Source organism: Pseudorca crassidens, chromosome 1 (genome assembly GCF_039906515.1).
Source record: "Pseudorca crassidens isolate mPseCra1 chromosome 1, mPseCra1.hap1, whole genome shotgun sequence".
NCBI lineage: Eukaryota > Metazoa > Chordata > Mammalia > Artiodactyla > Delphinidae > Pseudorca > Pseudorca crassidens.
Window position 1 is genome coordinate 10,452,590 of NC_090296.1, and position 72,089 is coordinate 10,524,678.

A 72,089-nucleotide genomic window follows, 5' to 3' on the forward strand; every position below is an offset into this window, starting at 1 on the left:
TACATGCCCAACGCACTCATCTTATAACTGAAAGTTTGTACGTTTTGACCTACTTTACCCAATTCCCCCACCTCCCATGCCTGCCTCTGGTAACCACAAATCTGCTCTTTGTATCTTTAAGTTCGGTTTTGTTTTAGATTCCACATATAAGTGAAGATCATTTCTGTCTGCCTTATTTCACGTAGCGTAATGCCCTCAAGGTCCATCCATGTTGCTGCAAGTGGCAGGACCCCCTTCCTTTTTATGGCTGAATGATACTCCATTGTATGTATACCACGTTTTCTTCATCCATTCATCCCTCGTGGACACTTAGGTTGTTTCCCTGTCTTGGATATTGTAATGGAGAGAGGGTCTTTACAGAGGAAATCAAGTTAAGATGAGGTCATTAGGGTGGGCCCTAATCCAACATGACTGTGTCCTTATAGAAGGGGGAAATTTGGACACTGAGATAGCCAGACACAGAGGGAAGATGACGTGAAGACACACAGGGAGGAGGCCGGGTGAGGAGGGACGATTGGAATGACCCCTCTTGCAAGCCAAGGATCACTGAAGATCGCTGGTGACACCAAAAGCTTGGAAGAGGCTCTCTGTGAGAAAAGAAATTTCTGTTGTTTTAAGCCCTCCAGCCTATGGTACCTTGTTCTAGCCGCCCTAGGAAACGAATACAGCAATTATGAAAGTGGGTGAGGGGTGGCAGGAAGGAGCAGTAAATGCCCAGTGTGGCCAGCGTGGACCCTGGGGAGAAGGTGGGTATGAGGGGGTCTCAAGTTCTGGGAGAGGAGCCCCGGGAAGCGTTCCCACAGGGTCACTCTCTGTCTGCTGCAGTTCCCCAAACTCCTCACACTGTTCTCTCTGCCAGAATGCACTCCCCCCAACTTCACATCCCCCCCATCTGTTAAGACAGAGCTCCAAGGCGCTCTCCTCTGTGAGAGGTTTCCTTATTCCAGCCTCTTTGAGATTAATCAGAAGGTCTTGATCTGTCTTCTCGTTGCCCAGCACTGGATGGACGCTGCTTTAGGAAAGTGCCATCTCTGCCCCCTCACCTGACACCTGGACGCCCATCTGCCAGCCCTCCTTTCTGCTGCCCACCTGAGCCCCTCTCCCACTCTTCCCCCAGCACCCGACACAGTGCCGGCACACAGGAGGACCCTAAAGCGCCTTGGCTAGACTCAGTTTGATTCATCATCTGTCACTCCCATAACATCAGGAGCCGCAAGCCCAGAAAAGATGTTTTTATACTTCTCAAAACTGCTTTCAGTGTCTCGTTAAGCAATTGCATGCTTAATATTGCCGGGAAATAGTCTCTAAATGCCAGAGTGGGAGAAAGCAGTTTTCAGAGTACAGGAAATGATACAGTTTTTACTCAAGCCTCCAGCTCACTTCTAAATGGAGAAACAGAATATTCCCAAATCCATTAAAAAAAAAAATTTTGATAGATAATACAGATGTTCCTTGCTTTACAAAATAGATTGTCCTGGCAATATTGGGTGTAAATCAAATTTCTTAAAATTAAATTACACTGAAAATGCACCATGGGAACGTGCTTTTAAAAGGAATCCTGCAGTGAATTCTTTTGTAAATCAGAGACACTCATTCATTTGGTCATTCAGTCATTTATTTATTCCAGCAGTCCTCAGCCCTGGCCAAACATCAGAATCACCTGGGGAACTTTTAAAAAATAGACCATATTGAAGCCCCACCCCCTAGAGCTTTCCTTTTAATTGGTCTGGGGTGGGGCCCAGGTCTCAGTATTTTTAAAAACTCCCAGAAGATTCTAATGTGCAGCCAGGCTCGAGAACCACTGGTTTATTCAATAAACATTTATTAAGAACCCTCTAAGTCAGACCCGGACTAAATGCTGGGAATTGAGCGACTACTAATAAGACACAGCTTGCTTCCTCCCAGGAGCCTGGAGTCTAGGGCCCAACACAGATACATTAGCAGACAATTTCCCTTGTAATGTGAAGTCTGGGACTAATATATTGGAGTTCATCTATTTTATAAATTTTGATTTTTCATACGGCTGATTGGGCTTTTTGCTTTTTGTATTAACTGAGACACAGTTAAATAACATCTTTGAGACTGTTTTATCTGGTCTGACACAAGATTTCTTTCTGCTGGTCTTTATTTGCTGTATGTGTCTTTCTCTATATCTTTACTTTCCATATTTCTGTGGCATCCTATTTTGGCTTTATCTTTTAAACATCATAGAATTTGGTCGTGAAAAATTCACTCTGAAAAAAAATCTCACTCTTTTAATAGATGAGTTTGATCCATTTATACCTGCTGCATGTATTTGGGCTGACTTCTGCCACCTGGCTCTGTGTTTTCTATTCACTATGGTTTCTCACTGCTTTTCTCTTTTCTCTTTTCCTGCTTTATAACATTAAATCAAATCTTCATTAGTCTCTTCCCCCTTTCGATCATTTGGAAGTTATTCTTTTACAATTTTAGTGTTCGACCTTACATTTTTTGGAAGTTATTCTTTTACAATTTTAGTGTTCAACCTTACATTTTTCAAGTTGAGTACTTGACTTCTACATTATGAAATATTTCTGTCATCCTCCAGGAAAATACAATGATTTTATTTATTCATTTTATTGAAGTAGAGTTGATTTACAGTGTTGTGTTAGTTTCTGGTGTACAGCAAAGTGATTCAGTTATATATGTAGAATATATATATAGAATATATATATATATTACTTGTTTTCTATGTCTGTGAGTCTGTTTCTGTTTCATGCAATGATTTTAGAGTGTTTTAACTCTTATCTTCTACCTCCCAATTTTCCTCTAATTTTTGTCAAGTATTTTAGTTCTTGTGTTTAAAATTCTCCCAGTTCATGAATTTTAAAAATTTTATACAAACAATGTTTGTTTAGATTTATCAGCATATTTACTAATCTCATTTCTGGCCAATTGCTTCTTGAATCTGACTCCTTTTTATTGGATTTAATATTTTTCTCTTTGAATTAGGTCTTTACTAACGTCCACAATCCCATATACTCATTTCTGAATTCAAAAAACTTTTAATAACTGAAAATGATTGAAAATCTTTTCTACAGAAATATTAGTGTATTCAGTTAGGAGATGCTGCTGAGACTGCACTGCAGTGTGATATGTGATACTTTCTCAAATCTGAAACATTTTAGGCCACCTTCCACACCAGCTCAGGCCACATGTCGTGAAAGGGTGATTCCATACCCCTGTGAATGGAAAAGGACCTCCAGCCTGAGAGGGTGACACGTCACGGCCCATCTTCCGGATGCTTCCATTCAGAAACAATCCCTTCTTCCTCTAGCATTTTATGACTAGTTTATAACAGAACTTGTACCTGTCATTCAGGTCTTGTGTTTGTCACTGGTCACCAAGGGTCCCCCTGCTACACTCTTGTTCTACGTCCTTGGGGGCCTCTGTAGCCTGATACCCACCCCTTCATAAACCATCTTCATATTACATTTCAAGCAATATCAGATTATACATCTTAGACCAAGGTCTAGCTAGGTCTTGGGATGATTTAGGGGTGGGAAATCTCCTCATCCATATTCTCTTTATACATTGTCAATTGAAAAATGAAACGCTGAATGGTATTTGTCTGCTATGAAAGTACTTTCGTATGCATGAAAAAGCGGATGTGTGTGCACATGTACGTGTGTGTATGTGTAAGGAGACACAAGACATTGGTAATAGCATTTAATTCTGGGGTGGAAAGGAGATTTGATTTTAGTGAATATCCTTCTGTTTGGCTTATCTTTCTTCTACCACATGCAAACATTATTTTCAACTTAAAAAAACCAATTAATATGAAACAAGCAGCAACATGCACAAAAACATCCCTTTGCTCTGTCTCGCACTCACCGTTCCCCTCTGTCAAAACATTCTCATCCACTTGTTGTGTGAAGGACGCTATGAACCATGGGGTCTGGGTTTTCCCAGTTCCCTTCAAAAGGAAGCCTTTTGGGTTTAAACACACTTTGAAGAGATGATCTTTTTGGTGCCCCAGTCTTTGGACTGTGACCCATATACTTCCAAGAAGCTCTTGGCCCTGTCACTGTCACTTTGGGAGATGGATTGCTTGGGTCATTGAGGCTGGCCCTACCCAAGGGTGTCAGCCTGGCTTTGGTGTTGGGTTAGCAGAAGGAGGGAGGTTGGCCTTCTAAGGACACAGAAGGCACTCAGGAAGCCAGGGTGTGAAGGCTGAGGGCTGCCACTGGCTCTGGCTATGCCAACCTCAGGACAGAGCGTGCCAGATGACCCCAGAGGAGATGTACCAGCCTAGGAGCACAGGCTGCATCTTGACAAGAAGAGTGAGTTACTGTCCGATCTGCTTTTCAGAAAGAGGGCAGTGCCAGGGGGCTGGGGGGACTGGGTCTCGGGGGGACTGGGTCTCTTCAGGACTGGGTTAATGCTCAGCAGGGCTGCTGTGAAAATTCAACGAGAACACGTGCGTCAAATACTGATGCCTCTTACGTTATAGCCTTTGATCCAATTTCCTCTCTTCCTTATCTCTCCTCTTGTTTGCTGCAGCCCTCCTCTCCTCTCTGCAAACTGTCTAATGGATTTCACCACCCTCTCATCCTCTTTGCCGTCTTCCTCTTTGCAAAAAGTCTTTCATTTAAGAACTGTAATGGGGTGTGGGGTGAAGAGGCATTAGACAATTATGCCAGCGGCTTTTATGTGTGTGATGGAGGCATAGATCACATCAGAGAAGACGTTCCTTCTTTTTTTTTCTTTTTATAAATTTTATTACTTTTTTTTTAGTCCTCAAGAAACACAATGCATGACTATATTTTCAGTGTAAAAGTTAAAAACTGCACATAAGGCTAAAGTGTTTCTTGACTCTTCCCATGTTAGTCTTCTCTTTGGAAGTAGTCAAGGAAACTAGTTTGATGAGTCTAGTTTTCTTGAACTTTTTCTGTATATTCTATAGTTAAATAAGGTCCAACAGAAATACATAGCACTCTTTTGCACTTGTCTATGAGCGTGTGTGTGTATTTTGTTTTGCATACAGTGACTATACTTTACGATTTGTTCTACAACTTGCCTTCCTATTCAACATCTTGTCTTGGTCATATTTCCACACCAGTTCTTAGAGATGGGCCTCGTCTTTTTAATTGTTACCTGGCACTGCATGGTTTTGAGTGGTACAAACTCTTGTTGCCCATCTAGTATCTACTTTGTTAACAGAATCTGATTATGTTGGCATCTTAGTCATCTGAGGCTGCCATAACGAAATACCACATTCTGGGGGTTTTAAGAGACAGAATATGTTTTCTCATGGTTCTGGGGCCTGGAAGTCAAAGATCAAGGTGCCAGAAAGTTTGGTTTCTATTGAGAGCCCTCATCCTGGTTTTAGATAGCTTCTTTCTCCCTCTGTGTCCACATGACCTCTTGTGTGCTCATGTGGAAGAGCTGAGAGGGGAGATACTATGTACAAAATAGATAACTAGTGAGAACCTACTGTATAGCACAGGGAACTCTACTCAGTGCTCTGTGGTGATGTAAATGGGAAGGAAATCCAAAAAAGAGGGGATATATGTATACGTATAGCTGATTCACTTTGCTGTACAGTAGAAACTAACACACTATTGTAAAGTGTGTAAAGTGTGTTTTATTATCCAATAAAAATTTTTAAAAATTAAAAATAAAAAAAATAAAATCGAAGAGCTGAGAGGGGAGGGAGAGGTGGGGGGTAGAGGGAAAGAGAGATTTCTTTCTTATAAGGCCCCCAATCCTGTTGGATTAGGGCCCCACACTTATGACTTCTTTTAACCTTAATTACCTCCTAAAACCCTATTTCCAAATACAGTCACTTTGGGGGTTAGGACTTCAACATATGCATTTTGGGGGCACAATTCTGTCCATAGTAGTTGGGGAGGCAAGTGACTGCCTTTGGAAAGTGTTTCCCTTCACATCTCACATACCTACCTATTACACTGCCTGGTCTACAACATGTGCTCAGTAATGGCTTGTGAGGGTTATTATTTATTCATTTAAAATAATAATAGTAATAAATATAATAAATAAGAGTTACCACTGATGAGCCGGGTGACTTTGGGCAAGTGACTGTCAAATGGAGATAGTACTAGCTTAAGTGTATTGAACACTCACTACATGTCAGTCACTGTTCTAGCACTTTCTGTGCATCATTTCACATACTCCTCTCAAACCTAAGAGGCTGGTACAATTGTTAAACTATTTTCCAGGTCAGAAAACTGATGCACAGAGAGGTGAAGCAGATCACCCCGCGTGGTGCATCTAGACAGCAGAGGAGCTGGGATGTGAACACAGGCACTGTGGCCCGAGCCCTGCTCCTTCCTGGGTTACCTGCTGAAGTGGGTGTCCAGGAGCACTGACATGAGGACAGGTGGGGAAAGGCTTACTGCATGCTAACTGCTCAATGAACTACTTCTATTATTATCACTTCCCCTTCACCTCCATCTCATCATCATCATCCTTATAACAAGCTCTGTAAAATAAAATAAAGTAAAATAAAATAAAATGTGATTAAAGTGTATTTTCCCATTGCAAAACATGTACCAAATTCTGGTCTCAGGTGGCAAGAAATTAGAAGACTCTTATCCCTCCGTGCTGGTATTTTGATCCCCAGTCCTAGCTGTGAGCATCCATGTGCCAGGCCCTGTGCTGGCGACTTCACACACACTATTTCAGATCTTTACAACAGGCCCACAGGGCTCCCCTTTTTACAGTCTAGAAAGCTGAAGCCCTGAGAACTTAAAAGAATTGCCATCGGTCCCACAGAAGGAAGCAAAATACCTGTGCCTCAAATTCTGGCCCATCTGGCTCCAAAGCTTCCATGTTTTATCTTGAAAAGAAAACTGCAACTTGGATCTGCTGTTTCCCCTCCATTACCCATTCAAGGCCACTGGGGGAAGCAGGACATGGGTGATTCTTGCTCCTTTTCAGACCCTATAGAAGGGAACTTGGGAGTCCCAGCTGCTGCCCATATGACCATCTTTGCAGAAGCTGTAGGTGGGGTTTGCATAAATGTGCACTGCTGCATGCTGCTGCAGGGGAGGGGGCCGTGAAATGTGGGGGTGTCTGACAGCGAAGGGAGCATGCAGGGAAGCAGAGCTGTAAGGACAAGAATCCCTCCCTCAGAAGGGGCTCTGAATGTTTCCTTCACTCCTTTGACCCTCAGTTTTGAAGCCTCAGGCAGATGAGGTCCCGAGACATCAGCAGATCTGAGTGACAGGTTGTTCTGAGGAATCAATGGCAGTTCTTCTTCACCATTTGGATTTCTGTAAATCACAAAGGCCAAGGCCAGGTTTAGATTCCTGGCAGTCATTTCGGCAGGTTGTGGTTGCACCCTGGAGGGTTTCATCCAAAGGCAGACCCACCCTCAGCCCTCTGGAGAGCACAGGAGCCTTGCAATCAGTACTCTTGGGGTGGAGTCTAGCCCTAGCCCTTTCTGCTTGTGGGTGACATTAGGCAAGTTGCTTCGTCCCCATCAGCCTGGGGTTTTTGATCTGGAACATTTGGTGGTTGCTCAAGTTCAAGGAGATGGTGGAGGCGAGTGTCTGGTGTCAGGTGCAGAGCTCAGCGCAGAGCTGGGGATCTCTGTAAATGGCGCCTCTCCTCCCTTCTCACATTTGCTCTGCAGAACCCACGATGCTACACAAATGCCAGGACCAAGGTCCTGCTGTCTGGGCTTCCTCCCCTGACTGGGGCTCTGGAAGGGCCCGGGAGGACCCTGGCTTCAGAACTGCCAATAGCAGTCTCAGGAGACGTGGCTGAGAGGTGATAGCAGTGGAATGGGAGGTAAGGATTGCAGGCTCAGCTATGTGTCTCTCCTCTCCTCGGGTCCCAGTCCTGGACCAGACTAAGTGGATTGGAGAGACTTTCACATTGGGAGTGCTCAGAAAATGGAAACTGGGTGTCAGAGGAAACAGCTCTCTCCAAACCACATCCTCACTCTCCAGATTGCCCAAGAAAACTGATGTCAAATAGAATCTCATGTGGGTTGGTTTCATTCACTCATTCTTTCAAAATATATTCAGAAGCCAATCCTTTCCGTCCACCTCCACAGAGTTCCCATCATGTCTTCTTAAAAAATAACTAATTAATTAATTAATTTTTGGCTGTGTTGGGTTTTCGTTGCTGTGGGCAGGCTTTCTCTAGTTGCGGCAAGCAGGGGCTACTCTCCGTTGCGGTGCCCGGGCTTCTCATTGTGGTGACTTCTCTTGCTGCAGAGCACGGGATCTAGGTGTGCAGGCTCAGTAGTTGTGGCGCATGGGCCTAGTTGCTCCGGGGCATGTGCGATCTTCCCGGACCAGGGCTCCAACCATTTTCCCCTGCATTGGCAGGCAGAGTCCTAACCACTGCATCACCAGGGAAGCCCCCCACCTTCTCTTATCTGGATTGCTGCAATAGCCATTTATTGGTCCCTCTGCAGTCATGAATCAGGCCAGGCCCTTCCTCTGCTCAAAAAACTTCAGTGGCTCCCCATTTCCTATTTAATAATGCAGAATGAGCCCTCTTCTGGCACTCCCAGCCTCCATTACCCTGTCCTAATTGTTCTTTTTCTCATAGCTCTTATCACTTCTAATAGGCTACGGTGCTCTCATTTGCTGTATTTTTTCTCTGTCTCCTTCACTCAATGTGCTCTCCAGAAGGACACTCTTGGGGAGGCTGACATGTAGAAAGACACTGACTATGCAATATTTTAGGTCTGGGAGAGAGGGCAGTACAGGGTGGAGGGAGCTCAGAGGAGGGGGAGGCACTGCCTTGGACTGAGAGGGGTGATGCCTCACATAGAGCAAACCTTGGTACTCTGACAATTTTATAACACTTTCATAGGTGAAAAGCATAATACACTTAGATTCAATATAGTTATGTCACAATTTAAAAAATATCAGTACTCAATATTTACAACGTTAGGACTACATAAATACTGTTCACTGCTAAGCCATATAATATATTGTGGTTGAATTTCCTTCCTTATATTAATTACTACTTCTCAAATAGCTGATTATTGACTTTAAAAAATGTCTTTTTTCTGTGTATTCCAATTTTTTTTGGCTGGTAGTGTGAACTTTCTCTTGATACATTCAAACACGATGAATAATTTGCCAGTTTCCTTATTAACTCCTGGAAACTTCCACCCTCTGCTCTTGCTCTGGTTGTTCTCTAGATCTGTTGCCCAGCTGTCATCCTGGAAATTTCCTTCGTCCTGTGTTAAATTACCTGTTTCATGGATTCCATGTTGCTATGGACTGAATGGTATCCCCCAATTCATATGTTGAAGCCCTAACCCCCACTGTGACTATATTTGGAGACAGACCGTTTAAGGAGGTAATTAAGGTTAAATGAGGTCATAAGGGTGAGATCCTAATCTGATAAGATTAGTGGCCTTCTAAGAAGAGGAAGAGAGAAATCTCTCTTCATGTGCATGCATGGAGGAAAGGCCCTGTGAAGACACAGCAAGAAGGCGGCTGTCTGCAAGCCAGGAGGAGAGTTCTCTCCAGAAATCCAGCATGCTGATAACTTTGCCTTAGACTTCCAGCCTCCAGAACTGTGAGAAAATAAACGTCTGTTCTTTCAGCCACTCAGTCTATGGTATCTTGTTATGGCAGCCCTGGTAGATTAAGACCCATGACTTACTCTCTGATTTTGGTGGAGTGCATCCTCCAGCAGCTTCCTCAGACATGGTTCATGGAAGCAAATTTTTTGACACTGTCCATGTATAAAATTTTTTTTAGTCTATCCTCACACTCAGTTGATACTTTGGGTATATAAATTTTGGTTGGAAATCATTTCCCTTAGAATGTTGAAGGAATTGTTCCGTCATCTTTTACCTTCCATTTACTGACAAATTCAGTGCCACTGTGATTCGTGATTCTTTGTATTGAACCTACTCCTCCCATCTCCCAGAAACATTTAGGATTCCTTTATGTCTGATTTTTGAAAATTTCTTGATGACGTGCCTTGGTGAGTACCTTTTATTTCTATCTGGAAACTCGTTTGATTGCACTCCACCAAACTGAATTGTACTTTTTGATCATTCTTTTTCTTTCTCTTTTCTCAGTTCTCTCATTTTCTGGAAACCCTAATAATTTGCTATTGGACCTCCTGCACTGATCCTCTCATTTCTCTGGCTTTTCTATTTTCCAGCTCTTTGTCTTTCTGTTATAATTTCCAAAAGATTCCCTCAATTCTATTTTCCCACCTTTTACTGAATTTTTATTTGAAGTAGGTTTCAGTTTCTAAGAGCTCTATAAATGACATCCTGTTCTTGGATGCAATATTTTCTCTTATCTCTCTGAAGATATTAATTCGTGTTTTTGAAGTCTTTGTTTCCAACATGTTCCTTTGTTCTATTCTCTGGTTTTAGTGCTTTTCTTGAAGGTTTGGTAATTATTGTCTGTTCATATTTAAGAACAAAGAACTAAAAAGCTGGTTGGAAGCTTTGGACGCAGGGTGGGCCATGTTGACTGGTAGGTCTCTTTACAGAGTTATGGCTGTTTCATGGAGGGACCCCAAGTGTGAGTAGCTATAGTCATTTTTTTCTCAGATTAATCAGTTCTCCTAGAGAGGTCCACTCCAGGCTCATTCTTGTGGAAGAAGCTGCCTGAATTCTGGAAGCCTAGAAGGGGAAGGGTCAGGGGGGGTCCCACCATTTAGGACACCACTCTTACTTCATTCCTTGTTTCCAATATGGTGCCCACTCTACCCTCAGCTGGGCCTGGTGTCCTTGGGTTCCCACCCTCCCTAGTTCAGTTTCTTCAGAGATTAACCTTTACCTTCTGCTAGCATGTGGGGCGGGTGTCACATCATGGAGAGTGATGGGAAGGGAAACGGGTTCTAACTGCTCTTTACATGATTTCTGGATGAATCTTCTTATCTCAAGACATACCTGGCTCCCAACCCTCTGAGGAAACTGCAGCCTCCAACTCCTGGGTCTTTGGGGGTCTGGTTCCTAAATCAGCTTGATTTTTGAAGTTGCTCTCCACTCCCACCCCTCTGCAGTGGCAGGTATAGTACTGCTCTGCTAAGTCAGTTAATATTGTCCATTTAATAATTTTTGGTCAATTCTTGTCTTCTGAAGCCTACCTCTGCCCGCCTCGATTCTCCTGTGTTTTGAGGATACATACCTTTGTTTTTCCTTTACCGTCACTTCAGAAGGTGTTAGAGAAAGAGAGAGGAGATAAACATGTCTTAATACTCCATGTTTATTAAAAGCAAGCTCGTGGGGGTCTTTTGCGTTATCTCATGGGTGTTCTTCTCTCTGGTCTACACACAATCGCACACCCTTACCCACACCCACAGTTCGGTGAAAGGACGCTGCAAGTTTGCCACAGAGGCTATGTGCCCACGTGAATTAGTGAAAATTAGAATCAGCAGCATTAGCAACACCCAACGTCTGCATCCTGTTCGTTAAAGCCTTTGTAACACGTGCCTTTAGGAAGCATGCTTTAATTAATAACAATAGTTAACATTTACATAATAACTACCATGACAATATAATCACGCCTGACTATACAAAAGCTCTTTTCCAATTTGGTGTCTTATAATTAGATGGCCCATCCTTTGTTCAAGAAATGGAAGGAGCATTGTGTTGAGAGCCAGCAGGCTTGGGACAAACTCTCATCTTGGCCACTTGTGAAGCTGGTATCTGGACCGATTACCCCAAACCTTCTGAGTCGTACTGTCCTGGCAGAAGGGGTCCCCTGGCCTTCTGTGTTGGTCTATGTCCCCAGTCCCTGTTCTAGTTCCCTGGGGAGAGCCGACCAGAACCCAGAATACAGTCGTGTGTGCTGGGAACCCTGGTTCTTCCCTTGGTCCCGAAGCCTCTGCCCCTGGGGCTGGACCCTACCTCCCATATCTTTTCTCTCCTCTTGGACTTCCAGCTCCTTGACCTGGACAATGCATGGACACAAAGATGCAGCTACTCCTCCAGAAGCAGGAACCCAAAAGCCTTTGCAAAGAAAAGGGCCTGCAGGCTGCTGCTTTATGAGTCTGAAGAAGAGGAGAAGATGGGGGACTGCAGAAAAGGAAATCGCCCCACTCCATATTCAGACTTCGTATAAAATAAGTGGGAGTTATCAGCTCTAGAGAAAAAGAAGTGACGTTTATAAAGTTCCTACTCTGTGCTAAGCACTCAGTAGGCACTTTAAGTTTTCCTCCAGGGCCAGGAGGTTCTTACTATGTCCATTTCATGGAGCAGCCTCACCTGGGCGGGAGACTTGCCCAGGTCTCCACTTCGGGGTCAGGGAGGGCTGGGCTGGATTCAAATCCAGGAGAAGAAAGTGGGATGAGCTTCTGGCTTGGGGACTGCTGTGGAAAGGAAGGAAGGAGGCGTGTCCTGAGCTGTGAGCCCACGTGTGCACTTGGAGAGGCTGGTGAGGTTCCTGGCAGAGCTCAAGCCAGGCACTTGAGGGGTTGCTGCCTTCCCCACCAAGCGAGTAACCACAGAGGCTCCTGCTTGGCCTTGGAGAACCCTAAAGGGTCAGGCTCCGAGCTCGGGGCTCTGCCCACTCTGCCTGGTGACTGGCCAGAGCCCAGTGCCCAGGGAGACTCACTGGAGGAGGATGAAGGATGCTCGGCGCCTGGGACAGGCCCACCTTGACCAAGAACCAAGGCGGGGGTACCGCACGCAGAGTACAAAAGGCCACGCGGGAGAGCCAGGCTCCCCTGCATCTGGGTTGCTTTTCAGCTTAAGGATCATAAATGATCGAGGCTGAACCCCAGTCACGGCTGACTGGACTCCCCCTCAGAACATTTGATAGGGTTCGTGTATCACTCTTGGTCCCCCTTGAATCGTGACAAAAGGAAAGTATTTATTACAGGCAGACCAAGCCCTCGGGCAAAAGCCCGTCATCTCTGATTTGCCTGTTAGCCCAGGCTGTGGAATTAAATGCAGTTTTGTTTTTATCTATTTGCATGGAAGCTTTCCAGAGAAAACACCAATTTTTGTGACCTGTGCACTTTGTATCATGTTAATTAGGTTTGAAAACTCATATATTGTTTTCATAAGCGCTATTACATTTTCTCTAATTAAATTAAGGGAAAAATAAGGATGCACGGCAATAATATTTATTATTAATACCAGACTCCAGAGGCGCCCAGCAAGTTAAATCGGAGGTAAAAAAAAAACCTTGAAGACAGCCTGGACTTCAAAATAATGTGGTATATTCCAAGATTTCAGCAAGTCATTACTCTGAACGTTTTGGAAAAGTAGAAAGTGAAAAATGGACCCATTTGGGGGGGAAAACAGGCTTCTGGTCCTGGTTCACACTGAGAGTTTCTGGGACATTTACTACTGTTTCATTACAGTGGTTTTACCAAAATTGCAGCAACTTTGTTCCAAGGGGAATGTCTGACTTGGGTTTCATGTGGATTCAAAAGTTGTAGTCAGCTCGGGGTTTAGTCCAGCCCCAAACAGGTTTCCTTCACTAGGGGTCTTGGTTTGCGGAAGTCAAGTCAGGGGGGCAGAGCAGAGGAAGTGGCCCCTGGGAGAGAAAGTGTCACATTGGAGGGGAAGGTGGTGGCACGGGCAGGTCCCTTCTGGAAACTGGGGTGAGTTCAGGCCAAATTCTAACGGGGAGAAGGGAGAGCTGGGTCCATCACAAGGTGGTTCTAGAACAACCTTCACTAAACTCACAGCTGGAGTGGGCAGTTGTAGTTTGGGACCACCGACCTCATGCCAGTTTCTCCTTCCTAAGTGTACCCTGATTTCCTTTAGGGGTACTCTCTTGGAATGCAGTGTTGGTGGCATACTGGGTGGTGGTGTCTGCCCTTCCGCTATGGAAGCAGATGAATTGTGGAGGTTTTTCTGTTCCATCCTTTCTCTTCCTCCCCAGCCCTGCCAAAAGGTGAGCTCAGCCAACTGGGCTCCCTCTCCTGGGTCCTGGACCCTTGGGTGGGCTCAAAGATGGAAGAATTCTTTGGAATACATTCATTCTTGTGGAAGCACCTCGGAGCCACTGTCACGTAGACCCTGCTGCCAGCAGCACATTCAGGTACTACCTGACCCATCTGATCCTCCTCTTCCAAGCTGGCTCCTTGGCTTTCCATGTGGTCCTGGGGGCCCCCATGTCCTTCCCATAATCTCCCTTTCTTCTTGGTTAGCCAAAATCCATTTCTGTTGCTTGTGACCAGAGAGCTCCGGTTGTTGCAATGGCTTTTGCATTTGAGTGTGGGATAAACCTGTGTGCTGCAGAGTGGCTGGCAGAGACCTGGGAGAGCCTAAGGGGAGCCCATGACTCTATCAGTCTGGTTTAAGGAAGAGCACTGGATCAGGATTCAAGGGTATTGCTTTGAGTCTTGGCTTTTCCACTATGTCCCATTGGGAGAACGTGACCAGTCAGTTTTCTTTCTGGGCTTCATCTGTAGGTGTGCTGTTTGGAATATAACAACAACAATAGCAACTATAATTTACCTCCCACTTTGTAGGGCCAGGCAATGCGTTCAGTGCCAGATGTGCATTTGCTTATTTAGTCCTTATACCACCTTGGAGCAAGACGGTTAGTCCCCCTTTTTCAGAGAGAAGGAAGCTGGAGGTCACCTTGCCAAGAAGGGGACACACTAGGGCCTGAACCTGGGTTTGTCTGGGTCCATTAATGGTCACTAAGGACTTGGGTGCCTGTTCCTGTTTGCCCAGGACTGAGGGGATTCCCAGGACACGGGTCTCTCAGTGCTAAAACCAGGTCGGTCTTGGACAAACCGGGATGGTTGGCTGCCCTATTCAAGATCCGTCCAACCGGAACGCTCTGTGGTTCTGGAACAGCACGGACTTTGGTTGTACTGGGGACCAATGAGCACAGGCTAACAGTTTTTAAACCTCAGAGTAAAAACAAAACCCAAATAGGGTTTCAGATGCCGTTTTCAATTGTCGCCGAACCCCATCCCAGTTAGCCTGCATCCTCCAGTGGGTGAAGAAATCCAGAGCTCTTCCAACACAGTCCTGGTTGAATCAGCTAAGCCCTCAATCATGTTACAAGAGGCCCTTCATCCTACTTGCCTGCCCCAGGCCACACTGAAACCAATCATCACCGTGGCCCCCTACACCTCACACCAGTATTTCCGGCTGTGGAACACTCAGTGCCTGAAAATGTTCCACATATTTTGAATTTTTAAGAAATTGAATTCTGTTTTCCAACTGGCTCATGCTGTTATTGTCTTCGCTCAGATCCAACTGGCAGAGGTCTTAGACTCTAGTTCCCTCATCCGCCCTAGGCTTCTCACTCCTATATTCATTACTGATTGACCAGACATCTATTGAGTACCTACTATGTGCCAGGAATGCTATGGAGTACTGTGTGCTAAGGACCAGGAGACGGAGAAAAGCCTGTTGACCACTACTCTTGAGATGCCTCTACCCAACCGATTCTCATGCAGAAGAGGTCAGGTCTATAGGATAGAACACAGGGCCTGTAGAATGAAGAGGAGAAGGTTAATCAGGGAATCAGATATTCCAAAGCAGTAGGCGATTAACTGCTCTGTTCCCAGCTCTCCCACGGCCTGGCTCCTATCACAGCTGGCTTCACACCATATGGTCATCATTTTGCTGTTCTTTTTTTTTTTTTTTATGTTTCATCTTTAGTTTATTATCTTATTTTTGTAACTATTTGTGTTCTCTTTTTTTTAAATTTATTTATTTATGGCGGTGTTGGGTCTTCGTTTCTGTGCGAGGGCTTTCACTAGTTGCGGTGAGCGGGGACCACTCTTCATCGCGGTGCGCGGGCCTCTCACTATCGCGGCCTCTCTTGTTGCGGAGCACAGGCTCCAAACGCGCAGGCTCAGTAGTTGTGGCTCACGGGCCCAGTTGCTCTGCGGCATGTGGGATCTTCCCAGACCGGGGCTCGAACCCGTGTCCCCTGAATTGGCAGGCAGATTCTCAACCACAACGCCACCAGGGAAGCCCTGCTGTTCTTAACTCCTTGTCCAGTGCTCAACACGCAGCAGGTACAAAGCCCACAGTCTGGTGGACCAGACCCTTAATGCAGCAGAAGAGGCCTGCTCAACCAGGTGAAAAGCTTTGCTGAAACTGAGGATCATTTTATAATGTGATGAACTGTCCTCTTTCAGCCCTCAAGGACTCAATTTTCTAAATTCCAATTTCTTCATTTCTCTGCATTGAGTTTTCTAAAATTGGGCCCATCTCTTAAATCAGGTATTGCTACCAGGCCCATCTGATAGAACTATAGGAATTCAGCCTCCTTTGGGAGCTAGGAAGTAAAGACAGTAAGAATATGTCAGAAATGGTAGTAAATGTTAGAAAAATGTCAGCCATTCCAATGACCACTGACCATTTTCTTAAAAAATAACTAAGAGGAGACCTGAGGCGCTAATGCAAAGACTCCTGGACAAGAGGTTAGGAGATCTAGAATATAGGGGGGATAAAATGAAAAGAACTGGAATTGGTGACTTTGAGTTTTCACAGCAAAAAGATTAAGCTTGCTGGGGGTTCACAGTCCTCATTGAAATTGAGTGCTGGACGAGTCAACGTGTTTGGTCTCAAAGAGAATCTTCTGAATGAGGCCTCGTACCCACCACCCACTGCCCATCAATCAGCAGAACTAATCTTTCACTCACACAGCCTGGAAAGTCACAGGCTCCTCAAAGATCCTCTTAACTTTAATTAAAAACCTTTGATGGATTCTCAAACCCTAACAAAGACTGGCCACCCAATGCATTTCATATTTGTCATCAGGCAGCCCCTGGTCTGGTTTGCTCCTGGATCCTTAAGATGATACTGTTGCAGGTATGAACAGGTCTCCCCCCCGAGACTTGGGGCACCTTCTTGGGTAGCATCCAGTCAGGGAGGACCCCGACAGCTGTTATGAAATAGACGTTGTCCACCCGGGACAGAGTGAACATTTCTAAGACAGCTGGACTCGCTGAGATTAATAGCATTGGGGTAAGAGTGCTAAGGTCCTGGGCAATCGTGCTGGTGCTCAAAGCCAACGTCAGCCTCCAGAGTAAATCAGGGCTGGTGACTAGTCAGTTTGCACCAGGATGTCTCTGCCTGTTGTTTATGGCTGATGTCCGCTCTGGCTGGTTAGTCAATGACCATGCCATGCTGGCTGGGAAATATTTTGAACATCACTCCTGCTACCCACTCCAACATCAACACCCTCCTTGCCCCGGCACCATCCTGTCTGCTCCAGGGACTGGTTGGGCAAAAGGGGATGGAGGGCCATGTTCTTGGGTGATCTTCCTGTCCCTGAGACCAGGTCACTCCGTTCTCCTGCCCCAGATCTGCAACTTCAGTGACTCCCTTTGACTCAACAGAATAATGTCCAAACTCCTTGACCAACCTGACCTTGACCTCTCACTCCAGCTTTCTTCCTCTGCTTCACTCCATCTGCCCTCTCCTCCCAATCCCATCTGGGGATGGTTCCACATTCACAAATACAGTCTCCCACCCCTTCCTCAGTCTCCTGAGCCCCTCTTCCTGCACTGCCCTGTGTGCTGGAAACCTGCTGAGGTCCTGCCCGCCCATCCCTCAGTGACCTGCTAAACCCAGCTCCTGAAAAAAGCCGGTCTTGAGCTCCAAAGCTCTGATCAGCTTGTCTGGTCCAAATGCCTTGTGAGCTGCTTTAGGGCAGGGACTGGGCCTGATGGTGTCTGCCTGTGGCCTCACAGTGTATAAAGGAGTGCCCACTACATGGTAGACCTAGGAAGTAGTTGGATTGGTTTATTTAGATGCTGAGGGGTTCTCCTAGCTCCAGCATTCTTTTTCTTCTCTGCATTTTACTTTATTTTAAAAAATCTTTTTGAAGTATAGTTGATTTACAGTGTTGTGTTAATTTCTGTACAGCAAAGTGATTCAGTTATACATATATATATCTACATTCTTTTCATATTCTTTTCCATTATGGGTCATCACAGGATATTGAATACAGTTTCCTGTGCTGTACAGTAGGACCTTGTTGTTTATCCACGCTATATATAATAGTTTGCATCTCTAGCTCCAGCATTCTAGAAGTTAGTGTTTGCTGAGCCCCAGTTCTCACTCCAGAGTATGTGGATGAGGGTAGAAGGCAAGACCCCAGTAGTGACTTTTTTCTGGAGTGATATATCAGGACTTCAGGAACAGCAGGTGGGGCAGCCATGGCCCTTGCCGTCCGACGAACGTGGGCTGCAACCCTGGCTCCCACAACCTTTGAGCTGTGCAGCCTTGGGTAAGTCACTCAAACTTTCTGGGTCCCAGATTTCTTATCAGTAGTATGGATTTACTACTGATATCCGAGGATTTAACTGGATACTATTTGCAGATATCTACTCAGGGGAAGGCCTGGAAGATATGCAATAAACGTTGGCCACAGGAAGCTGAAGCTTGGGCCCAGTGTCCCTTTGCATCTTGGTAAATATGAGATTGATTAGAACTGTGGTTCTCAGACATTCAGCATGTATCAGAATCACCTGGAAGGCTTGTGCAGACACACATGGCTGGGCCCCTGAGTTTCTGGTTCTAAAGGTCTGAGGTGGGACCTGAGAATTTTTGTTTCTAAGGAGTTCCCAGGTGATGCTGACGCTACTGGTCCAAAGGCCACATGTTGAGAACCAACACCTGAGTGTGCCTTAGGGCTTTACCAAGAGCATCGTTCTGTGTTCAGAACATACTTAAATGAATAGGTAATTCCCCAGGGGTTTCTACAGGAGGCTACGTTAACCAAATAGGTTATTTTGTAATGATGCAAAAACTCAGGGTATAAGCCTTATCCCAACATGCTATTTTATTTAGGAATGAATAATTATCTTACCCATTCATGGTTCATGATTGCTAATGTCGGTGCTCTGTGTTTGGCCAAGGATGTGTTAAATCTAGAGGTTTAGTGGTGTTAGCATAGCATGAAGGCAGACCTTGTGGGCACTTACCCTGTGTCCTTAGAAAAGAATGACAGACCTTACTAGCTGTGTGTTCTGGGCACATTCCATGTAATTTCTCTGAAATATCCTCACCGAGTGGGACAAGATATTTGCAGTACAGATAATTGACACAGGATTGGCAGCCGGAATATGTAAAGAATGCTTAAAAATCAATAAGAAAATGACAGACAATGCAGTAGGGAAGGAGGTAAGTGATTTGAATGGGTATTTCATGAAGGAAGACACCCAAATGGCCAATAAACATGTAAAAAGATGTTTTATTGACTTAGTTATCAGGGAGGTGCAAAATAAATTCACGATGCAATTCTACTAGAGCCCCACCAGTATGGCTAAAATTCAAGACTGACAATACCAAGTGCTGACCAAGACACAGAGCTACAAGACCTCTCACACACTACTGATAGGAATGGAAACTGGTACCATTTGCTTTGGAAAAGTGTGAGGCCTTACCTACTGAAGTTCAATATATGCATGATTTATGTACCAACATCTCCACTCCTAGTGTCCACACAGCAGAAACGTGTCCAATGTCCATCAAAGACGCATAGGCATGTCTCGGAGATACGACAGGTTCAATTCCAGACCACGGCAATAAAGTAGATCTTGCAATAAAGCAAGTCACACAAATGTTTTGGTCTCCTAGTGCACATAAAAGTTATGTTTACACTATACTGTAGTCTGTTATGTGTGCAACAGCATTATGTCTAAAAGAACAACAACGTATACCTCAATGTACAAAAATGTATTGCTAAAAACTACTAACCATCCTCGGAACCTTTAGTAAGTCATAATAGTAACGTCAGAGATCACTGATCACAGATCACAAATACGATTTTTACAAGTTTGAAATATTGTGAGAATAACCAAAGTGTGATACAGACACAAAGTGAGCAAATGCTGCTGGGAAAATAGCACCAGTAGACTTGCTCGATGTATGGCTGCCGCAAGCCTTCAATCTGTAGAAGATGCAGTATCTGCGAAACACCCTAAAGCACAATGAAACGAGGTCTGCCTGTACATAAACATGTTCATAGCAGCATTCTTCGTAATAGCCCACATTTGGAGACAACACAGGTATCCACTAACTGGTGACTGGATAACCAAAATGTGGTACACCCTACAATGTGGGTGCCCTGGGTTTTATAGGCCACATTGGTTGTTTAACACATTTCCTCTAGGTTTCGTGTGCATGGGGGGACTGTGAGTACAGAGTGGGCAACTAGAATCCACATGTCCTAGGCTCCCAGGCAAGGGCCGGACAGGTTCTTTCCCACCGATCAGCTTGATGAATCATTAGAACATCTGTAGGAGGTCCCCATTTCCCAGATGAGAAAACTGAGGCTTAATAGAAGGTGAAATGACTTGCTCAGAGTTACCTGGCTATTCACAGGTGTACATCCCCAAGCAGAAGACGAGCTGCTCAGGAACTGTGTGTCACCGTGTCGCCCCCAGCCCAGCACCAGCCACTTTGCAGGCAGTTAATAAACACGAGGAGAGTGAAACTGGTAAGAAATCTTTTTTCTGTTTGCTAGAGGGCATCCCGATTGTAAGGTCATTAAAAGCACATCGTTACTGTTAATTACAGCAGCAAGGCCACTGGAAATGGCAGCCTTTTCCCATCCTTCCTGTTTCAAGAATCCCACTGTTCCAAAGGGCTCTGAGCAGAGCGTGGGTTAGGGGGAGGCTGGGGGTGTGGCCGTCTTTTAAGCCCCCAGGCACAGATGTCCACCCTCTTAAGGAAGCACGAACCCAAATGACTACCATCTGCCCTGCGCTTTGCAAAGCACGTCCACGCACACTGACTCACTTGGCCCTCCCAGAGGAAGCATAAAGTCTCTGTGAATCTGAGCGATTTGCCCCAGCCCTGCCGGCTACTGCAGGGCAGATGTGAGTCACACACCCGTGGCAGGAGAGAGAGCATCCCTAACTTCACGGGGCTTGCAGACTCCAGCTTGTGGCTCTTTGCTTGGGCAGGTGCTCCTGACAGTACGTTGCTCACCTCCCTCCCCCCAGCTCCACCGCATCCACCGACCTGCACGAGTCTCTTCCAGGATGTCCAGATGTGGCAGCCCCAGAGGTGGCGCTCTTCTCTGGACTCTTCGGGTTGACGGCGGTGGGGAGGCTTCCTCGCAGCCCACGGAGCCTTGTTTCTGCCTCTGGCTGTGTGGCGTGCCAGCTCACTCCTCTCTTTCCCACGAGGCCCAGGGCAGTGTGGGCCCACGGCATCTGTTCAACAGACAGCTGGCATCTTGGGATGGATCCCCTGGAGGCAGACCCTGGGACATGCTACGAGTGTCACAGTTACTTGGGAGGTGATCCCAGGAAGCGCAGTAGAGGCAGTGGGGAAGCGAGAGAAAAGGGGAGGGAAGAAAGCTCATAACAGGTGCGTCCAAGCAGGTTATCTTGCGGTTCCTGAGGAGCCCTCATCCGGGGACCTCTAGGGTGTCGACAAAGCCACGGAGTTGCTCCTTCTGAGATGCAAGGAGCTGGGGCCTTTGTCTTCCACTGCCCGTCTGCCATCAGCTGAGGGCTCTCGGGGAGCATCATTTCCCCAGCACGTCCACCTGCCCCACCGTGCAGGCCGCAAGAACCGTCAGGTGAGGAGTCCAGGTGCTTGCGGTTGGACGCAGCTGAAATATACCAGAACCAAGAGTGCCAAAGAGACGGGGGTGAGACACCAGTGTCTGCTGCGCTTGGTAAATCAGTGAAAAATCATCACGGGGTATATTACATTTTAATTTTTAATTAAAAAGTGTTTGTATTGTGATAAAATACACATACCATAAAATTTACTATTTTAACTGTTTTTGAGTGTACAGTTGAGGCATTGAATGCTTTCACATTGTTATACAGCCGTCAGCACCATCATTTTTCCAAAGAGAAGCTCTGTACCCCTTAAACATGAATTCCCCATCTCCCCCTCCCCTCAGCCCCTGGTTACTCTATTTTACTTTCTGTCTCTATACATTTGACTATTCTTTGTAGCTCATGTAAGTAGAATTAGACACTATGTGCCCTTTTGTGTCTGACTTGGCTCTATTCAATTTATATGTGAAATTTATAAATTTATTTAATTATGAAAATGCACATATCCTTTGATCCAGAAATCATAATTCTGGAAATCTGCTTTGCAAGAAACATAAAAGCAGCAGTACTAAATGACATACGTCTCAACATTTTCATTGTATCATTGAGTGCTAAGGCGAAGAAGCTAGAGATCACCTCCATCAAAAGAGAATCCTGGTCAAATCAATAATTTACATCCCTCTTCCGGGATATTGTTTCAGCTATTAAACAGAATGAGTAGATTCATCTGTGTCAGTCTGGGGCAATGGCCAAGATATGCTACGTTTAAGCAAAAATAAATAAATAAATAAAAGGCAAGTCACAAGTAGTGTTCTAGAATGATCTTATTTTTGTTTGAGAAAGTAAATGAAAAAGAAAAGAAAGAAGTGAAGAACGTGATGGGCCCGGTGCATGTGTACATGTATGCTGTATGAGTAGATAGAAAAGTGTGTTAGAACATACCCTGGGGGGTTGGGTCTAGAGGAGGTGGGGTGTAACTTTGTCTTATTTAACTTTTTTGTGTTTTTTTTGCGGTACGCGGGCCTCTCACTGCTGTGGCCCCTCCTGCTGCGGAGCACAGGCTCCGGACGCGCAGGCTCAGTGGCCATGGCTCACGGGCCCAGCCGCTCTGCAGCACGTGGGATCCTCCCGGACTGGGGCACGAACCCGTGTCCCCTGCATCGGCAGGCGGACTCTCAACCACTGTGCCACCAGGGAAACCCTTATTTAACTTTTTACAGTAATATCTATCACTGCTAAAACTAAAAAATAATAATAATAATTAAGAAAAGCACCTATATATCATGACCCGGTAATTCTACTTTTGGTTATATACTCAAGTAAAATGTGTTTATACCCATCAAAATTCAGGTACAAGAAAGCTCATAGCAACATTAGACACATTGGCTAAAAAAATGACCAAATGTCTGTTATCAGTAGAATGAATAAATAATTGGAGGTATAGTCACCCCGTGGAATACTATACAGCAAGGAAAAAGAAAAACTCACTGAACCATACAACAGTGAGGCTGAAGGGCCAGTGAAAGCAGTCTCTGCTTTTAAAGAGCAGGACATTCTTTACCTAGCTTGCTGGGGAAGGGGAGGGAGGAGGGTGTACTGAGTGGTGATTCTATGGATATATGTATATTACAGATTCATCACAAGCTGATACACGTGTGCATGTTGCTATCTATCAGATCTCAATAAATAATAAAAAAAATTAATAATCAAGAGAGGAAAAAATGCAGGGAGGAAGGAAGAAAGGAAAGAAGGGAGGGAGGGACGGAGGGAGGAAGGGAGGGAGGGAGGAAAAAAATCAGACAGGAGAAAGTGACTGAGCAGTCTTTTCACGTGACTGTTACTAGGAGAGAAATAAAAATATAGAAGCGTGAAGGAAACCGAGAACTTTAACCTGTGTTGATTGGGGTGAAAACATTCCTCTGCCCCCAATTTCTCTCCATTTTAACAGGGAGTCTCCTCAAATGAGAGGTCCGGGAGGTGGGATGCGCTGGGCTTTGGGGTACCCTGGGCTTTCACACAGCCTCCGGGCCCTGCTGCTCCCCAGCAAGGCTCATGGCCTCTCTGAGCCCATGAGCCTGTGGGCAGCCCACTGCCCTCACAGACCTTCCTGGAAGCCAGTGGGAGATGCCAGATGTCTGCGTGTGTGCCCAGCTCACAGTAGACACTGGACATGATCTCCATTCTCCTCTGCTTTGCAGAACCAGAGAGTAGAGGGATCTGGTAAGTTTCTGTACAGAGGGCTTTTGACAGGTGAAAGCATTTGAGAAAGAAAATCCTTCTTGCAATAGAACACATGGTAGGGAATTTCTTTACAAAAAAAATCAAGCTTCCAACTCAAGTAAGCCTTGGGTGAAATTTAAGAATTTCTCTGATTATGTATCTAATATTGACCAGAAAGGGGAGGGGATGGGAGTAGATAAAAGACGCTTCTTACTCAAAACTAGCTCTTTCCTTTTTCCATATGCTGTGTTTATGATTATGGGTTTTAGAGCATTTTTCTTCTTGTATTTCATAAAATACCGCATCTATTCACATAATTCACCCCAAGCCCCTCTCCTTGATATTTCGAGGCAGGGAAGGTGGGGGGAAGGGATCATATGAGCCTCTGGGGGCTGGTTCACCACCTCCCTGGCAAACGTCTTCGTGTTCTGACATCTTCCTGAGGCCCAGTGACTCACCAGGAGTTACCCAGTCATCGGCAGCCAACCTTAACCAGTTCTTCCAGGATTTTCCTTTTTTTGTGAAATCTCACTCTGGTGCGTAAAGAAAAAACTGTTAAGAGAGGAGGCATGTGTTCCTGTGTGTTGGTGATGGGGGATGGGGGGCAGAAGAGCTGGAAGGCAGCGGGAGAGGGGAGATTCATGGGGGATCACGAGCTGCCATCTGCCCTTAGGCGTGCTTTCCTTTGGGGTCTGTAGGTAGAAGGTTCTGCTGGGGAGTCCCCTGTGGGTTCTCACCAAGTTATTAACAGAAGACGCTGTGATTGGCAGCCGGCGGAGGAGGACAGTCTTTAGAATGATGAGCGTAGCCTGGGCATCATTTGGGAACGTCAGCGTGTCCTGCAGTGTGGGATCATGGGTAGGGGCTCTCGGAAGGAAGAATCCTTTAAGAAGTTGGAATGCTGTGCACGAGAGGGGCCAGGATGGTGTGGCGAAGATGCTTACCATTTGTACAGAGCATTAAAGACACCAAAACACAGGACTCAGAGAGAGCTCCTCTTGATCACTCCTCTCCCATGGGCAGGTAGAAAGGTTCCTTGGAATCATGACATCCAAATCCTCCACTTCATAGAAAGGCAAGCTTGGGGGGCCCTGTCGTGCCTCCATGGGCCCTTGTAAACCTGCACTCTCATGTAATTGTTACATACATCTTTCCTCTAGATCATGAGCATTGAAAGCAAGGAGTGAGGATTCACCATCTCTATCCCTAGGCTCTGGCACTAGACGGAGTACATAGTAGGTTTTCAATAACAGCCCCTCAATGAATGCAAGAGAGGATGAATGAAGTGGTAGATCAGCGTGGGTCCCCACTGTGTCCAAGGTCAAACCGCTCTACTGAGGACATCAGGATGGCTGGAAGGAATTAAGCAGTGGTCAGAGGAGGAAGTTTAACTGGTGGAGCCCCATCATTCTACTTTCTGTGGGTACATCTCACTGCGAACTTCCTGCCATTCAATCCTCCCAACAACCCAAGGAGTAGGTGCCATTATCCCCAACATACAGATGAGAAAACTGAGGCTCTGAGGGGCTAGGGGCTGGCCCAAGGTCACAGACAATGAGCAAAGGGTGCAGCTGGGATCTAAACGGGGCCGTCAGACTGCAAAGTCCTGACTCATCCAACTGCTCAGTGGCATCTTCCTGTACAGGTGTTCCTGAGGACAGCCCATTAATCTGGTCCCTCCGTGGCAGGGGAGAAGGGGGCTGGCCTGACAACCCTGGTTATATCATGGTGGCTCTTGGAAGCTCATGTCACCCTGGTCACTGACCTAAAAGCCATGGCTAGAATCTGCTGTCTAGAAAAATTCCCTTATGAGTAACGTTCTTGCCATACAATCTAAGCAGAAAGGCCATGAATGGAGCCCAGGATAGACCCATCTAACAGCGAGGCCCCATGGAGACCCACAGGGCCATAAACTGACTCAAGAATGCTTGTCCGGGGCTGGGGCAGGACCACCCCAGGAGTCTCCAGGATGCAGTCTGGCCACGTGCAAGACAGATTCTCAGAACTGGACCACCCCATCCAGTTCCACCCTCCCGGGGAGGTGAGAACACAGAGGCCCAGAGAGGGTGGCGTGGCTGTAAGGACAAAGGGTGGTTCAGCAGCAGGGCCGGGTCTATTGCTCAGGTCTATTGCCTGGCCCTTGGTGTCCTCATCACACACCAGGAGGCATCCAGCTCCTCTGGACTGACCTCTTCATCATATTTTGCTGCCGGTGCTAACGTCCGCCCTCACCCTCGTGGGTCACCCTGTGTGTGTGATCTCCACAGGGCCCTTTGGAAGTGGGTGGCGTTAGCCCAGGGCTTTCTCCTGGCAAAGCGGAAAGCAGAGGTCAGAGCCTCCCTGAGGTCACAGGGCAGCAACCTCGAGGCAGGCCCCGGACTCAGGCTTAGCTCCCCAGGCAGATTTAAAACATGTAAGGTCTGCTTTGCTCGGCCCCGGTATGCACAGGTAATAGTGGGCCAGGTCATTTTTCACAAAGTCAGGAAGCTGTTGGGAAGGAGGGCTGTGTCTCCATCAGAGCATCAGAGAAGAAAACTGCCATTGCTGTACCTTCTTGGTTAAAACCTTTCCAGAACATTCGTTGACTTCAGCTCACAGGGGAAGAAAGGAAACTCCTTCACTGAGGTCCATCCATGCACTGTGAACGTGCTGGGTTCTGCACGTACTCAGCCCCATGACCTCCAGAGGGCAGGTAACTATCATCTGTGAGGGGACAGTGGCCAGAGACGTCCAGTGACCATCTATATTGCCCAGCCGGACTGGGGCAATGACATCATTGTTTTTGGCCCTAGCTCTGACCGCCAGCTTTTTCAGCTCACCAAGCTGGTTTCTGGCAGACCAATTCCTCTGTATCACGGTCAGAGGGAAGATTCCCAACCCAAGTAGGCTGGAGACATTCTGTTTCGTTGCTAGAAAGGAAGCAGCAGTAGCACTGTCTCCAAGTGGTCCCCTTCGAGCATGGCAACAGAGCCCAGAGAGGGAAAGCCTTGCATTCCTGGGGACAGAAGAGGTGGGCAGCCCAAGGTCCCAGCAAACACCCATCAGCTGCTTTTAGCCGTGAGGAATCCCCGTTTGGAGACGCCCAGGCTGGCGGCTGGTGACTGGTGGAGGGACGGATGTGTCTTCATATGCAAATACCATACCTATATCCACGCACGGGGTTTCCCGTCTCACCTCAAGCGCCTCCCCGCGACAGGGGCCAAGCCGAGAAGGAAATCTGGAGTGCCCAAGCAGAAGCGGGGTCGTCAGGCTGGAGCTGCGGAGATGCGGGTCTTCATGTGGAATTAAAGGGCATCAATAAGTTGCCCAGCTCAGGGCACGCGGGAGATGATCCACAAACGTGCATTTCGCCTCCTCGGTCCGCAGTGGGAATTGGCCCCGGGGATCTGGTCACATTGTGCGTGATCTTGTGGTGCTGCCCCAGCAAGCCAGCTGTGCCCAGATGTTGGGATGCACCTCCGGCCTATTCTGTGCTAAATCCTTGTGCTGTAAAGAGGCTTTGTGTGGAGAGAAGCCCCCAGCTGGAGTTGTTAATGAGCAGGGGGCGGGGTGGGAACCACTTAGCTGGGGAGGCCCTCCTGGTAATGCCAGGGGATGTTGAAAGTCCCTCAGTCTGTTGGTGGTCTGGGCCTGCTCCCACCCCATGGCCTGCAGAGAACAGAGAAGCACCTTCTGCTAATTATCTACCTTCCAGGGGCTTCTTGCCTCCGATCTGGGGATTTAGGGGTGGGGAGGGATACAGCCGGTGCTGTTAATTGGTGTCTTCCCAGTGCCCTCCGATTAAGTCCGGGGATTACACTAAAGAGGTGAGGAGGTAATACCCAAAATAAACACAAGTGCCCTTCCCAAGCGCATTCTTGCCAGCAAGTTAAATAATTCAGCCCCTGGAGCCTGGTCCTAAAAGATTTAAATACTAATTCAGGTGAGGGGGGGGCATTGGGAAGCGTAGTAGATTTCTACCGATTCTGACTTCTTCTGACATCTTTTAAAGGCTTCGTTTCTGCGCTGTTTGATTCTCTTTGACGATTGTCAAGTTAAGTTTACTAAAAACTGGAGAAGACTTTGTTCCGGGGCGGGAGGCGAAGGGGGGCCGCTGGATTAGAAACATGAGTCGTCCCCAGCTTGTCCATCCGCCCTGGCATCGTTTTATTCCTGCGTTTCTGAAAGGCTCCGAGTAATCAATTCCAGAGGACGGGCTGGGGGAACCTTGGCAAAGGGGCCTCCTTCTTGGCTATCGCTTCGAATATTTTATGCAGCTAATAGAGTTGCGATGGGGCCCAAAATGTGGGCACTCGGAAACTGACGGGGTCCCATCGGAATGTATGTTCTGATGTATGCAGCCTCCCCCTGAGAGCAGATCTCTGGGGGTCCTTGAGTCAGGCATGAGCATTCAGGTTTCTAAGCCAGGAGTTTTGCAGGAATTTTCATGCTTTGAAGGAAGAAGTCTTGAAATCAGAGTCTACATTTATTGAGCACCTACTGTGTGCCCGGCGCTGCATTAAGTACTCACACTCACTCTCTCGTTTAATCCTGACAACAGACAGCCTAGTGAGGAAGGACTTGCCATCGTTCCCATTTCCCAGATGAGATAGCCGAGGCTCATAGATGTCAAGGGCTTGCCTACCAGCAGTCAGTGGCAGGGCGGCACTGCCCTTGCCCCATCTATGTCTGCATCCTCAGGGTCACTGAGCCGTGCGCTGGAGAAAACATGGACATGACATTTCCGAAGGCACAGAGTCCCAGAATGACAGAAGCCTGGGCTGCATCCCCACCACAAACCCTGACGCCAAGTGGTCAGTTTGTTTACATTTGCTCTCCGCCAGCGACAAGCTTCTCATCTCTCCCTAAGGCAGGCATCCATCGGACAGCAGCTCTCACTGATGGAAGAGTTCCTGAGCTGAGATCTGAATCTGGTAGTTTCTCCCAGCCTCACCCCCATGGGCCCACAGAGAAGCACGTCTGCCTCAATCCTGCAGAAATAAAAAGATAATTCCAAGCCTCCCCAAATCACCTCTCCTCATTTTGTTCTTTTTCCTTCCATCCCATAACAGCAGGCTTTTTGGTGTCACTCATCTGAAAACCATTGTTGGGAAAGTCCTAAGAATGTTCTCCTCTCCTCAACACACAGCCCGTAGGGCATAAGAGTTCAGACACGATTGGGGGCCTCCTGGGGAGGTTTGCCCTGGACTCAGAGAGGAAGCCCAGGCTCTGAGCTCTAGCCCTGCTACTTGCTCTCCACGTGGACTAGTTACTTCCCTTCTCTGAAGCTCTATAAAGTGGCATTAGCATCCCCTCTCATGGGACCACGGTGAAGGTCAAGTAAGAGGAGACAGGAATAGCCAGGGGTTGCACAGAAGTTGTAAGATTGTCGTCATGCATCATCACGTATGTGCGGACACTTGGGGCTCCCACGACCGTCTGGGAAGCGGCACATAGTGATGCTCTGCTTGTCCAGGTTCGTCCACTTAACAAAGTGATAGATATACTTCCTTCTACAAAGCCAGGAAATAATCGCAGCTTAGATAAAGGAGCTTGAATAGCAGCCTCTGGGACCCTAGTGAATTCACTTTGTCTTCCTGAGACTTCAGTTTCCTCATCCTTATAATGGGTAAGTACCACCACCTTGAAGCCTTATGAGAACAATACCCAGCGGAAAGCCAGTGCACAGTAGGTACAAGATAGATCAGATCGTTGCTGGCTGATCTCACGCCTCCCTTTTCTCACCCCTATTTGAAGAGGAAAGTATTGCAGCTGCTGTGACATCAAATTCAACTTTAACTGTTTTATTAGCATTTAGCAGAGGTGAGAAGTGGCCTTGCAGAAATAGCATAATCAGAACATTGTGGCTCTTGTAAATCTGAGGCCACATATGTGTCATTCCTCTCTTTGTGGATGTAATTGTTTTCCAAGTGGCTTGTTCCTCAGGTAACCCGATGTTGACGGCACTAATGCAATTTTCATATCAAAATGTTGTTCTAGGGGGAGGGTGTCTATTTCACTTAGGCTCGTTGAAACCCAATCTACAGGAAAGGACGTTATAACAGAATTGGAGGTTAAATTTCATTTGCTGATTTAATAAAAACTAACAGGATGGATTTGGGGATATTTCATTAATCTTTCTTTCCTTTCAGTGCAAAGGAAATTAAGTTCACTCTAGTTCAAACTTTGTTTCACTCTTATACAATAGGCTGCCAATGTCCACTTTCTCTCTGGCAAGTTAAAACCTAATTAGTCACAGAAAATTCTTCCCTGACCCTGTCACCGGGAGCAGACGAGGAGACGCACGCTTGTGCACGCGCGTGCGTACACACACGTACACAGACACGTGTGTGCACACACACACTGCCACCCTTTGCTGAGTCCTGCTTTTATTGTCAGTGGCCATTAAAACCTGGGGGTGATGACATGCTAAAAACGTATTGACAGGACACGAGTTTTGCAGAGGCTCCTTGTCACGGCTTTGTCATGTGATGATTAGAACTTCCCTAAATGTGTCTGTGTCACTTGCAGGATGGGCTGGGATCCTTTCGAAATGGACAAAGGATATCTTTTCAGTTATAGGCACCCCCTACTCTATGGCATCATGCTTTTAAATGTCAACTCTGTATTTTTACTCCGCTGAGTAATTTTCAGGGGGGAACCATGTAAGGCAGGAAGGTCTAAGGAAAGGGCCCTAGGCTTGGGGTCCAGGGAGCCCCTTTTAGAGCCCCGACTCGGTAGATTATTAGCTGTGTGATTGGGCGTAAGTGACCTAATCTCTCTGAGCCTGGGTTTTCTCTTCGGGAAAATGGGAATAGATAATCCCTGGTCTACCTGCCACAGACAGAGATGTGAGAATCAAATGTGGACATTTAGGTCTCAGGCCAGTGGCCACCCCTCGGAGTGGTCTACTCTGGTCAACCCAGAACCCCGTTTTTGGCCCCCTTCACACAGTTCTGTACATAGGCTGCTGTTGACTGCGCCTCCCTTACTCCCACGTGTGAGCCCCAGGAACTCTGGTGGGAACTCTGCCTGTGCCCCACTGTGTACCCAGCACCTGGCCCTGAGGCTGAGACATGGGAGACCCCCGCAGGTGTTTCACGCATGCGTGGATGTGTGCCCAGGAACGACCTTTTAAACGGTGATGTGTTGAGGTGACATCATAGTCACCGGGGCAGCGAGACATCATCATAGAAACAGGATGTGTTTATGGCAGCTTCGCATCTGGGTATTTCTTGGTTGTCTGGGATTGGCAGCCCTGAGGGCCCTTGGCGTTTTATAGATGTAACGAGGGCTCTAAGCTTTCAAGCCTCTACTCTGAAGGTAGATGGTATTCCTTGCATTCACAAAGATTCCAGGATAGAAACTGTGACCGGTTGAGGGGGCAGCCGGAGTTTCTTGTGTGTGGAAGTGCTTTGTAATGTAGAAAGTGCCCCATACGTGGACGTTTTACAATCCCATTGTGAACGCAGTGGAGGGTTGGACACAGGCCTGTGGAACGGCTTCCAGGCTTGACGTATCAGCCTTCTTGAGGGGAACATGGTGACAAGAAAAGTGGGGAAAGACAAGTCCAGGCTGCATCCCCGACTTGCTGCCTATTATGAACAGCGTGGTCTGGGTGGGTTGCTTAATCCCCCTGGGCCTCGCTTTCCTCATCTGTACATTGGGGATAATGATAATGGCAGTTTCAGGGAGTTGTGTGGGGATTACGTGAGATATTGTGTGAGAAGCATGTCCAGTTTCTCAAAGCAAGAATTAGAAGCCTTTTCCTGCCACAAAAATCTGCTGAGCCCAGTGGCCTAGCGGGAGTTCTGGTCCAAAAGGTCTGCTCTGTCATTGGACTGGGTCCCCTTCAGCCTTGTCTCTGCCACTCCAAGCCAGAGGCCACTCCATCCGCCACCCTGCCTGATAATTTGTCCCTGTGTGGACCCAGCTTTGGGGTGGGGAACAGTCACCCACGTAACGTTTTGTATCCTCACTTCCTCGCTTTGGAGCGTTTCCACTCCGCCTCTTGCACTGTGAGGAACAGACCTTGTAGCCGAAGCGTCAGGGGTGAGGAGGAGACCCGGGGCCTCAGGGAGCAGCCAGGGACTTTCCTCCTCATTTGCAAAGTGGGCCTAAATGTGCGTGCTGCCCTTCCTGTCCCGCGGGGTCACGTTGGAGGAATAAAATGCACGAACACAGGTAAAAGTACTTTAAAACGATGCTGCACACGGCACATGAAGAGCTTCAGGTCCTCAGCTGTCCTGGGGGCCTGCAGTGCTGGGCTAGGCATGGGGCTGGGGGCAGGGAGTAGTCAGGGCACAAGTGGTAAATAATACAACGTGGTCACTATTACTAACCACTTATTATAGGCCAGGCACTGGGCTGTGTCCTTCATTGCATGAATCCCCATATGAGGGAGGTGCTAGTATTCCTAGGCCCATTTTACAGATCAGGAAGCTGAGGCTCAGAGGCCACATGGGCTTGGAGGCAGCAAAGCCAAGGCTTAAGCTCTGGTGCCTGTTACTGGCCTGTGTGGTGTCAACGACTGCAGGGCTGTGATGCCAAGGGTAGAGGCAAGAAGAAGCCTGAGCTACAGGGTTTGAACTTGGTCTTGAAAGGAAAAGGGGAGTCGACGGCTTAAGGAAGACGGGGAAGGCTCTTCCAGGTGCAGGGACAGGCTTCCTCTGCCTCGGTCCCCTCTGCAGCCCCTTCCCCGGGTAAAGCCAGGCTGGCCCTCATCTCCTGGAGGACCTTCTCTGCCGTGCGCCCAGAATGTTCCTCCTCTTTGGCCAAACCCTGCCCACCCTCCCAAGTCCAGCTCAAGCCTTGCCTTTTCCGGGCAGGCTTCCTAAACACTCGAGCCTCACTTCTTTCCCGTGAACCTGCTACTCATCGTGGCAGAGGGAAGGAATGAATGAATGAGGTCAAGAGAGCAGAGGGAAGGCCGGGAGTTTTGGGAGGTGGAGACCATCGTCAGAGCCGTGACAAGGAGAGTCAAGGGGTTTCTAGAAGAGGAAGCTCCGAGCCAAGCCAGTCACTGGGGGATGACGTCACTGGGGTCAGAGGGGAGGGTGAAACTGAGCGCATCCCCTTCTCCTCCTGGGCCCCCAGCCATACTGAGCCCGACGCAGCTTCAGAATCCTTCTCAGCCCAGGGCACCAGCAATAAGCATGACACAGCACCTTTGGGTAACTTGGTACATACGCCAGTCACCATTCTAAGCGACTGTGAAGTCGTACATACACAAGTGCACCAACCCCATGAGACAGGTACTAAGGTTTATCTCCCAGAGCTCTTACAACTGAAATCATCTGGTTCACTTAGTAGATTTTGTGTTTTCCATTACCCACCTGCCTCTTCCCTCCATGGTGTGAGCTCCTGGGGGTCCAGATGCTGCTGCAGGCTGCGTGTGGACCCCAGTGATCCATCCTCTTCACAGCTGAGTCCTGAGTCTAGTACATCACTGGACCCGTGCTTGGGGAGGACCTCAGGCCCCGGCTGGGTGTGAAGCACAAGCCAGCCTTTCTTGTCAACACCCTGTGGAGGTCACAAAGTCCCCCGAGCACGAAGTCACCTGAAAGCAGTTAGCAATCAGCACACCCTCCTCAGGCATCTGCAGCCCAACTGAGGCTTTCCCTCCAGGCTTCCCATCCCCACCACATCCCAATTTCTGGCAAGGAGGGAGCCACTCTCCTTGTCACTGGAACTGGGGACCATAAGATTCCCCTCCTTTCTTTTACCCGTGTCGAGGGTGTGACTTCTGATTCCTATTTGTCCAATTCAAACCCTTCTGCCAGGACCCCGGAAGGCCCTTGAGTAGAGTCTTTTGCCACAATGCCCACCCCTCACTGCCCTGCCTCTGATTCATTGGACATGCAGCTTCCTCCAGGAAGTCCTCCAGAATGCACCCCTGTCTCCCATCCTGTGCTTGTCCTGGTGTCTGTAATACACATGCTGTAATATACATGCTATCGTTAGCTGGAGAGACAGCGCCCTAAACTGGGAGCCCTTGGAGGGCAGGGACTCCTCTTATTCCATGCCCTGTGCGTAGGTGTACAACCCACTTTTTTTTAGTGAATGAATAAATGAATAAATTTTGTTGGGGCACAGACAGATCACATTTCGAGCCCACCTGGTGCTCACCTGTGCACCCTTCCAGCAGGGCTGGGGCAGGGGCTGCAATCCATCACTGTCACCTTCTCATCGGCCATCAGACTTAAAGCCTGGGGCTGGGGTAAGAGGCCCTCTCCTGGGACACAAGACAACATCACTTGACCCGTTGTCCTGCTGACAGTGCTCATCTGGAGAGCCGCCTCCCCGAAACACAGCCGGAGTGGATTGGAGCAACCACAGAGAATTGACAAGTGGGGGGATAGCTTGCCTGTGTCCGCAGAAGGACGCACTGCTGGGGAAGGTATTAGCATTCCAGCCACTCTCCAGATTCGATTATAGCTGATAACAATCACGGGGAACCCACTCTGCCAAAGACAGCAATGCCAGAAGCAGCCTAATTCAATAGCCTGCTGCTCCGGCCTTGTTTATATATCTCAGGTACTGTCCAGGGCCCATGCAGGAAGGCAGAGCACTCGGGTCCACAAGACAGACGCTGCTTTTATTAAAGAGCCAACGGAAGGGCTTTGGCACTGCGGGGAACAGGGTTCCTACCCTGTCAGCACATTCCTGGCAGGCTGCTTGGGAAGACCAGCTTCTCCCCAGGGACAGCCACTTTCTCCTTGCTTCTTGCTTTCTATTTTTTTCTTTTTTTTTGCTTTTCATATCTTTTAAAAATTTTATTTTATTGAAGTACAGTTGATTTACAACATTGTGTTAGTTTCTAGTGTACAGCAAAGTGATTCGGTTCTACATATATATGCATTCTTCTTCATATTCTTTTCCATCATGGCTTATCCCAGGATACTGATTATAGTTCCCTGTGCTATACAGTAGGACCTTGTTGTTTATCCATTCTTTGTATCATAGTTTGCTTTCATTTTCAGGAGGGTCTCCCACCTGAAAATCCCGCCCTCTCCACAGCCTCCCACAGAGACCTGCCAACCCACTCATACTGTTGGGACCCAGGAAGGCGGACGAGGCTGACAGGGAACTCAAGTGGCTTTTCCTGCCTCTCTCAGTGGTCCAAACAGGAGGAGGCTTGGCCAAGGTCACATAGCTGGTCTATGGAGTTTCAGGTCCAAGGAGCCTAGAGGATGGACCATAGGGCTGCCAAGTGCAAGGCTGATTCCCGTCTCTGGGCACCTGTTCACCTTCACGTTTCATCAGAAAATGTGGTTCCTTCCCTGCGTCCGTGCGCTCTGCTTGCTCTCCTCCGCAGCCCTGCCGCCTCAGCCCCAAATCGCAAATGTCTCAACATTTGTCTGCCTCCCTTGGGTGGGATTCTCCTTGGGCCGCCATCGCCATGGGCCACGTTCCTGTGTGCTGGGTCCCAGTGGCCACACACTGGGAGGCCAGGTGTAGCCAAGGCTGGCCGGGGCTGCCCTCCCCCCACCAAGCTGGACCACAGTCGGGTGAGCTCTTCGGGTTTTGCTGCAGCTGCAGGCTGGGATGCCCTCACTGCGCCCTCAACATCCCTCTGCGAGAGGCTTTAGTTCTGCCGACCTGGACTCAGACCTTCCCAGTCAGAGTGCCCACGCTCCCAGGTGCTAGGATGCAGGAGCTGTGAAGTCAAGAGTCAGCCCTCCCCGAGACGACCTGCTGCTTGGTGACACCAGTGGTCTCGCCCAAGTGGGTCAGGACCCTGCAGGTTGGACCGAGGCCTGGGAAATCATCAGCCTTTATCATGCGCCTGCTGTCTACTTGTCACCCCGTGCTCAGGTCCACGGGGGGACACAACCCCGTAAGAGTGATGAGCGCCTGCTAAAAAGTGAGTGGTGTTGGAAATTAAAAGTTTGTTGGTTTTGAAGATTTCTGCCTAATTCAAGGGTCTAACAGGTAAGTCTCTAAACATTTTGAATGAGAACGTCGTAAATATCGAGATCAAAATGCGACCGATATTATAGTAATTTAACCTCTTTTAAAGGCATCTCCACAGGTTTCTAGAAAAGAAAACTAGGGGGAAAATAACTTTTTTAGTATGTTCACGATAAGCATAGGCTGATTAAAAACCAGAATTTTATACATACGATGAAAACATATATACAAACGTATATGTGTTGTGTAAATAATTTTCAACGGGTAACCTTATACAGAAAACTAATCGTGGAGCACATCTGCACACATCTTTGAATGTATGATCTACACATGCGTATATGATTCTAAGTGTGAATTTTACAAAATTCTTCTAAAGTTCTTCCAAAAGTCCAGTTCCCAGGTACAGAGATTTCTAGCACTCTTGAAACATAGGAAGCTGGTATCATAGCATAAATTCTAATGAAAACATAAATGAATGAGGAAGAATAGCCTTCAAATCCAATTGGTTTAAGAAGCCTTAAACTCTATCACCCATAAGCCCTCAATGGATAACAAAGGAGTTGGAACCTACTGTTCCCCACCCACTGGCTCCTCCAAAATACAGGGTTCTCAGTCCCAGTAGGTGGGTGGCAAATGCCCAGCTAGGAGCAGGCAAGAGGAATAGGAGGTGGGTTAACAGAGCAGACTCCGTGGAGGCAGGGACACCCAATAAAGCCTTGGCTTTCGCCAGCCTGGGCTGCCATAACGAAGCGCCACCAATTGTGTGGTTAATTTATTTTCTCAAGGTCCCCGGAGGCTGGTTGTCAGATCAAGGTGTTGGCAGGGTTGGCCTCCCATGCCTTCTTCTGTGTGTCTGTGTCCAAACCTCCTCTTCTTACAAAGAGGCCTAGTCATATTGGATCAGGGCCCACCCTGAGGACCTCATTTTAACTTAATCACCCCTTTAAAGACCCTATCTCTAAATACAGTCACAATCTGAAGTACTGGGGGTTAGGACTTCAACATCTGGATTTGGGGGGGCGCAATCCAGCCCATAACAGCCTTGGAGAACACGAGAAGTCCTGGATTCGGAGTCGGAAGGCTTGAGTTCCAGACCCAGCCTTGGTCCCTGGAAGCCCTGTGGGTTAAGATACTTCACACTTCTGAGCCTCCATTTTCCTATTTGTGAAACGGCCATAATAACCTCAGCCCGCCTCTCTCAGAGACTTGCGGGAGAATCCAAAGACGTAAAGCTTATAAAAGCTCTATAAACTGTAAGGTGCAGTCTGTGGGCAAGGGGGTGGCAGGGGAGCCCTCTACATAGGGGTGCACAGAGGGGGTCAAAGTGGGGTTGAAATCCAGCCTCATCTCCTCTTGCCAGGTAACATCGAGCACAGGGCTGCATGGACCTGGAGAAAAAGGTTCCATTCTCTAATGCACATGAAGGTTCTGGAAGGTTCTGAAGGACAGCAGAAGCCTTGCTGGGGCTGTGGAGGAAGGGGCCGTGATTCTCTCCAGGAGAAGACGAGCACGGCCTCCAAATCCTACCAAGTCCTCGTCCACCCAACCCAGGCCTTTCTCTCAAGTCGGCACAGTTCCACTTTTCCGGCTGCATCAGGAATTACCTCTCCTTTGGGCCAAAGACAAAAAAGTGTGTGGACTTGTTTCCAGGATTATTAAATTACATCTAGCTTATTCTTCCCAAGTGTGTCCCGTCTTAGTGGGGTTTAGAGCTGAGTTTGGGCCAGGCGGGCTCCAGTTACCTCTAATGAGGGTAATGGCCAGCAGGCTTAACGATAATTCTTCATTGATTCTCTTGTGCCTGCAGAGCCTGTGTTGGCCAACCCAGGCCGGGGGTGCGGGGAGCCCCAGAACATTCCCTCCACCCACCCAGGAGCGCTCACCTGGGTCTGCTTGGGGCCAAGGCCCCCGCCTGCCCTACTGAAGAGTGGTCCAGTGCTCTCAGGATGGGATTAAACACCAGCTAACACCCCTGTGGGGAAGAACAAAAGTTAGAGCAAGAAATAAAGGCCCCAACAAAAAAAATTCAGCTAATTCCATCCTGTCAGCGGTGGATATTAAGACTGCTCGCTGGTGAGGCCCGCCATGCGTAAGCCACAAAGGCACTACTGTTGAGCTTTAATTTAATTTTCAGAGAGGTGAGCGAAGCCCCCCGTGCCCTGGAGAGGAGGTGCTGGGAGCTTTCCCTCCCTACGGGCAGTCTGGAGTTTTCCTGAGGCTTTGCCGAGCGGGTCCCCTGCCTCAGTGAGGAGGGATGCTTCTCGGAGAACTGCCGTTGGTTGAACGCCTACTCTGGGCCTGCAACTGTCCCCAGAGCTCAGAGCTCAGAGCTCAGATGTAATTATCTCCATTTCATGGATGAGGAAACTGAGGTTCAGAGAGGCTGTGCGATTTCGGTGAGGTTGCCCAGCAAGTAGGCAGCAGAGTTGGGGCTCAAGCCCACAGGCCTTTCCAACTCTGCGGTTGCTGTTCCCTAAGTTCTCTGCTGCCACGCAAGCAGCAGGACCTGGGGATGGAGACAGAGGTCACTTCTGTGGCTCCGTCTCCTTTGGCAGCTCTCTGGACTAGCGGGCGCTGTTTCTCGGAAGTTAGATGAAGGACCCTTTTGCCCAACTATCCCCCCTTCACCCTTCACCTGCCGGAGGGCTGTTGCCCCCTGCCCATCCCTTTTTATTTCTTGGCACTTATCAAGCACGTCCTCTTAACCTGGCACTGGGCTTCGTGGTTTGTACAGGGTTAACTATTATTTCATGCCCATTTTACAGCTAGGGAGTGTTGAGGCCAGGAGTCCAAGCCTCTGTGAGCTGCCTCCCTTGTTCTGATGTCCACTGGGTCCCTCTGGGGGGAATGCACCCTTGCTCGTAGGAAGGAAAGTTAGGAAGTGTGCAGGGAGAGGGAGGGGGTAGACAAAGCCTGTAACGGCTTCTCAGGCTGTGTAGAGGGCACGTGAGTCTTTCTAAGTTGACCAGGTGGCCAGAGGTTAATGGCTTGTGGATGGCTGTCCTGTGAGGCTGGCTTGAAGTGCCCACGAGCCCCGCCCCGGGGATAAGGAGGTCAAACGGTCAGAAGAGGTGAGTGGCCGGGGAGAAACAAGACATCAGGCAGGAGCCGTGAGGACTTCAGTCAGACGGGGCTGGATTCGAGTCCTCGCTCAGCCATCAATTTGCTGGGTGACCCTGTGCATTTTTCTTACTCATTTTGGGGTCCCAGTTTCTTCTTTTGCTACACACACACACACACACACACACACATTGCCACCACCGCCCTCAAGGTGACATAGGGTGTTGAGTGCTAAGTGGGTAACTTTCACATTTTACTCTCTTGATAAGGATATGGACTTCTGAAAACATAGCACACACGCCTTTACTTTCGCAGTTTATAAAGACCTTTCCCATTCACGATAGGAAACATTGGTCCCCCAATTTTCAGAGGAGGAAACTGAGGTGCAGAGAGAAGGGACTTGCCCGCACGCTTCAGGCTGGAGGGAGCTTTCTAGAGCACTACTCTGATGGGGACGGTCTTCTATTGCAAGGACCTGCCACTGTCCTCAGGGTCCAAATAAAGTGTGTGTGCACAAGTGTGTGATTGTGTGTGCGCGCATGTATACATACATGGTCGTGTTGTGTGCATACATGCACGACTGTGTATGCACGTGTGCATGTGTGTGCATGTGCCTGTGTGTGAAATCTGGTCCCAAGTCCCTCTCTCCCCTCTCCCCATGCTCACACAGACCACACCAGTCTAACTGAACTACAGGTGAATTCCCTGCAGCTCCGTGTTCTTGGCTGCCTTCCTAATGGTTCACACTGACGCTGGAGCCAGACTGCCTGAGGTCAAATCCTGTCACTTATCCTTCCGAGGCCTCGATTTACTCGTCTCTAAAAAGGGTTTCCTAGCCCCCGGTTGGTGATATTTACATGTATTATTTGCAAAGTGTTTAGTACAGTGCTTGAGACATTGCGAGTGATACAGGAGTGTTTGTTAAGTAGATAATTGGGTCGATGCCTCATCTGTGTATCCTTGGACTGTGGAGCAAATCTCCCTGTACTGGGAGTGTCCATCCGCACAGACTGTGAGATCTGCTGTCTTTGAAGCCCCAGCCCCTGGATCTGTGGGCCCAGGACCTCCGAGCATTCATGAGGCTCCCTCCCGGGTCCAGCTAGGTTCACCTTCAAGGGCTGTCTCTTCAAGGCGGCATGCCTTGTATAAATCTCTCTGGAGGGCAATAAAACTAATAGCCATGCTAGTTAAGCCTGTGAACAGAGAAACTTTAGATTGGAGCTATCCAATTAAATGATTCCTCCTCCACGTAAAATGGTTTTTGATTTTTACTGTAAACTTCTCAGGTCCTCCCATCCGAAAGCATGATCGAGGTAACGCCAACAGCCGCACCCTGCAGGGATACAAAGATTGGAGGTGCTGCTCTTGCTTCTGGCCCATCTGGTGCAGCTGCCCATGTGGCTCCCAGGTCTTGTTCCCGTCCCCAAATCAGGCAGTCCCAACAGGCAGCTGATGGGTGGGAGCTCTGGAGGCACTACCTTGGGGAGGGACAGGGAGGAATGGGTGAGACCTGGCCCCACCTAGTTATCAGGTGAGTCTTCCAAGTTCGGAGCTGCCCAGAGCATGTCTGGCTTTGCCAGGAAAACATTAGGTGGCCTTACAGGTGAGGCCCAGCGACCTCAGTCTCTCTATGGAGGCCCAATGGCAGGGATGGGTTGGAACTGGCAGGCACCGGCCCCTGGAAACCAATTGTTAAAATTTCAGGATTTTACCAGCAGGTTGTTAAACAGAGTCACCATTAAAAATTAAATTATGTAAACTTACGATTGAATAACATATCAAAAACAAAGGTGGACTTCCCTGGTGGCGCAGTGGTTAAGAATCCGCCTGCCAACGCAGGCAACATGGGTTCGATCCCTGGTGCGGGAAGATCCCACTTGCTGCGGAGCAACTAAGCCTGCATACCACAACTACTGAAGCCCGCGCACCTAGAGCTCATGCTCTGCAGCAAGAGAAGCCACTGCAATGAGAAGTCCGCACACCGCAACGAAGAGTCCCCCTGCTCGCCACAACTAGAGAAAGCCCGCGCACAGCAACGAAGACCCAACGCAGCCAAGAAAAACAAACAAAACAAAACAACACACAAAGGTAATGGTAAAACCACTCTTCATGATACTATAATGATGGACGCATGTCATCACACAATTGTCCAAACTTACGTAATGTACAACGTCAAGAGCGAACCCCAATGTAAATGATGTAAATGATGGACTTTGGGTGATGAGGATGTGTCAATGCAGGTTCATTGATTGTAACAAATGCACCACTGCCAGGGGGTTGATAGTAGGGGAGACTGTGTGTGTGTGGAGATGGGGGGATATGGGAACTCTCTGTACTTCCTGCTCAATTTTCCTGTGAAACTAAAACTGCTCTATAAGACAAAGTTTATGAATTAAAAAAAAAACTGCTCTATAAGGCAAAGTTTATGAATTGCAACTCAATTCATCAGAGGTTAATTGTCAAAACTCATCAGTTCCTGATTATTTTACTAGATTTTTGCTATCATCTAATGGAAGCACAAATAATGATGGACTACCTCCATCTTTTCCCAACTCTACATTCAGGTGACATCGCTTCGATAGCTTGAAACCAGCCGTGGTGGGAATATGTGCGTCATGTAAATGGACAACTGCTACACATCAGGGCTTAATTTATGTTGTCGTCGTGATTATTTAGACTTGAGAAAGTATGCAGAATAAACTTAAAATATGTCATGTCTACAGCTGCTATGTTATAAATAGCCCCTCAAATTGAGAAACTCTTCTGCCAGCCTTTGAAAACTATTATCTGAGTCAGAGGAAAAGTTGCACATGTCATTAGTGAGCTAGTGAACTCTCCATCATTTCGCTTTTGTCTTACTTGTTAACATAAGTGAAAACATCAACCAACACTCCTGTCTGGAGTGCACTCATTCTTTGATTGCATCTGTAGTTTGGCTATGGAAATAGGAGTTCAAGAATGATCGGTGTAGGCATTCTCTGAGAATCAACTGGGGCCACGTGGAATTTACAATGAGGACTATTGTGCGCTTTATTATTTGTTAACTGTGTGCTACACATCTTTCATGTGAGTAAAATTTATAATAAATATTTACCTGCAAAGGCTGCTTGGCTTCCCTCTTTGTCCCTTAAGGGAAAAGTTGAAGGGAGTATAGCACACTTCAAAACCAAAGAGGAAGAAATAATAATAACTACTGTTTATTGAGGGCCCCCTAGATGTCAGCTCTGTGCCAGACATTCTCCCCCATTCAAACTTCACAATCACCTCTGGGAGGCACCTTAGTTTGTGTTCCCTTGAAAGTGGTCCCTGAAAAAAGGATGCATGTCGTTTATCAGAGAGGTGATCCCAGGAAATGCCAACAGGGAAGTGGGGAAGGGAAGGCAGCCTATCAGGAGTGAGGAAGGGAGGCAGGGAAGGGAAGGCAGCCAATCAGATGTTAGCAAGCCAGTTACCATGGGGACAACTGGAGCTGGGTCCTGCTGGGGGCTCTGGGAGTCAGGGCAGGGCTTGCACTCAAGACAAGAGGGCCCAGGGAGCTGGGGTGTGAACACATCAACTCCTGGGTGTCATTGGTTGGGTGCTACTCTGGAACTGCAGTTAATTCATTGTATTTGGCTCCCATATTACGACAAGGCACACCCATTTTTTTCTGTGAGAACAAAGATAACCTCATGTCTCTCTGAGAAGGGATGAGAAAAATAGCCTATGTTGTCTTCAGTAGAAGAAGTCAAGGAGCAGGTGACAGGGTTCCTACACTCTAGGACTCAGTCCCTCTCTTTCTGTCTGCAGGCTCTTTCCTCTGTTCTCCCCATGTTCTCAGAAGCTCCACCTTCATGGTGCTGAGGTGTTTGCCCCAGATCAAACCTGACATCCTCCTGACCTACAGTGAGAGAGAGAGAAAGCCTCTTTCCACGCACTCAGGCAAAGACGAGGGTGGTGGGGGGTTCTCTGCTTGGGGCTTATTGACCCGGCTCAAGTCACATGCCCACCTCCCTGACCAGTTGCAGGGGCCAGTGTAGGGTGATGCTCCGACTGGTCAGACCTACCTGCTGTGCTCCTTCAGGAGGGTCCCACATGCAGTAGGAGGAGGGAGAGGAACTCACCCACCTTGAGACCAACGCTGACAATAGATGTGTGAATTGTGTCCATACATTTTATGAATTCCATAGCATTGATCCAGAAAGGATTCTGAAGACGTTAAAAAGGGAGGTGAGGTGACCACTTTGTAAAAACATGGAAAATGGATCTGAGAAATGACAGCGTACAGCCCAGTCCCTACATTGAATTATCATTTTTTTTTTTTGGTTACGCCACACGGCTTGTGGGATCTCAGTTACCTGACCAGGGGTCGAAAGTGTGCTTTCGGCAGTGAAAGCACGTAGTCCTAACCACTGGACCGCCAGGGAATTCCCACCACTGAGTTACCTTGCTTGTTTGTTTACCTTCATGTCTGTCTCCCTTTATTAGACTGTAAGGTTCTGGAGAAAGGGAGGCAGGGATTCTGTCTTTGTGGTTCATTGCTGTAAGTCTAGCACCTGGAACAATGCCTGGCATATAGTATCAATAGATGCTCAATAAATATTGGATGGACCATTAACTAATAAAGAGTATAGGCGGAGTTGGCTTGTAAGGGCAGTGGGCAACGTACATACTCTGACAAAAACAAAATGGGGACCTAAATAAAGCCAGACTGCAGCCGATTACCTCTGTGACCAGGAAGATTTAGAAAGTGATCCAAGTGGACCGGAAGTACCAAAAATAGTGCTTAGAAACCAATTACTATGGGCCAGCTCTCTCTATATCAACTCATTGAATCTTCCCACTGCTCTGCTGAGGCATGAACTGTTATCATTCCCATTTTACAGATGAGGTAACAGAGGCACAGAGTTTAGAGTCACCCAGGTGGATGAGTGCTTCTCAAACTTTTGTGCTGTGAATAAGACAGATACACTTCTAACCCTCCTAGAATGTACAATCTAGTGCACAGCTTTTCAGATTTTAAATGAGCACCTGGGACCTTGTTAAGACACAGATTCTGAAAGGAATCTCCTCCTAAACTGTTGGTGGGAATGTAAATTAGTACAGCACTATGGATAACAGTATGGAGGTTCCTTAAAAAACTAAAAATAGAGCTACCATATGATCCAGCAATCCCACTCCTGGGCATATATCTGGATAAAAATCTAATTCGAGGGCTTCCCTGGTGGCGCAGTGGTTGAGAGTCCGCCTACCGATGCAGGGGACACGGGTTCATGCCCTGGTCCGGGAAGATCCCACATGCCGTGGAGCGGCTGGGCCCATGAGCCATGGCCACTGAGCCTGCGCATCCGGAGCCTGTGCTCCGCAATGAGAGAGGCCACAACAGTGAGAGGCCCGTGTACCACAAAAAGGAAAAAAAAAAAAAGAAGAAGATATGGTACATATATACAATGGAATACTACTCAGCCATAACAAAGAATGAAATAATGCCATTTGCAGCAACATGGATGGACCTAGAGATTATCAAACTAAACGAAGTAAGTCAGACAGAGAAAGACAAATATCATATATTGCTTATATGTGGAATCTAAAAAAATGATATAAATGAAGTTATTTACAAAGCAGAAAGAGATTCACAGACCTGCAAAACAAATTTATGGTTACCAAAGGGGAAAGGGGGGTAAATTAAGAGGTTGGGGTTAACAGATACACACTCCTACATATAAAATAGGTCAACTACAAGGTCCTACTGCATAGCACAGGGAACTAAATTCAGTATCTCGTAATAATCTTTAATGGAAAAGAAATCTGAAAAAGAATATATATGTGTATGTGTGTGTGTGTGTGTGTGTGTGTGTGTGTGTATAACTGAATCACTTTGCTGTACACCTGAAACTAACTCAACATTATAAATGAATGATACTTCAATTTTTAAAAATGGCTTAAAAAAAAGGAAAAAAAAGATACAAACTTTGATTCACTAGGTCTGTCTGGGGGGATGCCTGGGAGTCTGCATTTCTCACAAGCTCACAGATAGAGCTGCCACCTATGTTGCCTTCAGTGGCAGGACCACTCAAGGTAACACGGAGATGAAGACTTCTTGGAGAGGCAGACACAGGTGGTCTGGGTGAGAAAAGGGCCATAGAGCCGAAAGGAGCAGAAAGGAGTTGGGTTCAAGCAGAATCTCTCCTGGACAAGAAGCAACTGGCTGTGTCATCGCACTTTGGTACTTAATGGACCACCCAAGTGTAGCTCACTCTCTGGCCTAGGTGGCCACCTCCTCACACCTCCCCTGTGCTGTCCCAAAGCCTCTGGACCTGAAGGCTCAGTTCCCAGTCCCTCTCAGTCCCAGCAGCTTCCTGCTACAGGCCCCTCCTGCCTCTGACAATCCTTACCACCCCCACAGGAGCCCCCTTTCCTGGACTGCTCTGGGCGGTTGGATGGATGCCCTGCCCAAGAAGGAGACCCATCAGCCCCCCCGAGTCCTGGACTTGGGATGTGGAACAAAGCCTGCTAAGTCCCCTGCCCCAGCCCCACTATGTGGCCTGCAGACACTTCAGTCTCCACATCTGTAAAATGGGAGGGTGACCCTTCCAGCTCTAACCTCCAGTGCCTGATTGGTGGACACACTGAGAAGTCTCAGATTTCAGGCACTCCATCTCCCAACAAGCACAGACAAGACTTTCCCTGCTTTCCCAGGGTCTGGCAGTGCCCTTGATGGGGCTGGAGGGCCAGTATGGATCCTGGGTGTCATGCCTTTGGCGCTGAGGAAGAGGTGTCTTGCTGGGGAGACCGTAGGGCTAGGCTGTGGCTCTAGGTTCTGGGCAAAGAATGAAGGTTTCACCAAGGGCCCAGGCCTGGCTCCCTCCTCCTTCTCCTACATCGCTTCTCACACATGGAGGTTTGGGGGGGTGCCAGAGAGGTGGGGCAGGCAAAAGGAGAGTGGAAGAAGTATCCTGCACACAGTAGAGGTCAAATTATATGTCTGTAAAATGGATGAATTAGTGAATGAATTCAAGTTCGTTCAATTTTCTTGAAGCAAGCTTCATGAATCCTTGCTGGGAGGACTGCCTTGGGGAATGGACTGTGATGGGCTGTGTCCTCTGTTATACCTCCAAGGTCTGGTACATATTAGTTACTTAATATACATTCATTGAGTTTATGAATGAAGAGGAGTGAACAGTTGTGAGGCAAGAATGTCCCGCAGCTGAAATGAAGGAGTCAGTCATTTCAACTACTCAGGAACAGGAAGGGGAGTCAAAATTAAGCAGTAACTAGTATACAGAGAAAGAGTTTTGGCCAGCACTGAGCTCAACGTGAGTCCCACTGTGAGGTATTTGCTAATGGAGTTAATGCCCACTTGGGTTGCATTAACAGATGTATAACGTTTCAAATGAAGGAGGTTATTTCCCTTTCACTTGACTCTCGTTTACATACTTGGAGAAACTGTCCTGCATTCCCAGCCCTGCTCTTTAAGAGAAGCACTGGCTGACTGAAAAAACCTGGAGCAGAGGTGACAGATAGAACCACGAAGGGGTAGTTGAAGGAACTTCTGGGGATGATTCATTTTGAAAAGAGAAAACTCAGAGCACCTAAAAATATCTTGAAATAGCTGAAAAGCAGTTCTGGGAAGGTTGACTAAACATTCTTTGTGTAGCCAAAATGTAGTAGAAATATTACAGGGTCATTTTTAGGGTCAATCTGGGAAAGAATTTTCTTGTACAAAAATTATCCAAAGGTGGGAGAAGCTGTATCTTAAGACAGTGAGTTCAGAGTCACAAGACAGTGGCCAACTGTCCGTTGAAGGAGCTGTTACAGAGGTAATACAGCAAAACAAAAAGGACATCTCAAGGCTCAGAAGACCTGGATTAGAACTGGCTCTGGTTAGACAATAATGAAGATAATGAAAAAAATCAGTGAAATGGAGAAAACAACAATAGCAACAGAAGGAAAAGATTAATAAAACCAAAAGTGGTTTCTTCAAAAAGATCAATTAAGATAGACAAGAAAATGCAAACAATGAAATACAAACTGAAATGGAGGAAAACACCTATTGATATAAGGAAAATTGAAACATAATTTAAAAATATTAGGAAAAACTAAAAGCTAATACATTTTAAACTTGAGAAAAAATGGAAAAATGTGGGAAGAGTAAAAAAGAGCAAAAATTTATTCAAGAACAAATAACTGATCTTGAATATACCAATACACATTTTAAAGAAATTGAATGGTAGTCTAGGTCTCCTCATCACAAAACGTCCCAGGCCCAGATGGTTTTATAGGTGAGTGCTACCAACTTTCACATACAGAAAATTCTTATCTTACACAAGTTATTTCAAAAGGAGATGAAGAACAAAAGAAACCATTTAATTAGGTTTGTCAGATTATCAGTGTTATCTTGATCCCTAAATTAGACAATGGCAGTCCAAGAAAGAAAGTTACAGACTCACAAAAAATAAAAATAATTTATAAAACAGAATCAACAATTTATTGGACCTAATAAGAAAGTTCAGCAAGTTTCTAAATACAAAACCACCTTTAAAATATCAGTAGATTTTGGACTTCCCTGGTGGCGCAATGGTTAAGAATCCGCCTGTCAATGCAGGGGACACAGGTTCGAGCTCTGGTCCAGGAAGATCACACATGCTGCAGAGCAACTAAGCCTGTGCACCACAACTACTGAGCCTGGGCTCTGTAGCCCATAAGCCACAACTACAGAGCCTGTGTGCTGCAACTACTGAAGCCCACATGGCCTAGAGCCCATGCTCCGCAACAAGAGAAGCCACCTCAATGAGACACCCAGGCACCACAACGAAAAGTAGCCCCCACTCGCCGCAACTAGAGAAAGCCTGTGCACAGAAAAAAAGACCCAACACAGCCGAAAGTAAAATATAAATAAATAAATAAATTTATTTTAAAAATCAGTAGATTTTTCTACATGAAATAAACAGAAAATATAAGTAAAAAAAGAAATATACCACGCTCAAGAGCAACAAAGCCATAAAGTATGTAGGAAGTAACCTAAAAAGAAAGCACATGGGGACTTCCCTGCTGGTGCAGTGGTTGAGAATCCGCTTGCCAATGGAGGGGACATGGGTTCAATCCCTGGTCTGGGAAGATCCCACAGGCCACAGAGCCACTAAGCCCGTGTGCCACAACTACTGAGCCTGTGTGCTGCAAATACTGAAGCCCACGTGGCCTAGAGCCCATGCTCTGCAACAAGAGAAGCCACCGTAATGAGATGCCCATGCACTGCAATGAAGAGTAGCCCCCGTTTGCAGCAACTAGAGAAAGCCCACGCACAGCAACGAAGACCCAACACAGCCATAAACAAATAGATAAATAAATTAAAATGTAATCCCTATCAAATTACCAATGGCATTTTTTACAGAACTAGAACATAAAATCTTAAAATTTGTATGGAGACACAAAAGACCCCAAATAGCCAAAGCAGTCTTGAGGGAAAAAAACGGAGCTGGAGGAATCAGACTCCCTGGCTTCAGACTATACTATAAAGCTACAGTAATCAAGACAATATGGCACTGGCACAAAAACAGAAATATAGATCAATGGACCAGGATAGAAAGTCCAGAGATAAACCCACGCAACTATGGTCAATTAATCTATGACAAAGGAGGCAAGGATATACAATGGAGAAAAGACAGTCTCTTCAATAAGTGGTGCTGGGAAAACTGAACAGCTACATGTAAAAGAATGAAATTAGAACACTCCCTAACACCATACACAAAAATAAACTCAAAATGGATTAGAGACCTAAATGTAAGACCAGACACTATAAAACTCTTAGAGAAAAACATAGGAAAAACACTCTTTGACATAAATCACAGCAAGATCTTTTTTGATCCACCTCCTAGAGTAATGGAAATAAAAACAAAAATAAACAAATGGGACCCTAATGAAACTTTAAAGCTTTTGCAAAGCAAAGGAAACTACAAATAAGACAAAAAGACAACCCTCAGAATGGGAGAAAATATTTGGAAACGAATCAATGGACAAAGGACTAATCTCCAAAATATATAAACAGCTCATGCAGCTCAATATTAAAAAAACAAACAACTCAATCCAAAAATGGGCAGAAGACCTAAATAGACATTTCTCCAAAGAAGACATACAAATGGCCAAGAAGCATAGGAAAAGCTGCTCAACATCACTAATTATTAGAGAAATGCAAATCAAAACTACAATGAGGTATCACCTCACACCAGTTAGAATGGGCATCATCAGAAAATCTACAAACAACAAATGCTGGAGAGGGTGTGGAGAAAAGGGAACCCTCTTGCATTGTTGGTGGGAATGTAAATTGATACAGCCACTATGGAGAATGGTATGGAGGTTCCTTCAAAAACTAAAAATAGAATTACCTTATGACCCAGCAGTTCCACTACTGGGCATATACCCAAAGAAAACCATAATTCAAAAAGACACATGCACCCCAATGTTCACTGCAGCACTGTTTACAGTAGCCAGGTCATGGAAGCAACCTAAATGCCCATTGACAGACAAATGGATAAAGAAGATATGGTACATATATACAATGGAATAGTACTCAGTCATAAAAAAGGAACGAAACTGGGTCATTTGTAGAGATGTGGATGAATCTAGAGACTGTCACACAGAGTGAAGTAAGTCAGAAAGAGAAAAACAAATACGGTATATTAACGCATATATGTGGAACCTAGAAAAATGGTACAGATGAACAGCTTTGCAGGACAGAAATTGAGACACAGATGTAGAGAACAAACGTGTGGACACCAAGGGGGGAAAGCGGTGGGAGGTGGTGGTGGTGTGATGAACTGGGAGATTGGGATTGACATATATACACTAATATGTATAAAATGGATAACTAATAAGAACCTACTGTATAAAAAAATAAATAAAATAAAATTCAAAAATTATTAAAAAAAAAAGCACATGACCTCCATGAAAAAAAATTTGGTTTTACTGTATTAAAAGACTTAAAAGAAGACCCCCCACAATAAATACTTATTTCATACTGTTGGTGGGGTCACTTAATGTTTAAAAGATGTCAAATTTCTCCAAATTAAGCAATCTCAATCTAAATTTCAGTTGGGTTTGTTGAGGGACTCCATGAACTTATTTTGAAGAATAAAAGTCTGTGAATAGCAAAATCAACTGAGAAAAGGAGGAGACAAGAGGGGTATCCCCATCCATCAGATATTAACATACTACAAAGCTACTTTTCCACAAACAAAATTGAGTTGAATCACCAATGAAGCAAAGAGGGAGTTCAGAGAGAGATGCATGCATATATGGGAACGTAGCATACAATAAAGGGGGCACCACATTTCAAAGCAGAAAGGAAAAGTTGTTTTGGTGTTGGGAAAACTGGTCCAGTACAAGAGACAAATAAAATTAGATCCCTAACTAGTGGTGTAAGCAAAGTTGAAGGGTAGATGGATTAAAGCCTTAAATGTGAAAGACAAACCATAAACATAATAAAGGTGATTACAGAAGATTATCTTTGTGACTTGGCAGCAGGAAAGGACTTTCTATACAATACCCCTAGAGTACAAACTGTGGTTTGGATGAAGTATGAGAAAAGAACTGATGGACGTTGAGTACATCAACATTACGGACTTCCATTCAATGAAGGACAACCTAGAAAAAGCCACTAGATAAATGACAGGAAGGGATAAAATACATACAATATCTAAAATTAATTAGGGACTGATATCTTAGAATATATATAAACTGCTGTAAATCTACAAAAAACAAAACAAAAAATAGGAATCCCAATAGAAATATGATCAAAGAACAGGAACAAGTAATTCACAACCAAAGAAGCCCCAAATTCTAACAAGCATCTGATGAAATTCTCTTATTAGTAACACAGAGACTTGCCAATTAAACCAACAAGGTGATATCACTTTATATCCATCAGATTAGCACAAATTAGAAAGCAGAATGGAGGGCATGGTGGAGTGTCATCCTTGGGGGGTCCTCTGATGAAACTCAATCAAATTAATTATAAGTATCTCCTCTGACCCAGCAATTCTACTCCCAACTCCCAACATGTTGGTCCAGAGAGGTTCCCACACAAGTCCAGACGGAAATATTTACGAAGATGTTCATCACATCATTGATTAGGTCTAGGGGCGTTAGAAACAACTGATATGCCCATCACTGGGTGAATGGATAATTAAAACATGCTCAATGTATACACTTCAGAACACCAGGAGCAACTAGGGGCAGACACATAGCAACATGGACAAAGCGCAAATACATAGAATTGAATAAAAAAGAAAAAAGAATGATATGATATCTATAGCTTAATCATGTTTACATGCAGTAAAATTACATGCACATAAAGTAATAGAACATGTTTTACAATAATGGCAATGTTGGGTGTAGGAATGGGCAAAAAGGGATTACACTGGTCTATGAATCATCAGTCAATCAGGATGGGACACCAGCATGGGCCAGCAGTGACTTTAGCCATGAATCGAGGAGTGTGATTGACTCAGTCCTCTGTACCCAAGGTCCCCCAATAATCAAGAGGTGGGCTTGCAAATCTCAAGCACATGTGCACACACACCTACTCACCAGCACACACACACACACACACACACACACACACACACACACACACGCTCACAAACAAATGCAAGATTATCAGCCTCTCCGGGATCACCAGTACTGCACAGCAGAGCTGTTGCAAGGCTCAAAGATAATATATGTAAAGGACTCAGTCCAGAGGCTGGCACATAGTAGGTGCTTCTTCAATGGCGATAAGAGGCTGTATCATGCAGGGGGAAGCCGAGTCTGTGGATTCCAGACCTGAAAAGCTGGCTCTGTGCCTCAGTTACTGTGTGACCTTGCAGGTTTCTTAACCCTTCTGTGCCTCAGTGTCCTATCCAGTCACCTGGGAATAACAAAAGTCCCAGGGCTGTGGTCAAAACTGAGTTGATAGCCACAAAGAACTAAAAACAGTGTCTGCCGCATACTCAATCTCCAATAAGTGTTTGCTTTTATTTTTATTATCATTCAAACTATTATTAAAAGAAGAACCGTGTCTTCCTTGAGTTGCTTCCAAAATTGAGAGTCAATGCTTCCATGAGTCTGTGAAACGCTTGTCATATGGTCTACAGATGGGACAGTGTGACACAGCAGGGGACAGTGAATTACCAAGTCCGGTGAATTTTCTCTCATCTGTCGGTCCAGAAACGCGAGTGGCATGGTCAGCGCTTTCTGAAAGAGGCCCCAACTGTGTGGCCGGACGCAGGGAGATGGGGAGGAATGGGGTGGGGCAGGAGGTGCGGCCCTGATTCACCAGGTGTGCGCACCTGACGCCGGGCCAGCCCACCCCATCTTCTTCCAGGGAATGGGGCAGAATCTCTGGGGTCTCCACCGCAGGCCCTGGAGAAGGGCCTCGTCCCCCATTGCCGGGGGCATCCGGAATGTCTCACCGTCATATGGGAATGATTTAGGGCTCTGGGTTGCAGGGATCTTGGGGCAGGGGCAGGCTAAGATTTCCATAAACACAAGCACCGAGCCATTTATGGGTTTTACTAGAAATTTTATTGGCGTTTGGTAGTGTTGGCATTGTGTGTGCCTTCAAATGTAAATTAGATTACTGGCAGTAGATTCAGTTTAGCGATAAAAATGTAAAGGGAGTAGAATTGGGCTGAGGATGAAACAATACAATGACTGTTCTTGGGTCGGCAAACGGTGAAATCACCAAGCGAGCACGCTGAGTAGAAAGGGGCGCGAGGTGATGTGGAAGCGATGGGAGAAGCATGCATCCCCACCGGCCCCGCCGCTGGGAAGTCGGATGAGCTCGGTCCATGTGGCCACATGAGTCTGAGGAAGGTACAAGGCTCAGTGCAAACGCCATCATTTTGTCCCCACACACGTGAAAAACACACTGCACAGATATTTGAGGAAATACGGCAACGCAAATTTGAAAAGAGGCCTGCAGGTCCAGGGGCTAAGGTTTAGCTGGGGAGCTGCATCGCTCAGAGTTGATGCTGACTGAGCACTTACTCTGTGCCAGGCAGGGTGCCAAGTAATCTTCACAACAACCTTTGAGAGGTGCAACTAATAGGTCCATTTCCCAGATGAGGAAGCAGAGATGGAGTGGAAATGATTTGCCCAAGCTAGTAAGTGACAGAACCAGGGCTCCAGCCCTGAGCCTGTGCATCTGACCATGACATTTCAACTCTCGTGAGGAAATGCGGTGTATGCAGTGCCTACACCATTTTTTTGCGTTTGTATTCTATAACAGAATGCTTCTCTGCTGGGCCCCCTCCCTTCCGTGTTTCCTCCCCATCAGCAGGAACACTCCATGGTCTATGTTTTAGTTCCTCTGAATTTATTCCAAGAAGATGACTAGTGAATTGAATAAATGCATCCTAGCTCAGAGCAAGGCCGGAGGAGGCACCAGGGCATTCCCCGGGGGTTTGGGGTAACCACGCTTGATGACTCAACACGTGGTCCTTCTCCAGTGAGGGTATCACCATCCCCGGCCACCCAGGCCAGACTAGCAAGTAGCCTCCGCCCCACGCTGTCTCACCTCCCACAGCCTCAGTTCTGTCCACCCATGACCTTTGTCCCCGTGTCCATCCCCAACACTTCCCCACCCCCAGGAACTTGCCCTCTTCCAGCTCAGCTGAACTCCTGCGATAGACGCTTGATGGGACTTGGCCAACAGAAACCAGGGAGCCGGGCTGTTCAGGGGGCAGGAGCCCTGGAAGGGAAGGGACCCTGGGGAAAGTCCGGGATCACGTCAGGATGCCCCTATAGGAGGAACGTGGAGCACATCGCAGGAGTGAGGCTGGAAGGACCAGCTGAGGCCATTGTCGACTGCCCGAATGCTGGGCTGGGGGTTTCGGGCTTCTCTCTAGGGGTCTGCTCAAGACCCGGTGAGTCTGGAAGAGGTGAATTTTACATCCGTTTCACTTGCAGCTCAATTCATCGGAGGTTAATTGAGCACCTGCCATGTGCCAGGCACAGTGCCAGTTCTGGGAGTAGAGCAGTGAGTGAGGCAGGCAGAGTCGTCATCCTCACAGAGGATGGAATCTAGATGAGCAGTCATGGGAGTCCTCTCCGAGGTGAAAGAGTGCCCTAGCACAAGATAATGTTTACCTTTGCATAATACTACGTATAATAATAATACACCCATTTGTTATTCTGTCAGGCACCGTACTAGCCACTCACCTTCCTAAGGACCCTGCAAGGTGGGTGTTATCCCCACTGCACTGAGGCTCAGAGTGGTACAGCGATGTACCAAGTTCACCCAGGACTGCAAAGCCTCGGCCAGGGAAGCCTGGGGACATCTAAGGAGTGGCCTGCCCATGAGACCGTGGGCTGGGTCTGATTTTTCTCCACCATCCCCCCAGGCCTGAACCGACGGCAGCTCTGATTATTACAGCTGTAGCTCACCCTAAGCTGATGGAGAAGCAGTACTTGGCGGCTTATAAATCCATGCAAGCTTCCAAAGTTGCGGGTTGGGGACGTAGTACCTAGAGCCCAAATTCTCTCTAATGGTAAACTTCAGGCAGGCCCGGGGGAGCCACGTTTGCAGGCAGAAATCCTTGCCAGAACTTTCCAAATACCTCCCTTGTGTGGCCTTCCCTCCGTTTATAAAAGGGTGACCACCCTATTATGAAATGGTTGTGTCCAGACGAGGTCTGCGGTCAGTTTGCTTTTCTGCACCAGACCTGGGAATCCAGGCTTGGGTCCCGGCTCTATCACAAGTGGTCACATGACACTGGTTGAGTCATTTTTCCCATCGAGGGCCTGAACCAACTTCCTTGTCCCATAGAGGCCTTCGTGTGTAGACCTCTCCAAGTGACACTTGAGATGACACCAACAGGGAAGTGGCAGTGTCCACCTGAGGACAAGACCAGTTGCAGAATTTGCAGGGCCTGGGGAGAAGGCAATGCAGGGTCCCTGGTTCAAAAATTATTAAGGATTTCAAGATGGCAGCAGCAGAGCACTGAGTGGGGTCTTCCGAGTGGGGCTCTGTGTCCGGCCGTGAATCCGGCCCTGGCCGAGGAGCCTGTCCTCAGAGAGGCCCCGGACGCCCCTCTCAGGGGTGAGCAGTGACTGGATTTCCAGCGGGGCAGCATTCCTTTTTGCCTCTTCTCTCTTCTGGGGAGGCTGAGTCATTCCAAAAACCAACATTCAAAAGACAAGAGGCGGTTTTGGCCCACGGTTGTTCAGAGAACACAACTCTTTACTGGTTAAAGAAAAAATAATGTAAAGATGCAGCCTCCAGAGGCAGCCTCCTCAAGGCTTGGTGTCCTTATGTGCAAAACTGGGGGTGGAGGGAGCTGGGGGTGGACCGGATCCTGACTTCTCGCCCCAGAGTAGCCCTGCCCCTCAAAGTCTGTCTTAGACTGATGTCCTTATCAGTACACCAACGCATCTAAAATTCTCATTCAATTCATTAAAGCTTTTCATTGTATTTCTTTTTTTCCAACCAGTGCCCCAGGTGGGAGTTCACGACATTTCAAGATTAAAAATGCATCAAAGAAATCCTGAATGTGAGTGTGGAAAGTCTGGAGAAGCCATCAGTCTGGGATTAGCTAAATGAATTCAGGCTTCCACACAAGGCAAGACTACGGAGCTGCCATAGATGAGGTAGGAGAACAATGAATGGTATAGAAAGATGCTGAGGATGTATGGAGGATGAGAGCATAAAATAGGCTTCAAATGGCGTGTATGACATTATTTGGTTGAGGGAAGAAAATATTCATTTAACATTTATAAATTTCCACTACATATAGCCGTAAAGGATTAAGCCCCTTATATGAAATACGATTATTTCTAGGTGGGGGGGCTCTGTGCTCTTAATTTAGTGATACATGTTTAAAGCAAACACGTATTACTTTTGTAATGAGCAAACCTGACCTGTGTTTGCTGATTTTACCTGAGAGGTTGCTCATCTTAGCTCTGACATTTGGCTGGTCTGTCTCGTGACCTGCTTTAGGAGTGGACTGAGGGGTGCGGGGCTCTCCATGGAGGGGGGGGGGTCTGTTTAGTAGCTTCATCTCTTTTATGGGGTTCCCACACACCCCTCGGCTTGTTGGCACTTATGGGGCACTTGCCATCACAGACGCTCAGGCCAGCCTGTGTGCCTCACGGCTGGACGTGCGCCAGCCACTGGTCCCCAGGCCCCCAGCTCCGGACGGCTCTGCTGGGGAGGCAGCCCGGCCTCCCCACCAGGCCCTCCACCTGAAAGAGATTAGCTGGGGCCACCAGAAGCCTGCAACCCTAATCGCAGGGATTTTGTTTCTTGTTTCCTTGGACGAGCTCCTCCAGGTGTTTTGAGTGATTAGCCGGGGGCCAGGCTGCTGGTCACTGTGCCACCATTGTGTCCCCGGCCCTGTTTTCTTGCCACGTGGCCTTGGGGAACGATCCCAAATAAAAATGGCCAGAGCAGCCCGCCAAGCACCTGGACCATTTATGGGGGGAGACGTGTGAGGACAGGAAACCCACCCAAAGGGCTTGACGGCTCCACCTCGCTCCCCAACAGCGCGGGGTCACTGCTCCCAGGTGCCTCGCTGGTCTCCTTTATGGGGGTGGGGAGGAGATGACAATTCCACGACGTAGGCCCGACTCTGGGAGGCTTTTTTGCTTTTGGCGGGGCTGGTTTTTGCCTTCCTGCCGGGATAGCCTCAGTAAATCCCCCCTGATTGCCACCGCGTGATGCATGAGATGGTCTGCTGCACAGGCAGCTGGCCCCCGATCCAGCCGATAAAGAGGGATGCCTTCCCCAGCATCTTGGGTTTCTCCTGCTGCCTCTTCCCTTGGTATGGATTACACTGTCTTCTCATAAACATGCTCTCTCCACCCACACCCCCCCACGAAGGAAGGCTTTTTCTGAGCAGTGGAAGAGACAGAAAACCTCAGACAGAAATGGCAGAGGGTGGAGGGGGGCGTGATGGGCAAGTCCAGCCTAAGTCACCCTCTGCCCTGGACTTTTTCTAACCTCACAGTTGCAACAGGGTTTCAAGAAGCAGAAAATACAGAAAGAAAGGAAGGAGAAAAGACGAGAAAGCCGGGAGGAGACTCTTGGAGCCCGGCTCCCGTCCTACAGCCACCTCCTCTTCTTGCCAGGGCTGCTTGGGGAGACTTCAGATCCCGGAGTCCTCAAAACGAGGCTCACGCGCGGACGTTGGGGGCTGAGAAATGCTTGGACCGAGTGAAGATTCTTTCTGGACGGTGTTCACGGCTTCCCTCAGATCCTCAAGGGCTCACGACTCCATTAGGGTTAGAATCACTGACCTAGTTAAATCCCATCTTATATTATGGGAAACGGAGACAGAGGAGGGTGACTGTCCCCAAAGTCATTCAATAGGTGAGTGACAGACCATGCAACCTGAAGTGCCCAGGACCATACAACCTGAAGTCAGGTTAGGACATCGCTGGTGGTTGGCACCAAACTGGAGGCCATGCCCTCCTTAATCATGATAAAAATAAGAGCCTCTGCTATGCATCGGGCACTGCTAAAAATATTTTACACGTAATCATTCTTTTGTTTGTTTGTTTGTTTGTTATTTGCGATACGTGGGCCTCTCACTGTTGTGGCCTCTCCCGTTGCGGAGCACAGGCTCCGGACGCACAGGCTCAGCGGCCATGGCTCACGGGTCCAGCCTCTCCGCGGCATGTGGAATCCTCCCGGACTGGGGCACGAACCCGTGTCCCCTGCATCGGCCGGCGGGCTCTCAACCACTGCACCACCAGGGAAGCCCCTCATTCTTTAATTCTAGTCGTTCAGTATTATTATCCCCATATTATAGCTGAGAAAACTGAGGCACAGAGGAACTAATAACTTGTCCAAAGTCATAGCTAACGAGATATGGAACTGGGATTCTCAGCCAGGCAGTTGAGCGGCAGACACTGTGTTTTCAACCCCATCGTGAGCACCCAAGTGAGGGGGCCGGAGCTGATCACCGGGAAGAGCGTGTGTGTTGCTCTGGAGATTCCAAATCTGGTTCTGCTATTTACTCTGGGACATTTCTTCCCATCTCTGAGCCTCAGTTTCCTCATCTGGAAAAAGGGTGTCATCATTTCTACCCCTCAGGTCTGTTGGAAGGACCGAATAAAATGAAGTAGTGAAAGCCCTTAGCCTGGTACCTGGCACAGGGAAGATCCTTGGAAACAGACTCTTGAGTTGAATGAAAATAAAAGCAAAGCACTGCCAGCATTTCCAAAGCTGGAGATGTGCCCAGGATGACGTAGGGCGGTCAGCCAAGATGGGCATCCAAGAGCAAAGAGGCAGGTGAATAGGGAGGTTGGAAGGTAGGGGTTGGCCTCTTGTCTTACTCCTTAGGGTCTCCTGGAGGGACCGGGGCAAAGAAGCAGTAGGATTTGATCCTGTCTCAGCAAATGGCACCTTCTCAGGAGCCATGCCCTGCACAGTCCCCCCTCCAGGCTGATGATGTTGTTTAGATCCTTCTCGGAGCTGTCACTCAAGCAGTCTTGGTTGTGGCATCCTAGCAGCCCTTTCCTGCACCGTCATCAAGAACAGAGCCCCGTTGCCAAGGTGGAGGAGCCCACTCTTGCTGGCATCATCCCTCTCTCCCCTTGGCTGGCATCCCTCTTGCCAACCCCAGATACCAGCCTGTGAGTGACCCTCATCCCTCAAAGAAACCTGGAAACAGAGAAGGAAGAAGCTAGTTAAGATCTGAGCATAGGACCCCAGCATGGTGACATCGTTCTGTATGCACAGGGGACTGGAGACAATCCTATTCAGTTCTAAGGTAGAGGACGGGTCAAAGGTTTGCAGGCAGGTTTTTTTTTTTTTTTTTTCCCGATACGCGGGCCTCTCACTGTTGTGGCATCTCCCATTGCGGAGTACAGGCTCCGGATGCGCAGGCTCAGCGGCCATGGCTCAAGGGCTCAGCCACTCTGCGGCATGTGGCATCTTCCCGGACCGGGGCACGAACCCGTGTCCCCTGCATCGGCAGGCGGACTCTCAACCACTGCGCCACCAGGGAAGCCCCAGCAGGCAGGTTTTAACAACCGGGTGCTTGGTTCTGCCTAAAGCAATTAAGGTTAGACAAGCCTGATGCTTCTGGAACTTCCCAGCACCCAGCCAATGTCCAGGCCCCTTTGCCTGGCGTTCGGGCCCTTTGAGCTTCCCCTCCCCCGACATTCTATCCTACAAGCCCATCAAATGGAGCTGTTCTCATCTGTCCACGTTCATAGACTAGACTTATCCATCTCCAGTGAGGGTCCTTCCTCTGAATGCCTGAAGGTCCAAATCCAAATCATCCCGCAAGGTGCTCTCAAGTGGCCCCTTGCTCAAAACCATCCTTGACCCCTCGGTGACGTCACCTCTGACGCGCGGCTCTCCTGGCATCAATCACTTCTCACCTGGGTTGGAGTTACTCGTCCAGATGCCGTAGCCTTGACGCCCTGTAGGGCAAGGCCATGCATCTGTAAGCTCTCAGGAGCTCAGGAGCCTCCGGATTCCCCTGCTTGGGGTGTGGATTTTGTCCACACACCCAGGCACGTGTCTGTCCTCCCTCCGTCCACACGCTTCCAGGAGCAGAAGGCTCCCCGCTTAGCGTGGGCCATCGTGTGCTGCACACCCCTGCCAGACTGCACTTTGCAGGCAAGGACACTGAGGCACAGAGAGGTTCTGAAGGTTTACTGAAGTCACACAGCTTGTTAATAGCGGGAACGGAACTCGAGAGCCGGTGGCCCAGCTCTTCACCACTCGACCGTCTCCACTAAGGTAGGCGTTGTAACGCACCCATTTCACAAAGTTCTTCTGGGGATTTGGTGGAAACCTACCTTCTACTCATCTGGTATCTCTTATCCAAGTTCCCTAAAGAATAGATTTGATCCTGAGTCAGTCTTTTTACCTCCAGCCTGTACAAAGCCTACACAGTAGGAGTGCAATAATGTTTACTGAGCAAATTATTCATTTGGTGCTAAAACTCAACTTTTTTATAGCACCGTGAAGTCAGGGGAGCGCTCTGCAGCCATCAACCACTCTGAGCCTCGCACTCTTCTAAGAGGAAGACAGGGCAGGGGTCATGTACCCATTTTATCGATGGGGAAACTGAGGCTCAGAGATATAGGTAACTTGCTCAACACACAAAACTAGTGAACAAGAGAGTTGGACTTGGACGTCTCTTCACAGCTGCCACTCTGCTCATCCACTCTAAAAGTTGCTGCATGGTTGCCTTTTTATTAGACAGTGTATTGGTTTCCTAGGACTGCTGTGACAATGTACCACAGTCTAGGTGACTTGAACAACACAAACTTATTATCTCATAGCACTGGAAGTTAGGAGGCTGACATCAGGTGTCCGCAGGGCCCTGCTCCCTCTGAAAGCCCTAGGAGAGAATCCTTCCTTGCCTCTTTCAGCTTCTAGTGGTTACCAGCAGTCCTCAGTGTTCCTGGATTGTGGCTGCATCCCTCCAATCTCTGCCTCCGTCATCATGCGGCCTTCTTCTCTATGTGTGTCTCTGTCTCTGTGTCTCTGCTTCCTCTTATCAGGACACCAGTGCTTTAGCTTATGAGCTGGTGCATGATCTGACTGGTGTTTGCCTTTAGTAGCCTAGGAGGGAGCCCGTTGGCAGGGAGAGGTTGACTTAAAATCCCCTCCTGTCAGTGGCATGAACTTATATACACTACCAAATGTAAACTAGATAGCTAGTGGGAAGCAGCCCCATAGCACAGGGAGATCAGCTCGGTGCTTTGTGACCACCTAGAGGGGTGGGATAGGGAGGGTGGGAGGGAGGGAGACGCAAGAGGGAGGGGATATGGGGATTCATGTATATGTATAGCTGATTCACTTTGTTACACAGCAGAAACTAACACACCATTGTAAAGCAACTATACTCCGATAAAGATGTTAAAAAATAAATAAATAAAATGACCAAAAGAGAGTAAGGGTCCTAGGCAAATATAATTTTAAAAGTTTACGCCAATAAACATAATAAACTTTTGCTTTAAAAACTAAAAATCCCCTTCTGTCCCTTCCTGGCTGGAGCTGCTCAAAAGGGAAGGGCATGCGTGGCAGAGGGAACAGCAGAAGCAAAGGCAGGGAAGTGTGAAAAACAGCCTGGGGGTTCAGGGGAGGGTCTTCAGCTTAGTGGGGTATTGGGAGACGTGGGGTCTGACTCTGGAGCAAGCACATGAGTAGAGCATCCAGGTCAGCATTTGACCCTTCACTGTACCTGCTGGGCAGCTTGGGGTGACCTCTCCTTCCTCACCAGCATCTCTGAGCTCCTTCTCTAAGCCTTTCGAATAAAGCTTCTCTGTTGATAGGATCATGATATTAGGGCTGGGGGCTGGGGGCGGGACAAAGATTACTTTGTGGGCAGCCTGTTGTGAGTCTATGTCAGGCTGCGTTTAATTTGGGGTGATGCGTAGCTGGCTAATTCTTCTATAGTGGCCGCTGTGTGTACTTGGCAACTCCCTAACGGACAAAATCTGCGTGCCCCACCCGAGCCTGGCACTGAGTCAGCCTGGACCTCAGGAAGAATGGTGGGGGGCCTCAGCCTCCTGAGACCCTCCTGCTGGTTGTGTGCTCTGCGGGGGCCCCATCCCGGTTTCTGGGCAGGGTGCTCACAGGAAGCAATCACACCCGTGGGCACTGGGGGCAGCCTGCCTGGCTTCAATCCCAGCTCTGCCTCTGCAGACTGTGGACCCTGAGAAAGTTGGTTTAATCTCTCTGAGTTTTATTCCCTCATCTGTAGAATGGTGATACTAACATCCACTTCATAGAATCATCAAGGTTAAATGAGCTGCTATATACCAAATGCTTAGGATCGTACCAAGCATTCTGTGTATGTGTTTATTATTATTTTTATCATCTTTTTGAGCAGGAGAAGTCAGGATGAAACGGAACAGACACATATGAGAACCGCCTGGATCTCGGGGTTACGAGTGGGGTTGTTGGAAGAGATGCGAGTTTGGGGGTGGGGCGGGCTGGGCTCTGTTTTGCATGCGGCGGTTTGAGATACCTGACATGGTCCATCAGAACGGAGATGTTGAAAGGGCAGGTGGATGCGTGCTGTGTGTCCGGAGCTGAGAACTGGAGATGGGAACCATTAGAGTCCCTGGGAAGCCGATGGCCCACAAGCTGCCTCTCTCATGTCTACAGCTGATTTCGCCCAAGATGTATGTGTGTTTTGCTTTACTACCCAACATGACTGCGTTTGACTTAACACAAAAGTATCATACCCCTGGCCTGCTAGTTGAGGAAAGCAGATGTTGCAGGAAGCTGTGCTCTGTTCCTCCCATGGCTCATCACACCTGTCCCCAGGGCCCACACCTCACTTGGAGGAGCTGGAAGTAATCTTAATTCTCATCCTGGAGAGGAATGTGTCCTTGTACCCACGTAGAGGTGAGGGGAAGGAAGCTCTGAAGTGATACGAAATCACTTAGAGTCACAGCCGGCGAGTGGTGGGGCAGGGGGCAGCGTCAGTTCTTCCGGCTGCAGAACCCTTGCCCTTTCCAACCTCATGTCAACCTCACAACACCTGGAGAATGATGAACTTGATCTGTTTAGTGTTCTCTGTGTGAAGAGGCAGGGAAGAGCTGTTCCTCTTCCAGGAATGTGCGTAAGAGGTGTCCTTGCCCCTGGGGAGCAGGAGCCGTGATCAGAGCAGCGATGGTTCAAGGCAGCACTGCTACGGATTGAATCCCTGTGTCTCCCTAAAGTCCACATGTTGAAACCTAACCCCCCCCCATCTGATGGTGTTAGGAGGTGAGGCCTCTGGGGGGTGATTAGGTTATGAGGGTAGAGCTCTCATGAATGGGATTAGTGCCCTTATAAAAGGGACCCCAGAGAGCTCTCTCACCTCATCCCATGTAAGGGCACAGCAAGAAGACAGCCGTCTATGAACCAGGAAGCAGGCTCTCCCCAGACACCAAATCTGCTAGTGCCTTGTGTTCTTAAGTCCTAGTCTTCTTGGACTTCCAGCTTCCAGAACGGTTAGGAATACATTTCTCTAAGCCAGCCAGCCTGCGGTATTCTGTGACAGCAGCCCGAGTGGACTGAGAAGCCAGTGCCATTCACCAGAGCAAACCCCTAACAGCAACCCAACGCCAAGCACGGGACCCCGGCTGAATAAACTGTAGAATGTACTCACCGTGGAAGGCAATGAGGCAACCAAGAGAATGAGCAAGTGCAAAATATGGACGGGGCTTCACAGTAGGCTACGGAGTTTTAAAATGTACCAGAAATAATATTAAGTAAAAAAATAAAAAATAAGTCCCCGAAGACCGCATACAGTATGATATCCTTTGAATACAGTTAAATGCAAATAAAATAAAGATATGAGAATTTGAATAGATACAATAAAACTATACAACATGGGGACTTTCCTGGCGGTCCAGTGGTTAAGACCCTGTGCTTCCACTGCAAGGGGCACGGGTTCGATCGCTGGTCAGGGAACTAAGATCTCGCATGCCATGCAGCGTGGCTTAAAAAATAAAAAAACCTTTCCTTTTCTGCAGCTCTGCAGAGTTCCTTTCTATAAACACAAAACAAAACAAAAACTATCAACATGGAAAGCAAGGTTATGTTGAGTACAAGCTTGAGGATGCTATTGTGGGAAGGACTATAACAAATGACAATTATTGTTAAGGTCTTAGCTGTATTGTAAGTGGTGATTGACAGGTGCTAATTTTGCTGTTAAAAACAGCAAATTGAACCAAGTAAATAAAAGTGTGCTATACCTGGACTGCTGATGATAGGCGTATTGTTATTTTTGATGGAGAATAGAAGAGTTGGGGAAGTGGGGGTCACTGGACCTGGTGTCTGAGCTGGGGCTCTGTAGGCAGAGGGACAGGGTGGCTGGGACCAAGGCCAGAGTAGTGAGCCCAGGGGAGGGGGCGGGAAGAGATGGGGCCAGTTGGGACTCCTTTCCAGGGTTACAGGTGGAAGGGGCATGCTGGTTCTGGCCCGCAAGGACGCTGACCCCAGGGCTGGTTCCGTCCCCGTGGTCCTGATGGCAGGCCAGGTTCCGGGGAAGCAGCCGCGTGAGTGAAGCTGAGTCCCTTCAGTGGCGTGGAGCCCGTGTGGCTGGGCAGAACATGAGGGATGGTGAGTCCTCTCTGGAGTCTCAAGGAGCCCTCCGTAGTCTGGGTCCCCCGTTAGTGATGACACCTCTGGGATCACTCAGTCTGCACCAGTCTCTTTGCTCTGCCAGGGTGCCGGCACATTTGTCCAGTGGTGAGTCAGACTCTGGCTATAGTGTGTTCTGGACAAACGGTTCTCGATTCATCTGACTCAAAGTTCCCTTCCAACACTTAGTTTAACCCCCCCCTTTATGATCCTGAAATACAGGTTCCTAGCCCCTATCATGTAACTACACACAAAATTTTACAAATTAATATAATGCCCTAAATGTTAGATAAAAAGAAAGTGATGTATAATAAAAAGTGTGTGCATTTCAGTAGGTAAATGCGTGGGCTGGACTCCATCGGGATGAAGCAGGGGCACGAGTGTCTATCGGACGCATCACTGTTGATGGGAGAGCTGCCCCCAGAGGATGGACACAGGGACACATGGCATTGGGCTGGCAGCTCACAGAGCAAAATTCTTGGGTCCAGGGAGGGGATTTTCTGACTGGAGATGACTCTTAATCAAGTTCCATTGATTTATAGGATAGTTTCAGTGCAGAAGGATTCAGTGCATATTACAACCTTTCAGAATAAACTGAGTTTATACATCACACGGAGTAAGGCTCTGGATCAGGATTTCTCAGCACTATTGACACCTGGGGCGCAACCGTTCTTTGTTTGGGGGCTTTCCTGTGCACTGTAGGGTGTTCAGCAGCATCTCCGACCTCTACCCTTTAAATGTCAGGCTCGACCCCATGCCCAATGTGACAACCAAAACTGTCTCCCGACTTGTCCGATGTCCCCTAATAGGCAAGATCACCCTCGGTTAAGAACCACAACTCTGGGCTCAGGTAATTGCACAAAGATTTTTGCTTTTATTTATTCGCAGGAATTAGGAAATCCTCTGTGGAGTGGGACTGCCCTGTGCTTTGGCAGGGGCACTGTCCACCCAAGAAATGCCAGCCATGCCCCCTCCTCAATTATTATAACAACCAACCCCACTGCACAGAAGTCCAAAATGCCCCCTTGGAGGGTGGGTGTCGCTTCTGTGATGAACCATGGACCAGAGTGACTGCACGCAGGGCGGGATGTGGAGGCCTCTGGCCCCAAAAGTTTGGTCCAGATTTGAGTACATGAATGATCTCCCCTGAATATTCCTGGACGTATCGGGGAAGGGGCTCCTGGGGTGAGGGTGTTCAGTTCTCTGTTGCTTAATAACAAACCACCGAACCCAGAGGTCTGGATGGTAGTTTATTAACGTGGCTCAGCTGGTGGGTCTTCTGCTCCATGTGCTGTCTGCTGGGGCTGGAAGGTCCAAGATGGCGACGACGGTCCCAAGTCCGGTGCCTCAGCTGCGTGGCTGGAACCACCGGGGGCTGGCTGGGCCTCTTTCTCCACATGGCCAGCTTGGGCTTCCTCACAGCAAGGCCATCTCAAAGTAGGATTACATTCCAAGGGCGAGGAAACCAATCCTCTGAAAGGCTGGTCCTGGAAGTGACACGCAGGATCACTTCCTCTGTCTTCTACTGGCCAAAGCAAGTGGCACGGCCACACCTGATTCATCCAGAGGGGATGGAGACGTGGGCAGCAGCAATGCATGCAGGGGGAAAACATTGATGGTGGTCATCGTTGGAGGCTACCACGGGGACGCTGGATTCCCTACCGCCACGGGCTGGTGGAGACTCAGGTTCTGCCATTGGATAGACAGGTGTATGTGTCTATTATATGTTAGAAACATTTCCATTAAAAAGCATGTTTCCAAAAAGGTGCCACTTAATAGCAGCTTGCATTGAACAGTTACTATGTGCTGGATCTTGTTTATCCATTCAACTGCCCCACAATCAATCCTAGGGTGTGGGCACGACTCTTCTCCCCATTTCAGAGATGAGGAAACTGAGACCCAGAAAGTAATCTGTCCACTAATCCTACTTCTGGGCGCTTATTTTAAGGAAATGATTCAGATTTAGTTATTAGATGTTCATTACGACATAGTTTATAGTAAGGGATTGGTTAAGTAAATCATGATATATCTGTATAAGGAGTATTGTGCAGTAACGGGAAGATAGTCATATACTGTGATCCTCTCAATATAGACAGTGAAGAAATGGGTTATAAGACAATATGTATAATATCCTCTCATTTTGGACAAAAATATACACAAAGTCTTAAAAGTGGCCTCTAGGGAGGGATTCTGAATGGGTATATTCTGTCTTTTTGTTAATTTGTGGTTTCTCCTCTCTCTACAATGAATATGTATTGCTTTGGAAGGAAGAGAAAAACAATTCAAGTTGTCACTTTTAATTCTTGGAAAAGGAAAGAAAAGAAGAGGTTGTTTGCTTGAATGAGAGAGTTTCAGGTAACTGACCAGATTTTCTGGTCAGTGAACCAGAACATCACCCTCGGAAGATGGACTCCCCTTCACCTTGGTGACCAAATTCAAGTTCACCTAACCGAGCAAATTCGACTAAACAAAGTCCAGCCTGATGCTACAGTGCGTGTTCCCTGCAACGCCAGCTTCTACGCCCCTTCATCAGCCGTGTCCACGCAGCCAGTTTCGTGTGCCGGGCCCCCGATCAACAGCCAGCAGAGAATCAAGGACGCGAGGAACTTAATTCTGCCAACAACTCGAACGAACTTGGAAGAGCTCCAGGTGAGCCCACAGCCCTGGCCAGCACCTGGATTTCCGCCTTGGCAGACCTCTGGCTGACCCAGGCCCAGACGCCTGACCCACAGAAACTGCAAGATGATCAATTGTGTTCAAGTTGCTGCATTTGTGGTGATCTGCTATGTAGCCATAGAAATCGAATCCACTTTTCTCCCACCCTCCCTTCCCTTCCTCCTTCCATTCTTTCTTTTAAGCATATCATGGATGCCTTCCCCCATTATTACACATCATGCAGAAACAACTCCCAGAATGGATTTTCCTCTGTGTTCTCTGTAGAATGAGTGGTGGTGGAATCTGGTTCAGCGGGGACTCCAAGTCTGGCATCGGGGCGCATCCAACCCGGAAGGCACGCGTTCAGCCTGGAACCCGGTTCTTTCAGATATCCAGAAGACAAACTGTTCTCCTCAAAGGGCATTTTTGCCACGTTCATGTCCTTTGATGGTAGGGCTAGCTTACTACCCACAACTGAAGAGGAAACCTCCCAAGAAAAGACATACTTGGAAGGGAACATGGCCTCCATGCCCGGGAGCATCTGTTCTCTTGGCTTTTAGCCTTGTTCTTTTGCATTCTGTCTTCTTTTCCTGTTGTGTGTATGTGTGTGGTGTGTGTGTGTGTGTATGTGTGTGTGTGTGTGTGTGTGTGTTTGTGTGTTATCTACCTGTTAGTCACAAGCTCCCTGAGGGCAGGGAGCACATCTTGGGATCTCTCTGCCATCTGGCGCCAGGCACATGGCGAGCTCATGCAGTGCTGGCTGGGTTAAGGGAACTCCATCAGCCACGATAAAGGGAGGGGTAGGTGAGCCACGTCCAAAACTTCCATCTGTCTTTACTCCGGTCCTTTTTTCATCTGGGTATCCGGGTAGTAAAGAGGAAACATTTCGGAGACAAGTCTGATTTGATCCCTGGCCTTCAGATGTATTGGCTGAACATTCAAATTTCTTGACCTCTTAGCCTCAGAAGGCCCATCTGTAAAATGGTCTAGCAGAAAATTAGCATATGTGGGACCTCCAGGCACATAGTATGCCTTCAGTGACAGCTAAAGTTTTTCCTTTTCTTTCTGTTCTTTGATCTTATTTTATTTTTTCCCCTTGTAAAAAGACCAAACAGGTTTTGGCTTCCTAAGCAAGATCCTTCTAGAAAGTATTCATGTTAGAACCACAATAACGACCTTTGGCATCAGCCTTGGTGGCTGTGTTTGAATTTTTCAGGCCATGGAAATTCTCTCTGACAATCATTTATGACCAGTTTCTGGCCCAGGCAGAGACCATGCTGGGACCAGTGTGAGGTTTTGATGAGGGTGGGTAGGAGAAGCAACCCTTAGGAGGAAATGATGTGAGGGTCTGTCCCAGGGGCAGGAATGTCACATTGCTTTGCATTTGTCACAAAGTCCAGGTATTGGTCTGAGTGAGAGTCCTGTGCTTCTGGGCATACCAGCCCAGTAAGTCAGGGTGAGTCCCTAACCTCCATCACAGTCCAGAAATCAGAGAGAAATTCCCCAGGAGGCGTCAATGCCACGAAGAGGACCCACTGGTGTGGAGAAAAGGGGACCCTCTTACAGTGTTGGTGGGAATGTAAACTGGTGCAGCCACTGTGGAGAACAGTTTTTTAGCTTAAAAAACTAAAAAGAGAGCTACCGTACGATCCAGCAATCCCACTCCTGGGCATTTATCTGGAGAAAACCATAATTTGAAAAGATACATGCACCCCAATGTTCATAGCAGCACTATTTACAATAGCCAAGACATGGAAGCAACCTAGATGTCCATTGACAGATGAATGGATAAAGAAGATGTGGTACATATTTACAATGGAATATTACTCAGCCATAAAAATGAATAAAATAATGCCATTTGCAGCGACATGGATGGACCTGGAGATTTTCATACTGAGTGAAGTAAGTCAGACAGAGAAAGACAGATATCATATGATATCATTTATATGTGGAAACTAAAAAAAAGTGATACAAATGAACTTTTTACAGACCAGAAACAGATTCACTTTGTAAAAAACAAACTTCTGGTTACCAAAGGGGAAAGGTAGGGGGGAGGGATAAATTAGGAGGTTGGGATTAACATACACAGACTACTATATATGAAATAGCTAATCAACAAGGACCTACTGTATAGCACAGGGAACTCTGCTCAATATTCTGTAGTAACCTATATGGGAAAAGAATCGAAAAAGAATAGATACATGTATGTGTATAACTGATTCACTTTGTCGTACACCCGAAACGAACACAACATTGTAAATCAACTCTACTCCAATATAAAATAAAAATTAAAAAAGAAAAGAAAGGAAAGCAAAGCAAAGCACAGAAAAGAAAAAGAAAAGAACCCACTGGATGAGGTCTGAGAGGAGGTGTGGGTGCCTGGAAGTCAGCAGTGATGCTCAGCAAAGTGGGGAAGTCAGGGAGGTTTATGTTTACAGGCTCACAGGAACCTTGGAGACCTGCTGGGTTTTAAGCTTCTAGGAGACAGAAAGTGTATCTTACTCCTCTCAGTGACCAGCCCCCGACCAGGCACAGCAGGCTCCCCCGAGTTGTTGAATGAATAAAGGGCAGGGAGGAGACCGCCCCCCACCCCGGCCACTTAACAGACAAGGAAACAGAAGCCGATGCAGAGATGGTAACTTGCCTAAGGGTGAGTCTCAGAAACTCTTTCCCCCCCTTGCACTGTTGGTGGGAATGTACATTGATACAGCCACTGTGGCGAACAGTATGGAGGTTCCTTAAAAAACTAAAAATAGGACTACCATATGACCCAGCAATCCCACTACTGGGCATATACCCTGAGAAAACCATAATTCAAAAAGACGCATGCACCCCAATATTCATTGCAGCACTATTTACAATAGCCGGGACACGGAAGCAACCTAGGTGTCCATCGACAGATGAATGGATAAAGAAGATGTGGCACATATACTCAATGGAATATTACTCAACCATAAAAAGAAATGAAATTGAGTTATTTGCAGTGAGGTGGATGGACCTAGAGTCTGTCATATAGAGTGAAGTAAGTCAGAAAGAGAAAGACAAATACTGTAGGCTAATGCATATATATGGAATCTAAAAAAAAAAAAAAAAATGGTTCTGAAGAATCTAGGGGCCAGACAGGAATAAAGACGCAGACATAGAGAATGGACTTGAGGACACGGGGAGGGGGAAGGGTAAGCTGGGACGAAGTGACAGAGTGTCATGGACATATATACACTGTCAAATGTGAAATAGATAGCTAGTGGGAAGCAGCCACATAGCACGGGGAGATCAGCTCGGTGCTTTGTATCCACCTAGAGGGGTTGGATAAGGAGGGTAGGAGGGAGACGCAAAAGGGAGGGTATATGCGGATGTATGTATACATATAGCTGATTCACTTTGTTATACAGCAGAAACTAACACACCATTGTAAAGCAATTATACTCCAATAAAGATGTTTAAAAATTTTTTTAAAGCTTAAAAAAAAAAAAAAGAAACTCTTTCCCACTCAGGCGTCAGTAACGGAGAATAGGTTGAAATGAGACCTCTCCAGGGTTGACTTTTCCTTTGAAAATTACACATGCCTCTGGGAAAGGAGTGCACTTCTATGAGCAGAGGTCGAGGTCTTCACAGGTGAGGGAGGGTCTGGGGTGTGACTGGTGCTCGGCTAGCCCGCTATGCAGGTGGCTGCTGATTGGGCCCGTGGGAAAAGCTGACAGCACCCACAGCCGCTCTTGGTCAGCCTGACCTGGCCCCAGACTGACCCGCTGTCCAGCAGATGGCATGGATGGGAGGCCATGGAGGTTCCTTCTGGCTTCCTTTTACGCCCTCATCCTGGTACTGGCCCTCATCGCCTCTCTCCTGGATACCTGTAATAGCGGTGCCACGCCACTGCCTCACCCCCTTTAATCCATTTACAAAATGGGCTCGTGCGGCCCTGCTCCCTCCATTTGCCTCGGCTTATAACCCTTCAGTGGCTTTTGGATTTAGAACAAAAGGAAAACTGCTCACTGCCGCCTGCTTCAAGCCCACCTCCTGCCACTGTCACCCTCTGCTCCAGCCCACTGCTGTCTTTTGGTCCCTTATAAACACAAAGAGCTCTCCCATCTCAAGAACATGCTGTTCCCTTTGCCGAGAATACTTTTCCCTCAATCATCCCATTCTCATTCTCATCCTTCAAGTCTCAAATTAAATACCACTTCCTCAGAGAGCATCCCTGCCCACTTCTCTGAAGTAGACCCACAGAGGTCCCTAGCATAGGGTTCTATTTGTGTCCTTTATACTGCATATCAAAGTTTGGTAATTATATATTATTTTGTTTGTCTATAGCCTATTATGTTGCTCCACCACTAGCCAATAAACTCCACAAAGAGAGGGACCAGGTAGGTCTTGTCCACCACCGTGCTTCCCGATGTACCTGGCACATAGTAGGTAGTTATTATATATGTGTTGAATACAAAATGAATGAATAAAGAGATGAGTGAATGTCTCAAGTCCCTGGTGGCAGACTTCATCAGAGACTATTCAAGGAGACTACCCAGCTTGGTAATACCCTTAATAAGGACTGGGTTTAAAGCGACATAGGCAGAAACTGTAGACACAGATGCTAACAAAAGAAAGCGACCATTCAGGGCAGTGCAGTGTGGAATGAGAACACAGACTCTGGAAGATGAAACATCCAGACTGGGCCAGACCTGCAACCAGGGTTTCTGTGGTATGGAATCACTCTAGAATGTGCCCTAACAGTGTCCACTCCCACTCAGTAGTAGGGACGTCTGCCATCCTCAGCCAGTCATTCTGTCATCTTCATCAAAGAAGGATTAACAGGCTCTCTGGGGACACCAGGGACGGAGTCTGGGCTGGTGGGTCCTACGTTGCCACAATCCAGCTCATGATTCTAAGCCCTACTCTCCTGTATTGTTTGTGCTGCATTGAAACATTTCTCCAAGGAAATTTGACAAAATGTATTAAGATTCTTAAATATAGTTATGACCTTTAACCCAATAACTCCACTTTGAAAAATCTACCCCAAAATTAGGGTCAGAAATGCACACTAAGACATCAATATTAGGTTTCTCTTTAAGTGTACTTTTAATAGCAAAAGAATGGAGAAATGAAATCATCAAATGTGCTACAATAATTGGATAAGTAAATAATGGGCTATCCATATTATGGAATATGATTAGTTGATAAAAGTCATATTTTCCAAGGAGAACGTAATAGCATGGGAAAGTGCTTGCACTGCAACTTTGGAGGGAGGATACAACTTTTTTGACATGTTCTTAAAAATAGAAAGGCTTAAATACTTAAAGTTTATGACATAAGAAACTTTAGTTCAAAGGAATAGGGCAGTCCACACATTATCTTTCATGAGTTCTAAAGACTCATTTGTTCAGTCTTGAAATTTCTCAAAAAACATACAGCCCTTGGAGGTCTAGTTCTTTGCCTGTTATAATAATCTCATTCATACTTTGTACTTGTTGCAGGGATTTAGTTTACATCCAAATGTATACACAAATGGTGACATTTAACACACACACACCCCCCAAATAACATCTGTACTTCCTTTGTTCAAATGGTAGTTTTCACAGCGTAATTTGAAGTGAAAAAAAATTCATGAATAACAAAACTGAGTATATATTATGAATCCTCTTTCCTAAAAGAAACACAGAAACAGTTACCAGAAGGATGTATCATCAAATGATTCACAGAGATGACCTACATCTGATGAGATTGGGAGCAATGAATTAATATCCCCATTTCTCTGATGAGGAAACAG